Below are 72,089 nucleotides of genomic sequence, written 5' to 3'. Positions count from 1 at the left end.
AGCATTTATTGTCCACTCTTAATTGCCCTTGAGAACATAATGGCGAGGCACCTTCTTGAACCGCCGCACTCCATCTGGTGTAGGTCCACCCACAGTGCTGTTAGGAAGGGAATTCCAGGATTTTGACCCAGCTACAGTGAAGGAACAGTGATATATTTCCAAGTCAGGGTGGTGAGTGGCTTGGAGGGGAACTTGCAGATGGTGGTGTTCCATATACCTTCTGCCCTTGTTGTTCTTGGTGGCAGAGGTCATGGGTTTGGACTGTGCTGTCAAAGGAGCCTTGGTGAGTTTGTGCAGTGCACCTTGTAGATGGTACATGCTGCTGCCACTGTGCGTCGGTGCTGGAGGAAGTGAGTTTTTGAAGTGGTAGATGGGGTGTCAATCAAACACGTTGTTTGATTCATCTCACTTGTCAGTGACAACACCAGTCAAGCAAAAAGAGCCAGAGGCTTTGCAACCGTGGCTGGATTTCCAAAGGTGCAAATAGTCATTGATTGCACGCATGAGGCAATAAAAGCTCCATCTGGACAGCCAGGCGCATTTGTCAATAGGAAACAATTTCACTCCATCAATCTGCAGATTGTATGTGATCATAGGCAAAGAATATTTGCAGCTGTGTGCACAACATCCAGGGAGTAGACACGATGCCTGCATACATGGGCACTCCCAGGTGCCAGAGATGTTCAGTGGCCTGGAACCTTTGAATGACCGGCTTCTGGAAGATAATGGTTACCCTTTCATGAGGTGCCATATGACCCTTGTGAGAAATCCACATACAGAGCTGGAGAGGAGGTATAATAATAGCCACGCATCCACCAGAGCCAACATTGAACTGACCAATGTGCTTTAGATGTTTGGACTGACGAGGCAGCATGCTGCATTATTCTCCTGCTAGAATCTCACTCATGGACGTGGTCTGCTGAGCCTTGCACAACCTGGCGCTTCAGAGAGGAGAAGCCCTGGCAGAGGAGGATCTGATGGAGAAAGCTGCAACACCTGATAATGAGGAGGAGGGTGAGACAGGCCACCCAGCTGCGTAAGGTGGTGCACAACAGGCCTGGATGCCCAAGAGATAGGAGATTCTCTCATACTAACAATGCATAATTTGACCAACGAGAACATCTTGGCCACACTCGCCTTTTCCTGCTATCTCCCATTCAACAACAGCGGGGTCGCCTGTGCATGTGCCAATTGTCACGTTCCAGTATATTATGAACTTACAATCAATATTTGAAAATTTTGAACACAAAAAAGACGATTAAAATGGCCATTGCAAATCAAGTGACCTTTAGCACTTTGAGCTCCAGGCAATCCTGAGTTAAGAGCAAATTAAATATGAACATTCAGAGCCATCCGGGGAATTCACACATCCCTTTGTTTAAAGAGGGACCATCAACAAAAGAACTATAGCATTCTAGCTGGCTTGTCTTTCTGTTTCACCATTGACAAAAGAAATATCAAAACTCAATGTGTGTTAGGCGAATGGATTCCATCAACGTTCCATTGTATAACCATGACCTCTCATCCCAATTAGACTGAGTGCATTTCAAGGTGTTAAATGACAACACAGGATGTGTAATAACACACAACCCCTTTTTGGTAAAACAATGTTGAACTTGTGCAAGTCACATGATGATGAGGACATTTTGTTGTCTGCTTTTAAAATGACAGCAAGAAGCTGCTCAGACAGAGTTCCATCAGAAAGCAATCGAACCACCTACAAGTCACCTAAGCAGCCAAGGTAATAAACAGCAATATGTTGAAAGTTGGAGAAGGCTTTTACCCTCTCCAACCTGTTCTAACATTGAGTTCATCTGAGAACCAACTCCCTGGAAATTTGAATATAAATAGCCTCGCAGCATACTGAGAATCCTCTACTATTCAAGACCTTAATTTCAACTAAAACATAAACTCATCTAAGAAACTACAGGCCTGCCATGAAAGAGATTGAGACAATCATAAATTGTAATTGTATTATTTTACCTTCATCTGTATCTAATCTTTGTGCATTATAGTGTATGTGAGTCATCACATTTTAAAACTCCAGGGCAAGTGTGTAGTAATAAATAACCTTTGTTTTTTTTATAAACTGACAAAAAGCTTGCTACTGGGATTATTTAAATTGGGACAATCACTCTGTGGGTAAGAAAACACGCACCCCTTACATATAAACATACGGGCAGAAAGAAAACACATAAATTTTGTCCGTGACAAATTTGGGGGCTCATTCAGGATAAAATCCATTGCAAATGAGCCACAATCTGATTTTGAAGGAATTGGAAGTCGAAAGGGAAAATTAACATGGACAAAATTGTAAAACAGAACAAAATTGATTGCAGCGCTTTATGAGTACTAACAATAGAAATTAAGATGGCAACTTTCAAACGTGAAAGCAATAATGCAAGAGAAGGATTTAACTTGGCCAAAATAAATGCCCTTTAACACAGAACAGCTAAAAGCTAAAAGCTAAGCAGGTAGAACTTAATCTACTTTATAAAGCTTAGCGACCTGAGGCACTTAAATGCTGACTGAGCATCTCTGCCTCATTCCAGATTTTGAACTGGTAGAAGATACAGAGTCTGAAACAGAGCAGGTTACCCCCTTGCCAACATTGGCCTGGAAGAGCGGAGGTTAGAGTTTCAGGCAAGGGAGAAAGAGAAATAAAGAGAATTACAGAAGGAAAGGGAGGCAAGGGAATTCCAAGAGAGACAGGAGGAGTGTGCTCTCCAGCTCAAAAAGCTTGAGAGAGAGCTAAAGGCGCAGAAAGATCGAGAACTGAGATTGCAGCAGCTAAGGAGAACTTAACCTTATCTAGTGTTAATTTAAATATCCCTAGCCGAGAGACAAATTTTGATTTCCTGAAGTATTCCCAATTTTGAAGAGGGAGATGTGGAAGCTTTCATTGCAGCCTTTGAAAAACTGGCAGCTCAATTGCAATGGCCAGCAGAGATTTGGACTCTCCTGATACAAGGTCAGCCAGTAGGAAAGGTGGGTGAGGATTATCCCACGCTGCCTGCTGAGTGCTCTGCCAGTTCTGTTGGCCAGTTACCTTGTTCCTATTCTCAGTGTCTATACGCTTGTACCAGAGGCATACCTTAACGATTCCAGAACCCCCCTGTAAACAAGCCCATGTAGGCTTTCCTGGAATTCAGAGAATTACAAATTTAGCTTTTGACAAGTGGGTCCGAGCCCTCAAAATTGACTGCTCCTACGAAGTGTTAAGAGAAATAGTACTGCGAGAGGGATTGCCACCCAAAAGCAGGACAAATGCCACAGTTCTAGTAAAGGGCTTACTGGCAACTGTTTTTAAAGGTTCCCCTAGTAAAAATTCACCTGCAGAGTAAGTGGGTCACCAATGTAGCGACAATTGGGGGTTCTGCTGAGCTTACCATAAAGGGAGTTGATCTATTGTTGGAAAATGACTTTGTGGGCTCCCAGGTACTGTGCCCAGAGGGTCATTTTTAAAAAATTATTCATTCACAGGATTTGGGCTTCGCTGTCTAGACCAGCGTTTATTGCCCATCCTTCGTTACCCTAGAGAAGGTGGTGGTGAGCTGCCTTCTTGAATCGCTGCAGTCCATGTGGTGTAGGTACACCCACAGTGCTGTTAGGAAGGGAGTTTCAGGATTTTGACCCAGGGACAATGAAGGAACAGCGATAGATTTCCAAGTCAGGATGTTGTGTGACTTGGAGGGGAACTTGCAGGTGGAGGTGTTCCCCATGTGTCTGCTGCCCTTGTCCTTCTAGATGGTAGTAGCTGTGGATTTGGAAGGTGCTGCCTAAGAGCCTTGGTGAGTGCCTGAAGTGCATCTTATAGACGGTACACACTGCTGCAACTTGCGTCGTTGTTGGAGGGAGTGAATGTTTGTGGATGTGGTGCCAATCAAGCGGGGCTGTTTTGCCCTGGACAGTGTCAAGCTTCTTGAGAGATGCGGGAGCTGCACTCATTCAAGTCATAGTGACTGGGGAAACAGAGGGGAAGCAGAAAAATTTTGTTCAGCTGCTGAGGGCTGAAGAAGGCCCTAACGTGCTACAGTGGGCAATAGAGCCAATGAGGATTAAGGAAATAAAAGGAAAGCCAGAGGATTTTCTGGAGGCCGACAAAGGGCCTACCGAGGTAAAAAGGGTCAAAATGGAACCCATCGCAGCTAAAGAGGCCAAAACCAGGCAAGTAGAGTTTAAGAAGGCCAAGCGCCATGGAATATAAAAGCAATGAAGAAGCTAAAGGTGCCATCTTTCAGGATTTAAATGGGGGCAAAAGAAGTTCCCAAAATTAGCAGACAAACAGTGAGGGAGATGCCTCAGCCAGTTGAAGAGGCGCAAGGGAATTCAGCAGAAGCTGGTTAGTCACCTGCGTGCAGTGGTGCCCCAAGGGATGTGGGACTGATTGGGGACCAGCATACCCCTTAGATAACAGGAAACGGGAAGTCAATCCCCTTGAAGGCGAACCACAAGAGAAGTACAGGACGAAGCCAAAACTTAAACCACCTGAACCCAGCAGGTCAATGTCCAAGGTAACTGATGATAAAGTGCCAGGAGAGAACCCAGACACCTCCCGGGGGTTTAAAAACAATACACCCCACGCCATCACCCTAGAAATAAGAATCATCAATGAATCAGAACCTAAATCATCAGAATCCTGGGTTGTGGAAGGAGCCATGAAGAAGTTAAGAGCTTAACAGAAACCCCAACCAACCAAACAATCACAGCCGTTTGCACACTTAAAAGCTTTGAAAGAGACTCCAGCTTTGTGAAACCTAACTCCGCCCTAGGAGCCAGCATGGAGTTTGAATTTTCCCCAAATGTGATGGAATACTCCCCACTTGCCTGGACGAGTGCAGCTCCAACAACACCCAAGAAGCTTGACACCATCCAGGACAAAGCAACCTACTTAATTAGCATCCCATCCACAAACATTCACTCCCTTCACCATCGATGCACAGTGGCAGCAGTGTGTATCACCTACAAGGGGCATTGTAGGAACTCACCAAGCCTCTTTCGACAGCATTTTCCAAACCCACGACAACTACCATCTACAAGGGCAAGGGCAGCAGACACATGGGGAATCCGCCGCCTGTTCCCCTCCAAGCCACTCTCCATCCTTACTTGGAAATATATCGCCGTTCCTTCACTGTCTCTGGGTCAAAATCCTGGAACTCCCTCCTTAACAGCACTCTAGGTGTATGGATTGCAGGGTTTCAAAGAAGGCAGCTCACCACCACCTTCTCAAGGATAACTCGGGATGGGCAATAAATGCTGGCCTAGCCAGCGAAGCCCACATCCCACGAATGAATATAAAAAAACCTGTTTTGAAAACCACATGTCTGTTACAGTTCAAAAACAGAATTACCTGGAAAAACTCAGCAGGTCTGGCAGCATCGGCGGAGAAGAAAAGAGTTGACGTTTCGAGTCCTCATGACCCTTCAGCAGAACTGAGTATAGTTAGGAGAGGGGTGAAATATAAGCTAGTTTAAGGTGGGGGAGGTGGGGGGGCGGGGGTGGGGAGGGAGAGAGAGAGAAGTTGAGGGTGGGGTGGTTGTAGGGACAAGCAAGCAGTGATAGGAGCAGATAATCAAAAGATGTCACAGACAAAAGAACAAAGAGGTGTTGAAGGTGGTGATATTATCTAAGAAAATGTCTTTTGTCTGTGACATCTTTTGATTATCTGCTCCTATCACTGCTTGCTTGTCCCTACAACCACACCCCCCATCCAACTTCTCTCCCCCCACCTTAAACTAGCTTATATTTCACCTCTCTCCTAACTATACTCAGTTCTGTTGAAGGGTCATGAGGACTCGAAACGTCAACTCTTTTCTTCTCCACCGATGCTGCCAGACCTGCTGAGTTTTTCCAGGTAATTCTGTTTTTGTTTTGGATTTCCAGCATCCGCAGTAGTTTTTTGTTTTTATGTCTGTTACAGTTACCATTCCCGAAACCTTCTGTAGCGATATTAATGAACAGTCACCAGATAGCAGGTAATTGAGGATTTTAAGAAAAGGAAATGTGACAGAGAAACTATAGCAGTACCAGATTACTGTGTATGAATGTCTGAATGTGTGAAGAAGTGAATGTGTACATTGTCCTTTTCCTGCGCAAGGAACCCATGGTTAAAAGAAAATCATCACAGATTTAATTTTTTGCCTGTGAGATGGAGGCATGTCCTACTCCGGAATATTATGAAATTTTAGTCAATACTTTAACATTTTAACCACAATGAGACTATTAAAATGGCTGCTGCAAATCAGGTGACCTTTGGCATTCTGAGCTCCAGACAGTCCTGAGCCTCAAGCAAATACCTAATTAAATGTGGACATTCAGAGCCATTCAGGGAATTCGCACACCTCTTTTTTTGAGGACGACCATCAACAGGACAACTGTAGCATTCCAGGCAGCTTGTCTTTCTGTTTCACCGGGGACATAAGAAACATCAGAACTCAATATGCGTTAGACAAATATGAATATATTCCATCAACCCTCCACTGTATTACAATGGTCTCTTCTCCAAATTCGACGAGGTGAATTTCAAGGTGTCAAATGACAACTCTGGATGTGTAATCAACACACAACAGGCTGAATAATATGCTCCGTGGTGATGGGCAGGAGTCGAAACCTGTAATAAGTGCCTCATTGGCTCCCAGCCCCGCCATTCCAGCACGCCACATAAAATGGCAATCAGCCAATTATCATCCGCCAGGCAGGTTTCCAGCCCGCAATGTTACATCAGTGTTGCCTTTCTACCCAATGGGAGTTGGAGGGTGGGGTATCCAGTGGCCATGACTCGGAAGGAGGTCAAGGCCAATAATTTAAGGAGGGCACCGGGCATAGGACTGTGCCACGTGCTGCTGGGATTGGACTGATCTGGAAGCAAGAAGGATTTTGTGGAGTTTGAAAAGATTTGCAATCATTTCTCAGGTAAGCTTGGATTTTCTAAATATTTGGACAATATTCACAGAGGGTCAGCATTAAGGACATTTGGAGGGGAATAGACAGACATGGCCTACACTGTAAGCATAACCATCAGGAAAATATGGAAATATTGGAGCAGCTGACTATTAATTACTCCTCCATAGATGGCCAAGAGAAGGGAGCGAGGTGAGATGGAGGGAAGAAGGTCCTGAACCACCCCAAGATTCTATGATGACTCCCTCAGAGCCCTCCTTCAGGTTGTGGGGTCTTAATACCAGGTGATGGAAGAGAAGTCCTCCGGCAGTCACCAGAGCAGCCTGGAGGGAGATGGCTGCAGAGGTCACCAGCGGGAGATGCAGCACCTCGAACCTAGAGGCAATGCCGATAAAAGCTTAATGATCTTTTAAGGTCTGCAAATCAGTGTACACGGAAGGTTATGGGAAGACCCTGTCTGGGTAATGGCTTGGGCACTGCTCAGTAGTTCACGGTAACATTATGCACCAATGACAATATTGGTAGCCCTGAGGCCTATGCACTGGTGGTGTTGGAGTTGCAGGGGTTGAGGGGGGGCAGGGGTCTGGTGTATGAGGTGTGGAAGGCACACGGGGTATTGGCTGCTAATCGTTATGCGGAGTGTGTATTTCTCACAGCGAACGAAACTGCGAAGGAATGAGTGTCCACGAGAATCTAATTCATCGCACTGTCACACACTATTGCAGAAAAAGCGGGCCCACACTGCCATGGAGAGGAACAGGACTGGAGGCTGTGCAGCCGACCTGGCTATCCTCACCCTGCTGGAGGAGGAGGTTCTATAGCTGTCGGCGAGTGAATGGAGCCAGCCAGTCGGTAGAGGCGAAACTGGAGGAAGGCCTCGGGGTGGTGAGATTGCAAGGGGCATTATCAAAAGCTGAAAGAGAGAGATGTTGGAAGGGCTAGGGGGAGGATGAGTGATGCCTGGTATGCTGTTATGAATTGCATGTTGTTGTTTTATGCATTCAAAGGCTCTCATGGATCAGGAGAGAATCATGTGAACATTGTAGAAGTTGATTAATGCTAACAAAGAGAAATATCTCTTTCTGCATCTATTGCTACCATAGCTGAAGTTTGAGTCCTCGTGTACACCATGAAGGTTGAGAATGGCCATATAACACTCTTTTATTTTTTACCTGCTGCATGTGAACCATTGGCTGCTGTCACTTTAAGCACTGAGGGGCCCACACTAGCCTCCGAGGAGGAAGAGTAAGCCTCGGAGTGTGCAACATTACATCCTCTCCATGCACCGAGCACCAGTAGACACTGGCACCTCGGCAGGGTTTCACACATCGGAGCAAGGGGGAGCATAACCTGGTGAGGGCACTTCACCATCACACGTGCAGCTGCCAGGAACAGTGATGAAGCAGGCCTTAGGCAGCCGGCAGAGTATTTGAGGTGATCAAGAGAATGAGTCCCAGTTGAATGATGAGCCTCTGGAGTCATCTGTAAGGCACCAGATTCTGGATGTCCAGCGCGAGTTACATGGAAATTCGGCGGATATGCCAGAGGGGTTGTGCGCTCTGGACCAGACTTTGGAGGTGTCACCCTGGCATGCACACTGCGATCACCCACTCTTCAGAGGGTCAAGCTTTCTCCATGGACAGACTGGGTGAGTGTCTCGGAGGGCAAATGCAGCAGATTGCAGAATCAATTGTGGGTATGCACTCTGACCTACGCTCCATCACCCTGGCTCCGAGCTCAAGGGCCCATGTTATCATTCTTTGATGTGATGACATCGGGAATGTGACCCGATGTCATCCAACCTGATAATACACTGGCACAGGACAGTCCTGTTTTCGCTGCCTATTATTCAGCCCACCTCTTTTTGGAAAATCAATTTTGAACTTGTACGGGTCACATGGTAAGGAAACCATCTGCTTTGAAATAATATCAAGAAGCTGCTCAGAGTTCCATCGGAAAATTCCATCAAACCAGCTGCGAGTCAACTAAACAGCCAAGGTAATAAACAGCAATACCCTGAAAGTAGGAAAAGGACTTCCAGCCACCCTGCCCAACCTATTCTAACTTTGAGTTCACCTGAAAACTCCTGGAAATTTGACAACAAGTAGCCTCGCAGCTCGCTGAGAATCCTCTGCTTTGCAAGACTTTCATTTCAACTTAAACATCAACTCATCTAAGAAATTACAGGCCTGCCATGAAAGAGACTGAGACAATCATAAATCATAATTGTATTGTTTTGCCTTCATCTGTATCTAATCCAGGTGTATGATAGAGCATGTGGGTCAAGTGAGTGAGATGTTGTGGTTTAAAACTCCAGGGCAAGGGTGCGATCATAAATAACATTCTATATTTTTTAAAACTCACAAAAAGCTTGCTACTGGGGTTATTTAAATTGGGACAATCACTCTGAGGGTAAGAAAACACACACTCCTTACATACAAGCATACTGATCATGGGCAGGAAGAAAACACATAAAATTCTGTCTGTATCACAATGTAAGGGAACCAAACGAGGCTGATCAGAGGGACCCACACGAGCAGACGCTCCTTTAGCAGCGTGCAGTTAATCCAACTCAAAATCACCACATCCCACACTAATGCAATCATCGAGTGAAAAGAAAAATTGTGTAATAACGAAACGAATCAGCAATCTTCATAACTCTCAGAACTGAACAATCACCCTTGTGAACCCATATGTGACTAATGTGGTGTTTTTCTAAATCTCTTACGCGTGCTACGTCATGGTGCTCCCCCCAGCATTCGCCACCAGCTGTGCTGTAGACAGGCTGCCGACCCTTATGTCTTTTCGCCTGGGTTGACTTTGTCGGGCATCCTCTGATGCCCTAAGTGCCCTGGCATGATGGGAGTCTCCTGCTCAGCAGCAGGAAACTCAACTGTCGCCACAGCTCCCCGAGGCATTGGTATCAATGGCAGGGTGGCAGAGGAGAGACTCTCTCCATCAGAAGTGTCCCGTGAGGTGCCCCCCGATGGCAGCAGCAGCTGCCCGTCTGCCACCGTGGGGTGCATTTGGACCTCCCTGCTTTCTTGAAAGGAACCAGGGCCTGGATGTGACTCCAGATTCCTTGTCCCCTCTCGCCCTGGCTCTGGGCACCAGAGCTCAGAAACAAGGCGATGGGGTGTTGGTCAGAACGCATACCTAGTTTCCCATCACTGAGCTGTTGGGTTTCACCACCCATGACGGTTGCCAATCTCTCAATAAAGAAAGCCGTGCATTCTGAAGCGCGGGAAATTGCAGCACTCATGGCCTGAATGGACTCCTCCACTGGGCGTGCACCCTCTCTGGAATCTCTGCCACATCTGCACACTGTATTTCCAGCATCTGCCCACCTGACAGACAACTCAAGAGATCGTCATCTGCCTCGGGCTCAGCATCTAGGTCACCTCCCGCACTCCTCTGACTGCCAGAGACCTGCTCTGTCTCAGCCTCCAGCTCGCACTAGTGTGTTGGCTCGTGCTTACCCACCAAGGTGCCTGTATCTGCGCTGGTGCTGGGTGCGGAACAAGAATGTGACACTGCACCCTCTGAGGCTTCCTGCTCAGAGGTTAACGTTGGTCCATCAGGGCTAGTGGCTGCAGCTGCCGATGTTTCACTTGTGGGGGAAACAAATAAAGAGAATGAAGGGTGGGAGTTGGGAGGGTGGTGGCATAGTGGACTAGTATTCCAGTGACCCAGGGTAATGCTCTGGGAACTTGGGTTTGAATCCCACCATGGAAAATGTTGAAATTTTAATTCAATAAAAATCTGGAATCAAAAGTCTGACGATGACCACGAAACCATTGCCGATTGTCAGAAAAACCCATCTGGTTCACTAATGTTCTTTAGGGAAGGAAATCTGCTGTCCTTACCTGGTCTGGCCTACATGTGACTCCAGACCCACAGCAATGTGGCTGACTCTTAAAAAGCCCTCTGAACAAGGGAAATTGGGGATGGGCAATAAATGCTGGCCTAGCCAGTGGCACCTACATCCCATGAATGAATACAAAAAAAATAATAATTTGAGATGACTTCAGAGAGACACACTTCCTAAAAACACACTTTGGTGACATTGGAAGATAATAACCAGCGTTTGAACCTAAGACCCTTCAACGTTGTGACATACATTCCTCCCTGAATTCTGCAAGCCTCCAAAGTCAAAAGCAATCAATACTACCTCCCCACCTTCCCCAATTTCTACCTCATCCCCTTAAGAGCTGTTTGCAGGAGAGAGCTATGTGCCCTTGGAATCTCACCACCGCAGACCCTTCCCCCAACCTCGCCTCGTCAAATGGTGCGACTTCACTGGTTCGATACCAGCTCCAGCACCTCTTCCTCTATTGGCATGAGAATGGCCATGTTGGCTTGGCCACCTCTGGTCCTGGTCCTCTCTCTGGTATTATGTGCCCTCTTCTGCAAATAAAAAGTGACATTATAATAAATGCGCTGTGCTAAAATCATGGTTTCAAATATGTGGCCAACATGTCCTTTGTCAGCTGTCAACATTTCTCAATGGTCCTTGCTAACTAACAGGTGTTGCAGTTCATAAATCCGCCCCCCCACCCCACCCTCACCCAGCCTCCCTCCTCCCACCGCCTGAATCCCCCAGTGCCGTGCTGACCGGTATGTTTCTATGTATGGCCTACTTCATGCCGCCTTGTGCACTTGGCCAAGACACTTCGCAATCCCATACTTGACCCACCTCACACCCTCACACCCTTCCATATAGGTCCATCTCCGAAATGGTTAACACACTCACCCTGATAGATCGTAAAAGGCCATTCGTCTTCTTACAGAACTGCAACCAAGTCCTTTGGATGACCCCCACGGCTGCTAACCTCCTCTGCGGCCTCCATCCAAGCTGCTTTATTCTAGCTGGGTGATTTCCTTTTCCCATCAGCAGGCATAAGGACCCTCCCCCCGCTCCAATCACTCACAGCCTCGAGGAGACCTCACAGGAAGTCATCATCAAACCATGGGGCTTGGACTGGGCCCCTCACCAGCTCCTCCCTCTGCCTTACAGCCTCTGTGGAGAGACAAAGAGGGCTAGAGGACAGAATCTGAGTATTTTCCTAAACACTTGCTATCCATAAGGGGAATGGGACTGGTGTGCTCAGGTTCTTTCCAGACAAGGGTCCTGAGTGAGACAGGGCTGACGCTATAGTCACCAAAATTTAATAAGAAGCTCTCAGCTGCTGCTGCTCCAATAGTTCAAAAGATTTGACACTGTTCTGGGTCAAAACTTCAGCCTGTAAACCACTAATTATGGTGTAGCCGCCGGTCCCCGTGCCAGGGTACCTTTAAATGGGTGGCTGTGGCTTACTTCCGGTTCATGGCCTGATCCCCTCTCTCGGATGTTCCAACCTGGAGGCCTGATTAGGCGAGCTGCCCTCCCCTTAACTAGTTGGCCGGCTTCCTGCCAGGTGGCTGTCAGTGGCTGCAATGCGCTTTACTGGGTGTCCTTAAAAGGTGGGGGCTGGTGTCGACGAACTGCGCACTTCCAGGTCAGACTCCCGCCTACTGCCAATGAATGTAACCCATGACCCCTATATGTCAGATTGGTGATGTCACTTGACAGACTTCTCTTATTTCCTCCATTTTTTTCATTCTTTCACAGGATGTGAGCTTCCCCGCCTAGGCCAGTATTTACTGCCCATCCCTAATTGCCCTTGAGGAGGTGGTGGTGAGCCACCTTTTTGAACTGCTGCAGTCCATGCAGTGTAGGTAAACCCACAGTGCTGATTCCTCACTGGATAATTACGTTTTACACAGTTTCCTGAATGGCCTCGTGGTGGAACTGGGCCTAGGAGACCAGGGCAGCCAAAGAGTAGATTCTATTCCGTGACTCATTGGCTGGTTTCCAGTCAAAACGCTACAAATAGTCTCCGTGACCCTAAACTAGGGAGGGGAGCAATTTCAGCATCAATTGGCCCTTGCTGGAAATATTCTCTGTGCTGAATTGGTTGGTGGGTCTGGCTATGATGTCCCTCTCATAGTTAACTAGCCAGCTCTCACACACTGACTCAGCTTACACCCTGAGCAGCAGCCACTCAGGACAGGTACCAGGTAGCTGGCAATGTCTGCGGAGCCACAACCCAGCAAAGCTCGATGGCTTCATGAAGAGAAGGAAGAAAAGTTCATTTAAATAAAAAAGCTTTACAAGACACCTTCGCAAAATGTAATTTAATGAAAAGGCAGCTAGCATGATGAACTGAATATTTAATGCCTCTCTGTGAAATGTGTAGTTGTACACGTGAAACCGAATCTTATTTATTCATGGTTTCTTTACTCTGCAAGCATGGAACTGACCTTGCTCATTGAACTAATAAGCATATTTCACAATGTGGTTCTGAATACCTTTTACCATTAAAACATATTTTTTATATGTCAGATCATGTTTGCAATCTCTTTTGAGCACATTTATTGAAGGTATAGGATCCTTTTAATTATATAAGAGTAGTTAAAGTAGGAGAAATCATTTATTATTTAGTCTCACATTATTTCCCCTTGGATTGCCCTTCTTGTGCACCAAGCCTCATTCTTCAGTAGCTGTTTGTCATCCCTCCCAGGTCTGTCAATAAAAAGCAGCCAAGAAGTTTCCTACAACAGCCAGTATCTTCTCTTGGCTCCACTCAATAACTCTCCTCACACCCTGGGCTTTTTATGTCCCTCTCCTGAACGTATTTTACTAATTGCTAAGGTATGGTTCCAAATGCGCCTACCAGCCTCTGACCCTTCCCTCTGGTGACTAATCTTCAGGAGTTAGCTTGGACAGAGGAGGTCAGTACATTATTCAGTTGTGGATGGTATTAACCTCAATGCCCAATCCTGTCCCCTTCTAATATCCTACATTATCCAGCAAGAATTGCTGGGAGAGTGATCAATAGCAAAAGCAATGGTTGATTTGGGGTTGTGGGAGGTGTGGTGGGGGATGGTGGGGGTGAGGGGGGTTAGAGATAACAAAGCCAATCTTTAATCTTTAGAATCCCCAGCTCTGCTACGATGACTAAATTAAGTGCAGGCCAGAATCATGAACTTGAACGTTGGAGATTGATTGACTCAGCTTTTAGCAACTGAGTTAATGGGGAACTGAAAATTAGTTTTTAATTAAACGTTACATTTCAGGACAACTTGATAACCATGATGCTTCACGTAAGAAAATCTATAGCTTCCAGCTTGAATCTCATTCTCCCTTGACAATTAATACCTGACTTTATTAAATGCTAAATCCAAAATGTTAAAAATTAAATTCACGCTAGATGATATTGCAACATCAAAGCATTCTTTTAAACCTTTTATATATGCCAGTAGAACAGAAATAGTTAATTCACACTCTACATAAAAATAATCCAGAGAATGCATTCATATTAATTCATTTTTTGGATGTAGACATTGCTGGCTAGGCCAGCTATTATTGCCTATCCCTAATTTCCCTTGAGAAGGTGGTGGTGAGTCAGCTCCTTGGCCAACTCCAGTTTATCTGGTGTAGGTACACTGACAGCGCTGTTAGGGAGGGAGTTCCAGGATTTTAATGCAGTGGCAATGAAGGAACGGCATTATAGTTCCAAGTCATGATGGCGTGTGACTTGGAGGAGAAGTTGCAGGTGGTGGTGTTTCAACAGTTTGCTGCCCTTGTTCTCCTAGGAGATAGAGGTCGTAGGTTTGGAAGATGCAGTTGAAGGAACCTTGGTAATTTGCTTCAAAGCATCTTGCAAAATGGTACACACTGCCACCATGCTGCACCGGTGGTGGAGGGAATGAATGTTTAAGGTGGTGGATGGGGTGCCAATTAAGTGGGTTACTTTATCCTGGACAGTATTGAGCTTCTTGAGTGTTTTGGAGCTACCAGGCAAGCATTCCAGTATACTCCTGACTTATGCCTTGTAGATGCTGGATGTGTTTTGGGGAAGTCAGGAGGTGAGTTACTCATCGCAGGATTCCTAGCCTCTGACCTGCTCTTGTAGCCACAGTATTTATATGGCTAGTCCAGTTCAGTTTCTGGTCGAAGGTACCCCACAGGATGCTGATAATGTGGGAATTCAGCAATGGTAATATTGTTGAATGTCAAGGGAAGATGGCTAGATTCTCTTTTGATGGATACGGTCATTGCCTGGCACTTGTATGGCACGAATGCTATTGGCCATTTATCACCCTAGGTCTCAATTTTGTCCAGGTTTTGTTGCCTGTGGCACAGACTGCTTCAGTATCTGAGGAGTTGCAAATGGTGCTGAACATTTCCACTTCTGACTTTAAGTTGGAGGGAAGATCATTGATGAAGCAGCTGAAGATGGTCGGGCCTGGGACACTACCTTGAGGAACTCCTGCAGTGATGTCCTGAGACTAAGCTGTTTGACCTCCAACAACTGCAACTGTAAGGAACATATCTTTTTAATTCTGTTGGACTGTGGATTAGAATTACAATGGCTGCAGCTTGAAGGACATGTCCACTGGAGCAGGGTGAGAAATATATACAATGTTGCAGTTCTGGAACAGGATGGTGCTGGAAAGGAGTCCTGGACCAAGGGAGCTGCCTGACAACAGCAGTTTAATTGGCTCCTGACCAGGTGACCAGGTTTTGTGTGAGGGCAGTGCAGCTGAATACCTCATAGCCTGAAAGGGACAAGACTTAAAATCTCTTTCTCCTGTCTGTGGAAGATTCCAGTAATTCCACAGTAATAGCTAGTTGGCCTTTTTCTCCTGATGATTAAGAGCAGACTGATGGGGTGGTATTTGGCTAGATTGGATTTGTCCTGCTATTTACGGACAGGACATACCTGGTAAATTTTTCACATTGTCTGTTAGATGCCAGTGTTGTATCTGTACTGAAACAGCTTGGCTAAGGGCACAGCTAGTCCTGGAGCACAAATCTTCAGTATACAGTCTGGATGTTGTCATGTGCAGTATCCAATGCCTTCATCTGTTTTTTGATGTCATGTAGAGTGAATCAAATTTTTTGAAGACTGGCATCTGTGATGCTGGGGATCTCAGGAGGAGGCCGAGATAGATTATCTACTTGGTACTCCTCGTTGCAAGCCATAGTGTATCAATGTGAGACTACAAATGCTTAATTTATTTATTTAGGACTATTTTAATAGAGGTGCTAAACTGTTTAGTTTGCTATGTGTTTCTCTTTTCCTGTTTATATTCAGAGTTGTACAATAATTACTTTGGTACCTTTATTAAGGAATAAGTTCAACATCAGGGTTTAGATGCAATGCTAGTCATTTCCATTGGCGTTTTCCAAATTGCCCACCATTTCCACTGTTTCTCTGGGACATGTGCAGACTTCCTGCCAAAGAAGTTATGGCATTAGATCAAGGAGCATATTTGGGAACTCAACCCCTTGACTCCTGACTTGCATAGCTTCTAAACAAGATGCCTGATGAAAATTATTCTTCAGGAGCTTATTAAATTGGAGAAAGTAATAAGAGAAAATTGAGGCAGTTAAATGAGGAAACATCTTTTATACAACATGAGACCATAGCCACTAATCAAGTAGAACTACTGTCTGATGGCAAATGGCAGAGTGTCCTAATCTTTGCCTGTTGATGCTGTTAAGCTCAGCATCATTAGCTACAAGACCCTAAACCATTCGGTCACCTTTGTCCAGTATTCAAGGAGGAAGGAATAATCTAGTAATAATAGTATGCCATAAATCACTTTAGCATCTCCCTTCATTATATTTGTTGCAATTAAATTCCTTTATTTTCTTCCAAATCCTCCTAACTTCTCTCCCTCATGTACCACTTCTAGAGATCTGGCAACCTACTCCTTCTGAACCCTGCCAATACCACTCGCAGTCAGTCCCAGGAAGCCAGAAAGCAAAGTCTTTATTTCCCTTCTGATTTTTCCCTCTTACACTAGTGCATCACCAATGGAGCAGGGCATGAGATTGCGAGAAATAACTCAGCAACTGGGAGGAAGAAACCCAAGACTCCATCAAAGACCTGGCCTAATGCCCTGTGCACTTTAATATCTGGCAATATTTCATCACTGGAGAAATGCTGTGTTTGTGAAATGAGATTCTGACAGTTAGTGGAAAAGAGTCAGTATGACACCAAATTTCACTTGTGTTGCATTAACAAAGTAAGGCTTTTAGGAACAGAGTAAGACCCTTGGATACAAGTGAGAATGCCAATTTCTAATATACTACCCAACTTCTCATTATGTCCTTCAAACCAAAAATGCATCTTATTAGCCCAGATCTCCGGATGGTCAGACACCAGACATGCCCCAGAAGATGCGCTTATGGATCACTCAGAATTCCCAACGCAATGATTCCAACAGGAATTGCCGGGGAAGTTTCAATGTCTGAGACCCTCCATAAAAGTCTCCAACCCTGAGTTAGAGTCAGAGGCTTCAGAGCTTTCCAACTTACTTACCTAGATAGTTACCCAAGAAATATCAAACAGGAGAAAAACCATGTCTAACTACTGGGTAACTATACAACTGACCACCTTCCCCCTGCCAACTCTCCATTGACTCCCCAACTCACCCCATTGACCTTAGACCCTCCTGATACTCCAACCCTCTGAGCCCCCTGACCGTCCAACTGCCCCCCTGACCCTCCAATCCTCCCGACCCGCTGACTCCCTCCTGACCCTCCATCCTCTCCCTGTCCCTCCAACTCCTCCCTTACTCTCTGACTCTCCCCTTAAGCTCCAAGTTCCTCCCTACCCTCCGACCCCTCTGAACCTCCAACCCCCTCAACTCCCCCCGACCCTGTGTTTCCTCCCTGACCCTCTGGCTCCCCCCACCCCCAACTCTCCAACTCCCCACCAACCCAATCCAGCTGGTACCCTATCCACCCTACCACCCTACTTACCTTAACCAATTACCCACTTACCTCACTCACACTCATTCATTAACCACACTGAAAAGCTACCTAAATGCCCCAAAGCTTTTCAGCTTGTTAGTGAATGAAGAGTTACCAAAAAAATGGCAGCTAGTGCCATAAAAGGGGAGGGGGCATGGCTCTTGGCTTCCCCCCGATGATCCAGCGCTATGAGGAAGGACTCTGAGGACAGGTGCGCTTTGCATTCTGAAGAGGCCTGGTTCAGAAGTCCAGGCCAGAAATGTGGAGCTTAGTGTAAAAAAAAAAGGAGCGGAATGGCGATCCAACCGTGGTTGCTGCTCCTTGGAAGACTTGGTTCATTATCTCTTGAATAATTTATATCGTCTGTTTTAGTGGTCTTCCTCGGTGACTCATTCATCAATTGTATTGAACAAAAATGTTGCATCCAATTTCCCTTCTTAATTTTGACCTCCTAATTTGCAAATTTATGTCACCTAATACTGGAATCCTTCCTGATACAGGTCAATTTCCCTGGATCAATTTAGTCAGTAACTTTATCATTTTTGACAGGCCATACAATGTGTCACCTATTCACTCTTTCCATGCTGTCAATTTGGACTGTCAGCCATCTTGAAAGCACTTGGCCAATTGACTGGTTATGGTGCCAGGCTCCTGTTCAATCAAGGCAACACTGTGAACCCTGGGCAAAAATCCAACCAGTGCCATTCCAATAATTGAACAGGAATTTTCAGAGCAGAACAACTTTCAATTCAAGTGTCCAGTGGTGTGCCACAGGGATCAGTGCTGGGCCCCCTATTATTCGTCATTTATATAAACAACATAGATGACTATGTGGGGGGTAGGATTAGTAAGTTTGCAGATGACACAAAGATTGGCCAGTGGTTAACAGTAAGGTTGAGTGTCTTGGGCTACAGGAAGATATAGACGGGATGGTCAAATGGGGGCAGATAAGTGGCAGATGGAATTTAACCCTGAAAAGTGTGAGGTGATACACTTTGGAAGCAGTAATTTGACAAGGAAGTATTCAATGAATGGCATGACACTAGGAAGTTCTGAGGAACAAAGGGACCTTGGTGTGTGTGTCCATAGACTCTCAAGGCGGAGGGGCATGTTAGTGGGGTGGTGAAAAAGGCGTATGGGACACTTGCCTTTATCAATCGAGGCATAGATTACAAAAGTAGGGAGGTCATGTTGGAGTTGTGTAGAACCTTGGTGAGGCCACAGCTGGAGTACTGTGTGCAGTTCTGGTCGCCACATTATAGGAAGGATATGATTGCACTGGAGGGGGTGCAGAGGAGATTCACCAGGATGTTGCCTGGGTTCATCCCATTGATGCTTCATGCATTTAAGTTATGAAGAGAGGTTGGATAGACTTGGGTTGTTTTCGTTGGAGCAGAGAAGACTGAGGGGCGACCTGATCGAGGTGTACAAGATTATGAGGGGCATGAACAGGGTGGATAGGGAGGAGCTGTTCCCCTTAGTTGAAGGGTCAGTCACGAGGGGACATAAATTCAAGGTGAGGGGATGAAGGTTTAGGGGGGATGTGAGGAAAAACTTTTTTACCCAGAGGGTGGTGACGGTCTGGAATGCACTGCATGGGAGGGTGGTGGAGGCAGGTTGCCTCACATCCTTTAACAAGTACCTGGATGAGCACTTGGCATGTCATAACATTCAAGGCTATGGGCCAAGTGCTGGTAAATGGGATTAGGTAGGTAGGTCAGGTGTTTCTCATGTGTCGGTGCAGACTCGATAGGCTGAAGGGCCTCTTCTGCCCTGTGTGATTCTATGATTCTGTGAACATGAAAGCGGGGTATTGCGAAATAAATAAACGCTTGAATATCCCCAAATGTAACCATTGCATACTTACCATTATGATATTTCCCTTAAGGCAACCCTGATAATGAACAATCCTCCAATGGCACCATTTTATACCATTTATTAAATTCACACCCAGATGCATTGGCGTAGAAAGCTGAAAACTCATTGGGCGGAATTGTCCGAGCCCACCGGCAGCAGGCGTGATTGGTGGTGTGTGCGGAAAACATGGTGAGACACGCTTCCTGACGATGTGAAGGCAGGTCACGACCTTCCGCTCAGCCCGCTGATGGTGGCCGCGTTTTCTACCGTTGGGCGGTGGGGAGCTAATTGCGATACATTAACATGTCATTAAAAGGCCGTCCCCCCAGGCTCTTGGAGCCTCGCCATATCGTCCATCAACATCAGCGGGAAAACACGCCGACGTGTTTCACAACAGCACCCAGGTGATGTGCACTGGGCGGCCTTCACTGTGGGGGAACTGAGGTGAGTGAGCAGGAGCGTTCTCCACAGCTCGCCTGCTGTTTACAGGCCTCAGGGGCACCGGGGGAGGTGGGAGAAACTGATGCCTGGCCCCTCAGGAGACTGCGGAGGAGCGGGGTGTCCAGGGGCAAGGCTGGCCAGCCTCGGAGGCGACTGCTGATGGGGGGGCTGGGGTTGGTCAAGCACTGCCCTGGCACTGCATCCCACGCACAGGCAATCGAGTGGGGTCAGGGTAAGCAAGGGGAGTGGTCATGCAGTAGGGACACCTGTATAAACTGACCGTGCCTCTGCAACCAAGACAGATCAGGCGCAGCCACAGTGATATGATTGGGGCCAGGCTCCTAGCCTGCCCCCCCATGCAAGCAACGCAGAGGCACCAAAGGGCCACCAAGCGCCCCATACCTTACCCCCCGCTTCCCCCCCACCACCCACCTGGCACAGACTTCGAGTCTTCCACCACTTTATTGGACTGCGGAGCAGTTGGACTGCACACGTTGTACAATCTCCTCACTAACATTGGCCATGTAGCTGGAGGAGCTCACAGCCCTTTGCAATCTCAGCATCCCTGGTTTGGACCAGTGTCCCCCATGTCACAGGTTGACAGGGCAGCCATGCAGCGCACTCATCTCTGGCCATCCGAGGGGTGACCAGCACTGTCCAGGAAGCATTAAGGGGCAGTCACACAGGGCCAGGAAAGGTGCTAAGTACAGCCATGATAACCACGTCTCTCTCTCTCTTTCATGCTGCAGGAGGACATGTCAGGATCATGGATCCTGGTGACCTAGCTGTGTGCCCGACAGCTACAGAGACCATAGAAGATAGAGGAGAGAGTGACTGAGGCACCTGGATGTGCAAAGGCAGGAGCAGCAACCTCAGGAAGAAGGGGCAACAGGGGCGCCTGTACACGCTGCCCAGGAGCGACAGTGAGCCGTGGCTGGTCGGTGCCTAGCGACACCCAGAATCTATAGACGCCGCCTGCCATTCCTGCAGGTGACTGAGAACCAGTGTCGCCGACGGCTGCGCCTGTCTAGGGACCTGGTGGCTCACATCTACCACTTACTGCAGGACTTGGCGCCAAGGGGACATGGTGGGCATCCACTGCCAGTGGCTATGAAAGTGACCGCACCGCTCAATTTCTATACCAGTGGCTCCACAAATACATCCATGAGGTCACGGGTGCCATCTTTTCCATGGCACATAACTTTGTACATTTCGCCCAGGACCAGGACAGCCAGGATGCAAGGGCCATTGGATTCGCCCTGATCTTGGGATTCCCACAGGATACACTCGGTGGACTTCATCAACCACAAGGGTTTCCACTCACTGAATGTGCAGCTGGTGTGCGACCACCAGAAATACATCCTGCAGGTGTGCACACGGTTTCCAGGGAGTGTGCACGACGCCTACATCCTGAGTCGCTCGCAGATCCTTGTAGTCTTCCAGGGTCCACAGAAGCTGCAGGGTTGGCTCCTTGGGGACAACGGCTACCCACAGAGGCCGTGGCTGATGACACCCATGCAGCGGCCTCAGACTGCAGCAGAGCGACGGTATAATGAGGCTCATGCTGCAACTCGCAACTTGGTGCAGCAAACCATCAGGATGCCGAAGATATGGTTCCAGTGCCTGAACCGGTCTGGTGGAGCCCTGCAACACAGTCCACAGAGGGTGATACGCATCGTCATCGTCTGCTGCGCTCTTTACAACATGGCACTGCAACGGGGAGAGGAGCTGGCTGAGAAGGAGATGGTGGAGCTGCATTTCTCCTCCGATGAGGAGAATGCCAATGGGGATGAGGGTGAGGGGATCCTTGGTGGTGATGATGACGGGGATGAGGGTCTCGCACTGGCTAGACGAGGCAGGCGCAGTTGGGAGGCCCTCATAGCTGCCAGATCTGTGGAGGATGATGGTGACATGTAATGAAGTGACCCCATAGATCCTCACATCGCAGTCTCCTGTCTGGCTTATTATAGCGCCAATACCCTCTGTGAGAATACTCCACTCATGGAGATGCAGTGGAGGCCCTAATAGTCGCTCGATCGCAGGAGGATGATGACAACATGCAGTGAGGACACTCCATAGATCTTCACATGGCCTCTGAGAATGTCTGACTCCTGTCTGGCTGAGGGCAGCTCGCTTCTGCTCCATGATCAGGGCCAGCTCAGAGACTCAGCCATAAAACTTTAGACACATCTGATGCTGTGTCCATATTCAGCACCTCAGCCCTTCAGAAGCTGGTGCACAGCATCACTGGTCGCAGGTGCTGGTGTGATGGGGGCCAGCCCCACCTTAAAGGTGCTGAGAGCACACAGAGAGTATGAGAGAACTCTGTGGCGCCTGCCCACTACATTCTGGCAGCAATGACCAGCACCGCCAAGGTGCAGGCATCAGTAACATTTCCAGGGGGTGTGAGGCTGGACCATCACTGTGGTCTGAAGGCCTCACAGAGCAAAGGGAAGGGGCCCGGGACTGAGACACCTGCCTTTTATTTTGTGCAGAAAGCTTTCACATCTGAGTGACAAGAACACTGCTCATCGGAACAAGGAGCCACAGGCAGGGTGACATTCTTAGAAGTTTATTGACAACAGTCAACAGCATGTACAAGTGATCAACACTCGTGGCCAGGCTGTGCAACTGTACAACCTCAGCCTGAAGACAGATGGACTCCTCCATCGTGCCTTGCAATCTGAGGAGTGCAGCGGACATCCCTTCCTGATGCTCCCGAGCTTGCCTTTGCAGTTCCAGCAATTGTGATACGACCAAGTCCAGAAGCTCATCATCTGACTCGGGCTCAGCAACATTCTGGCCTCTTGCAGTCCAATGAGTGCCGGACACCTGGGAAGTCCCTGCCCCCACCTGCTATGGATCAGAAAGTGCGATGTGCTCACCAGATTGTGGTCCTGAGGCTACTGTAAAGCCAGGCCCTGCTGAGGTGTGTGTCTCTGCGCTGGTGGAGGGTGTGGGTGCACTGTGATGGGACTTAGGGAGGGTGCCTTCAGGTTCCTCTTCAGAGGTTTCTCCAGAGCTTGATTGGAGACCCTGGGTCATGGATTGTCGGCTGTTTGGCAGATGTGCCTGCGGGAGCCGGGGGAGATAATTAGTGCATGGCAGTGGCCTGTGAAACAGGACATATCACTCACAGCATGGTTGTCTGATGGATGTTGCACTGCTGGATCCTCACTTGGTAGAGCAGCGCTGACCTCACCGTCAGCACAGGACCGGTCCCAGTCTTCGCCGGCCAGCTGGATGGCTCTGTTTTTGAATTCTGTCAGAACTTTGATTTCCGGCATCCCTCCACCTGTCTGCGACCTTCCCCTCCTGTTGTGAGCTGGTTTGTCCTGCAAGGAGAGCGATGGGGAGAATGTATCAGGACAGCTGCCGGACCAGATGATGATAAGTATGCCTGGCCTGTGTGGGTGGTGAGTGGTCCCATGTACGGGATGAGGATAATGACGGTGTGTGTGAGAGAGTGAATGGTAATATCTCTTGCACTGGCAGTGAGTGAGGGCCCTGTGGATGTGTGATGGGTTTGTGAGTATGTGAGTTGGGAGTGATGAGAAGAGTGACTTACCCTGGTGGAATGGAGGAGATCATTCATCCATTTGTGGCACTGGGTGGCTGTCCTCCTCTGCAGGGCATTCGCGCTGACCACCACTGCCACGGCCTCCCAAGCCGGGTTGGTGACATTGCTGCCCATCCTGCGGCCAGAGCAGGGGTAGAGCAAATCCCATCGGGCCTCCATGGCATCCAGCAGTCACTCGAGGGACCCATCGTTGAAGCGGGGGGGGCTGCAATCTTTTTGCCTTTGCTGGCCATGTCTCCCAGGCAGCGGTGGTGAGCTGGTGGCGATGAGCGCTTTACCGGTGGCTGCCTTTTAAAGATGGCGGCCGGCGTGATGCAACAGCGGGGTGATGGCGAGTGGGCGAATGAGAGGCCGCCCGCCATGGAAATGACGTGTTTCGCGGGAGTGAATATACAATGAGGCGGGCTCGGGAAGATAGGGCGTGAAAACCCGCCAATTTTCATCGGCGGGTAGGACTCAATTTTACCCGCCCACTACCGCACTTAGTGCGATTGTGGGAAAATTCCTCCCATTGTCTCTGAATCATGTGTGGAGATAATAGCCCCAGACCTTATTTTATAAGATTACAATTGTTTTATTTCCAAAAGGACAGAGCCATCAGATTTCACAGCTGACTTTCTGTTTGACGTTCCGCATGCACACTTGGCTGCCATTCAGTTGCAGGCTTTTGATTAATAATATTTGTTGAAGACACACATAGATCATTTGTTTTAATTATTTCTCCTAATTGCTGAAGCTTGCAAGCGACTACTACACATTTGCGACTGTAGGCCTAGAGGGTCCATCATCAGTTTCTAATGAGTCAGGCCTGATATAAGATTCAAATACAAATGTTAATTTACAGTGAGACACTAGAAACACCATGAGGTGAAACTTAATTACAGGACTTAAATGGCAGAATGAGTACAAATCAACAGTACCCAAAAGGTTTAAAGTTTACCATCACTGCTGCGTCATTAAAGACTTGAAATTAAAGATGTTATTATCGGTTAATTAAAGTCATAGGAGAAACAATGATATCCGCATTTCGTGCTATCAATTATTATTCTAGATGAAACAGGGAAGCAAATTATGTTCTTGGCTGAAACAATTACATACGTAAATTGATGTAATAAATTGTCAATGAATCCGACTCCTCAAAAAATATGCACTCCTTCCTCCCTTGTGTTTTTACAATGGTCCACAATTTGCTGTCAAAATAATGGTGAGGCTATTAGAGTAAATGCTTCAGCAGCTGCAGGTAATGGCAGATGTGCGGTTGAACAAGGGAATCCAGAAGTTGCTGCTCTTGATGCAGCTTTGTGCATCTTGCTGCCTGCCTTTGAATCAGAGGGTTGTGGGTTCATGTCCCACTCCTGGAAAACCAAGAACTGTGATTGTACTCGAAAGAAGTTGCTGCCTGCCTCAATATTGAGATATTGAGGTGAATGGTCTGAACTTGCTGTGATTGCATGGTAAGTATGAATTAAACTTCTTACAGGAAGTTGGTCTTGTCCATTTCAGACTAAATTCCCCTTTAACAATATGATAAATGTTCATTGCTGTCAGTGAACATCTCTGGTACTGAAAATAACTATTACAACTGTGGAGTCTAATTCCTTCAAGTTTTAATTGTTGTTGGAAACTTTAAATTGACAAATGTAAAATAACATGTTATTTTTCCTTTCTCTCTCTTTTTGGTCTTTCTCTCAATCTATTCTTTCCTTCCCTCTCTTCGGGCAGAATCTTATCAGGACAGTGGAAACCACTTTGGAGGAAGGGTCGGGGAATGTTTGAAAGTTGCGCGACAGGCCAACTTCCCAACACATTCCTGTCTCTATTTGATCTTGATGGAGGTGGGTTGACATGGGGATTGGCATCCCACTCCATGGAGGTGGACAGCCCATTAGGGCAATTGAGACCCCATTTATGTATCAGTCCCTGAATTCCCTGGCATCTTTCCGAAGTTGGATGGGCCTCCATTGTGGACAGAGCCCAGCAGGTACCTGGAGGCAGCCTCCCAGCAGTAGAATGGTGGCCATCGGAGCCTCTTCCCAATCATCCAATCATAGAGCTGCTGGCATGAAAGGACCACAGCCGTGTCCACAGTTCCCCCTCCACAATGTTCCTGACAGCTGTGTGCATTCATTATTTTAAATTTTCATCGTGCTTCAGACAGAACTGCCATGTTGAGACGCTTTCACCTTAGCGGCACCCACATCTCCCAATGGGGCTGTTGGCTATCCAATGCTACGAGCCCTCTGATTGGAGCTCCCACCTCAGAAACCTGCCTGCCATCCTTAATTGGATGGGGAATGTGGAGGCGGCCTGTTAATTGGCTGCTCCCTGGAAGATTCCAACTGTTAGCACGCTCCTGACCCAATTTTATTGAGTTAATATTTCATTGAATTAATATGTTATCTAAGGGATAAATATTAGCCAGGACACTGGGAATTACTCCTCTGTTCTTTGTCAAAATGGTGCCATGGGATCTTTTACGTTCAGTAGAGAGGACTGACGGGCCTCGGCTTAATGCTTCAGCTGAAAGACGGCACCTGTGCAGCTCCCCTGGTGGATCAGCTCAATTCCCCAATGTGGAGCTTGAACACAGACCTTCTGACTCAGGCCTTTGTGCTTCACAGTGAGACACATCCAGGGATAGTCCTTTCTTTGGATCAAGGGAGCGTTTGCCGAGATGTTCAGAGGCTCCTTCCTGCTCTATCTGTTTGGTTTTGGTCACCTGTTCTACCTCATGCCCAAGAAACAAAATGTTTTCCAGGGAGAGTGGAGGACAGGGAAAGGAAAATGGCATACCAAAAATACCAACAAAATGTTCACATCATTATGTTGGTAATTCTGTTTTCAGGATTTCAAGTTTAATTTGAAGCATATGTAATGCATCTGTCTTTACCTGGGATAGAAGCGGCAATGGTATATTTCACAGAGACCAACTTTAATGTGATACTGGATTCACAAGACTTTGAGTCTAACTCTGGGCTATTAATATAACCTTTAGAAAGTTTAGTAAGGACAGAGGTATATTCCTCTCCCTTGGACAAATCTATGGTGAGCAAGGCTTCATTCTTATTGAGCAAGCCATCATGGTGTTGTTTGGATTTTGAAATGCAAGCATTATTACATGTCCCACCTGGCTTGACAAAGGCATGTGACCTGTGCCATGAGGGACTCCCTGCAGGCAGCCATGATACATTCAGTTCAATAAAGGCATTACATTAGAAACACTGTAGCCTTTGAGCTCGTTGGTGTCAGAAGTAGAGCTGACATTTTGCCCTCATCAAGCGGGCGCTGCGGGAGCGGTTGCAAAGCCGACCACTGCCCGCCATCGGGCCCCGACATGGATTTCACGCTGGCTGGCCAATTAATGGACAGCCAGCATGAAACGCACGCTGGGAGCGCTCAACGTGGCTGGCATGGGGGTGGGTAAAGCGCGAGTGCAGAAGTGTGCACATGCGCGGGGGTGCATGCAGTAAAAGCTCCCTGAGGCACAGAGCTGCCTCAGGGAACTGAAGCTTTTTAACAATAAAAACAAACATATTAAAAATAACGAAAACACTTCCCCTCATGTGACTCTGTCACATGAGCAGGGACATGTTAAACATAAGTGTTAAAAGTTTTAACATTTTTTTAAAAAATCACTGTTTGAAACCTCATTCCGCCTGTGGATGAGGTTTCGCCAAAAATGCAAAGGCCGCTTGGCCTTTTCGCCCGCCTCCCACCCGAATGGTTGGGCAGGCAACAAAAAATTTGAATCAGTTGTGTTCTTAGGGGCCTTAATAGGCCGCTTAACTAATGGCAGACGCGGCTCCAAATCCCGCACATGCCCACAAAAAATTCTGGCCAGAAATATTCAAACCTGAACAAAGAAAGCCACTGACAATGAATAACAGAAACTGAAGGCTACCAGAAAATCATTGGATGAGTCAAAATGGCTGTAAATTTTTCTCTCCCCGCTCCTGTTGAAATGAAAGATGATAAGCAGCAGAACTGGCAATTTTTCTACTTGCAATGGAAAAACTACAAGATTGCAACAGATTTAATTAACAAGCTGGAGCCAATATGAAGAGCAACACTTTTAACAATGCTGAAACGGGACTGCTACAAATTGTATTCCACTCTAAATCTCTCCAAAGAGCAGAAAAAACAGGTGACAGAAATTTTGAAAGCCTTGAAGGCACGCTTTGAACCCCAAGTGAACATAACTTATGAGCGCTATATATTCAACACTAGGACTCAAGGTGAAAAGAGTCCATTGATCAGTATGTGACTACAGTGACACAGCCCATAGAATCCTATGAATTTGGGCAACTAAAAGATGATCTCACTAAAGATAGGATTGTCTTAGGTATAAAAGGTTCTGCAGTGAGAACAAATCCACTCAGAGAGGATAAACTTATTCTCAAGAAGGCAATAGGCATGTGCAGAAACATAGAGGTTGTAAAGCATCAGCTAGAGTATATGTGTGGCAGAACAAACCAAGAGTTGCATTATGCTCATGGGTATTCCAGGTCGAAAGAACAGAATGATCACGAACAAATGGCAGGATGCAGATACTGTGGAGGACATCTTACAAAGGAAATGAAGGATTGTCCCGCATGGGGAAAGCAGTGTTATAACTTCAAGAAGCCAAATCATTTCACACACAAGTGCTTGGTTCGAAAGAAGCAAAACAATTCTATACAGACTGCCACTAGAGAGATATCAGCCAAAGAGTCTGATGAACAGCATATAACAGGTTTACTCCATCAGGTCTATGGATATCAAATAGTTTGTGACTTAGAATGATGTCTGCAGGAGGAGAGCATCAAGTGAACATGAAGTGTCTGATAAACACTGGTGCATCGTGCAACACCATGACCTTCACAAACCTGTGCAAAGTGACTCAACATGGCAATTCAAAAATCCTTGAACGTAAGGCTGAGGCTATATGATGCATACCAAGAGGACAAATTAACCTGAGAGCCCAATGCAATGACAAGAATGAAGATCTGGAGTTCCAGATCAAAGGTGGTATGCAAAAGACGCTCAACTCAATCAGAACAAGTTTAAAGCTTGGACTGGTAACTTGAAACATGCCAAAAAAGATTTACAACATGTCACAGCACATAAAACCCTTGACCACTGAACAGATCCTCCAGGAGTACAAAGCTCTGTTTACAGGGTTTGGATGACTACCTGGAGAATATCATTTCAAAGTAGATGAGAATGTAAAACCAATTCAGCATCTGCCAAGAAGAGTTCCAGCTGCCGTCAATTCAAGCCTAAAAAACAAGATAGAAGAGCTGGAAAAGAAGGGAGTAATCAAGAAAGCGACAACTACAGACTGGACTAGCATTAGCAGTGAAACAACCTGAAAATCTGAGAGTATGCTTAGACCCAACAGATCTAACTAAAGCGCTGAAGAGATCTCACTACCACATGCCAACCATCAGAGGAATTTTGCCACAACTTACCACGGCCATGATCTTGATCTTGAAAGATGGCAAGTGAAGCTGGATGAAAGCAGCAGCTTCCTAATTATATTCTGGGTGCCGTTCAGGTGATACAGATTGTTGAGCCTGCTGTTTGGCTTTTTCACGGCTCCAGAAGAGTTTCAACTGTTATGACCACAGCTGATGTTAATTTCTGCGCAAATCAAATCCCAGAGGAAAACTTGACTTACGGGTCATACCCTTTTTAGTATTCTAAAAATGAGAAGAAAACTTACTGATCTCAGCAGCAAGAAGCCCAGTAACACGTTTGGAATTTTAAAAATTAAAAGTAAAAGTTTTATCAGCAAGAATAAATGAAAACTTAAGCACACAAGATTATAATTGCGCAATTAAAGTTAGTCTTACAAAACATTCCCAGAAAAAAACACTCTCTATTTGGTTAGACACACAAGTAAATATCTTTCAGGATACACTCCCTTATAGATGTTTAACTAAAAAAATCCAGTAATATTACCCAAGGCAAACTGCTGTAGCTTTAATAAAGGCATACCATATGACCTCTAACTCTCTTCCATGCTGCTGCGGAAATCCAAGACTTCAGAACAAAACTATTTGCTGCAGCCCAAGACTTTTCTGGCTTGACAGGATGGCTGATTCAAACTGCATCTCCTCCCAGCCCAGAGCTACCAGCTCCAGCAGCTCCCAACTCAGTTCCAGCTAATAACTACATCTCACAGCCACGGCTCCAGCACAAACAGCTACATCTCACTGCTACCCTAAGCTCTCCACAGTAACTCTAAAATACCTTTTTTTCCCCTTTAATCTCAGATTCAATTGTTTTCACACCTCTTTGAAACTGAAATCTTCCCTAATATAAAATCTTTCATGTCTCTATTTTATCTTTGCTTTCATGTCAATAAAATATAATATCCCCTCTTCTATTTACCAATGGAACTCCTGCAAAATGCAAACATGTTTCTTTTTCATCTCTGATTCCCTTTGATATTGAAACAAGCTCTCAGCTTACCTAAAAATGCAAATGTTACATCCAACCCATTTACTTGTACCTCAAACCTAACACCTCTACCGTTTTCATGTTTTCAACACCCCCCAGACAATTTGCCTCTAATAACCTTTGCCCAGCTTAAGTAAATCATTTGCACACACACATATACACACACACACAAACACACATTCACAGAATAACACAATATTCCCCAAAATATATTTTTAAAAATAACATTCATTCTCACACAACGCAGACAGCGTGAGACAGTCAGTGGTCTTCCTGAAGTGGAAGCCATAGTGGATGTTCTACCAGTCTATAGATGTGGAGACACAATGGAAGAAGTCATAACTGACCATGATCATAATCTAGTGTGACTGCTAGAGAGAGATCACCAGGTGAACCTGAAGCATAACAAGAAAAAGTCACAGTTGAAGATGCCTGAAGTCAAGTACATAGGTCAAGTACTTACAGCAAAAGGTCTTCACCTGGACCCTGACGAGGTGAGAGTTGTAGCAGCAATGCAGCGACCAACAGATGTGAAAGTAGTGCAATGCTTTGTTGGATTTGAAAACTATCTAGCAAAATCTTTGGCTAATTTGTCATCGGAGTGTGAACCATTACGCAAGCTCACTGCCAAGGATGTGCATTGGTACTGGGGCACAGAAAAAGAAACAGCATTCACTAAAATCAAACAACTAGTGAGGACAATGCCAGTGCTGAAGTACTACGATGTAAATAAGGAAGCCACCTTGCAGGGCGATGCCAGTGATACAGGCCTCAGAGCAACCCTAATGCAGCAAGGACAACCAGTCGCATTTCCATCCAGGGAACTAAGGCAAATGGAACAACGCTACATTCAGATCAAGAAAGAGTGTCCGGAAATTGATTTTGCTTATGAGCATTTTCGTCAATTCCTGCTTGGGGGAGACAAGGTAACTGTGGAGTCCAACCACAAGCCACTTCAAAGCATTTTTCTCAAACTGCTACTACCTGCTCCAAAGCGTCTGCAAAGAATGTTACTTTGGTGTTAGAGAGATCATCTGGACACGACATACAAGCAGATGTACATCACTGACATGCTGTCAAAAGCACCACTCCCTAAGAAGAAAGTTGCGGAGACTACAACAGAATGTGAAATCTTTCAGATTCATCGTGAAGCAACAGCTTGACATGACCTGGAAGTCTTCAACCCAGCAGTTTAATCTGACAGACAAATGCCTTGCTCAAATCAAGCGAATTACCCAACAAGGTGTAACTTTCCAATTGTTACAAGAAGTAGTGACGAAAGGATGGCCTGAGAACATCAAGGATGTACCTGTGGTCACAAGACTATATTGGGCATAAGGTGATGAATTGACATCCCAAGATGGCATCTTATTCAAAGGAAATAAGAGTCATCATCCCTAAGAAGATGAGAGGAGAGATGCTGAAGCGCATCCACGCAAACCATCAAGGAGTTGAATCGAATCTGAGGGAGGCAAGAGAAGTGCTCTACTGGCCAAATATGAACAATGAAATTAAGGACCACATCAGCCAGTGCTTGTAACCAGTACCAAGCTAAACAAGCTAGAGAGCCGTTGATGACGCATTACATCCCAGACAGACCATGCATGAAAGTGGGAGTAGACCTCTTCACTATAGCAGGAACTGATTACCTTGTCACTGCAGATAGTATTCTGACTACTTGCAGGTAGACCAGCTGACCTCAATGATGAGCGATGAGATAGTAGAATACCTGAAATCATACTTCAGTCATTAGGGCATTCCAGATTTTGTGATGAGTGACAATGGCCCTCAGTTCACGAGTGAAGAATTCAACCATTTCACAAAGGATTGGGAAATTCAGCGCTCTACATCATCTCCGCACTATCCCCAGTTGAATGGAAAAGTTGGGGCAGCAGTGAAAATGGCCAAAGGAATCATCAAGAAATTGAACAAATCTAGCCCAGATGTATACAAGGCAAGGAGAGTGCAAGAGGAGGACCCTGGGACAGGCAGTCAGCAGCACCTAGAGGATCTAGTCTATCTAGAGGATCTAGCATCCAATCTATCCTCAAGTAGGAGTAAGGGTAAAATAAAAGCAAGGGTCCATATTCTATTTAGTTAAGATATGTTTGGGGAGCTCAGTCCCGTGATTTGCACATCCTGCGCTATGTGGGAAATCCTAGACGCTCCTGGTGGTCTGGATGACCATGTGTGCAGGGGTTGCCTCTGACTGGAGCAACTCAAGCTCCAGGTTTTGGAGCTTGAGCGGCAGCTGGGCGCGTTACGGTGCATTCGCGAGGCTGAGAGGTTCATGGATAGCACGTTTCAGGATGTAGTCAACCCGCAGCTTAAGGATGTGCAAGCAGAGAGGAAATGGGTGACCACCAGACAGAAGCAGGGAACCAGGCAGGTAGTGAGGGAACCCTCCGAGTGCATCTCATTCACAAACCATTTTTCGGCCTTGGAAAACGGTGAGAGTGATGGTTCCTCTGTGGAGGCCAACCAGAGCCAAGGCCATGGCACTGTGGGTGGTCCAGCTGCTCAGGATGGGAGGAAGAAGTGTGGAAAAGCAATAGTGGTAGGGGGTTTGTTAGTGAGGGGAGTAGGCAGGCGCTTCTGGCGTAGATACGACTCCGGGATGGTATGTTGGCTCCCGGGTGCCAGGGTCAAGGATGTTACAGAACGCCTGCAGGACATTCTGAAGGGGGAGGGTGAACAGCTAGAGGTCGTGGTCCATGTTGAGACCAATGACATAGGAAGAAAGAGAAATGAGGTCCTGCACGTAGACTTTAAGGACTTAGGTATGAAATTGAAAAGCAGGACTTCAAAGGTAGTAATCTCCGGATTACTCCCAGTGCCACGCAGTAGTGAGTATAGGAACAGAAGGATAGAACAGATGAATGCGAGGCTGGAGAGATGGTGCAGAAGGGAGGGCTTCAGATTCCTGGTGCATTGGGACCGTTTCTGGGGGAGGTGGGACCTGTACAAGTTAGACGGGTTACATCTGAACTGGAATGGGACCAACATCCTCACGGGGAGGTTTGCTAATGCTGTTGGGGTGGATTTAAACTAAATTGGCAGGGGGATGGGATCCTAAAAAGTAGTTTAGAGGGAAGAGAAGTTGAGATGGAATTAGAAGTTAAAACGCTAGTAAGTGAGTCTGGAGGGCAGAAGAAACACAGGCTAGATAAGAAAGAAGTGAGTTTAGCAAGGCTAAATGGAATATATTTTAATGCAAGGAGCCTGAGGAATAAGACGGATGAGCTGAGGGCACAGATAGGCATGTGGGAGTTTGATATCATACCTATGACCGAGACTTGACTAAAAGAAAGGCAGGATTGGCAGCTTAGCATTCCTGGTTATAGGGTATTCAGACGAGATAGAAAGGGGGATATAAGAGATGGGGGAGTTTGCAATATTGATCAAGGAATCAATTATAGCAGTGAGGAGGGATGATATCTTGGAAGGATCATCAAATGAAGCCATATGGGTAGAAGTAAAAAACACACAAAAGGGGCAAACACACTGTTGGGTGTGTACTATAGGCCCCCAAACAGTCAGGGAGAGATAGAGGGTCAAATATGTAATCACATTTCAGAGAAGTGTAAGAATAATAGGGCAGTAATAGTCAGGGATTTTAACTACTCGAATATTAACTGGGATAGTTTTAGTGTGCAAGGTAGGGAGGGAACAAAATCCTTAAGTTGCATCCAGGAGAACGTTTTTAGCTATTATGTAGAAAGTCCAACAAGGGAGGGGGCATTTCTGGACCTAATATTCGGAAATGAGCCCGGGCAGGTGGAAGGCGTATCAGTAGGGGAGCATTTTGGAGATAGTGACCATAACTCAGTTAGATTTAGGATAGTTATGGAAAAGGATAAGGTTGGACTGGGAATAAAAGTTCTAAACTGGGAAAAAGCAATTTTACTAAAATGAGATACGATTTGGCCCAAGTGGACTGGGAGCAGCTACTTGCAGATAAAAATGTGTCAGAGCAATGGGAGGCATTCAAAGAGGAAATAGCGAGAGTACAGGGCAAATATGTTCCCGTAAAGGCCAAACCTGGAAAACCCTGGATGTCAAGGGACATAAAGGTTAGGATTAAGAGAAAAAGTGAATTTTATGGCAGATACTGAGGGCTCAATATGGCAGAGTCCTTAGAGGAGCATAAAAAGTACTGGGTGGAATTTAAAAAGGAAATTAGGAAAGCTAAGAGAGTGCAAGAGAAAGCACTGGTGGGTGGAATAAAGGAAAACCCAAAGGGGTTGTTTAAATATATGAAGACCAAGAGAATAACCAGGGAAAGAGTCAGGCCAATTAGGGACCATAGAGGAAATCTGTATGTGGACCCGGAAGATGTGGGTACAGTCCTCAATGAATACTTTGCATCGGTCTTCACAATGGAAAATGATGGTGCAGATCATCAGGGTGGAGGACTGTGAAATATTAGAGGAAATTAACATAGAGAGAGAGGAGGTACTAGCGGGTTTAGCGGCCTTAAAAGTGGATAAATCCGCAGGCCCGGATGAGATGTATCCCAGGCTGTTGAGGGAGGCAAGAGAAGAGATATCAGGGGCCCTGGCAGTAATTTTCAAATCCTCTCTGGCCACAGGTGAGGTGCCAGAGGACTGGAGGACTGCTAACATTGTCCCATTATTAAAAAAAGGAGGGAGGAATAGACCAGAAAATTACAGGCTAGTCAGTCTAATCTCGGTGTTGGGCAAGTTACTAGAAAGAATTCTGAGGGACAGAATATATCTGCACTCGGAGAGAGACAGATTAATCAGGGATAGTCAGCATGGATTTGTTAAGGGAAGGTCATGTTTGACAAATTTGATCGAATTTTTGAGGAGGTAACTAGGAGTGTTGATGAGGGTAATGCATTTGATGTGGTCTACATGGATTTTAGCAAGGCTTTTGATAAGGTCCCTCATGGTAGGCTGCTCAAGAAAGTAAGAGCCCATGGGATCCAAGGCAAGGTGGCAAATTGGATCCAAAATTGGCTGAGAGACAGGAAGCAGAGGGTGATGGTAGGGGGATGTTCCTGTGGCTCGAAGTCTGTTTCCATTGGGGTTCCACTGGGCTCAGAGCTGGGGCCCTTGCTGTTTGTGGTGTACATAAATGATTTGGACTTAAATGCAGGGGGTATGATCAAGGTGTTCGCAGATGACACGAAAATTGGTAGGGTGGTAAATAGTGAGGAGGATAGCTGTAAACCACAGGAGGATATCAATGGACTGGTCAGGTGGGCAGAGCAGTGACAAATGGAATTCAACCTGGAAAAGTTTGAGGTAATGCACCCGGGGAGGGCTAACAAGGCAAGGGATTACACTATGAATGGTAGGACCCTGGAGTGCTGAAGATCAGATATCCATAGGTCCCTGGAGGTAGTAGGGCAGGTAGTTAAGGGTTAAGAAGGCATATGGGATACTTGCCTTCATTAGCTGAGGCATAGAATACAAGAGCAGGGAGGTTATGCTGGAACTGTATAAAATGCTGGTTAGGTTCCCTCTGAATCATTTCATTTCAGTTCACAGAGCACCCAGAAAACAAATGCCCAGGTCTCAGTGAGTATGTGGATTGTATTAATTCATCAAGAAGGGTACTACATCCAATGTGAAGGTCAGTACTCCCTTCCATTTGATCAGCCAATAGTAAAATACATCCTCTATTTTTTTGCTCATGAGCGACACTTTGGTTTAGTTGTAGCATCCCCACATCAAAATCAGAATGCGATGAAAGGTTTAAAGAGAACTGGTAGCCCCATGATTATGTTAGTGCATGTGGTGTAGGTACACCCACTGTACTGTTAGAAAGAAAGTTCTAGGATTTTGGCCCAGTGACAGTGAAGGAATGACGATATATTTTCAAGTCAGGATGTTGTGTGATTTGGAGGGGAACTTGCAGGCGATGGTGTTCTTGTGCACCTACTGCCCCTGTCCTCCATGTGGTAGAGGTCACAGGTTTGGAAGGTGCTGTCAAAGCAGCTTTGGCGAGCTTCTGCAGTGCATATTGTAGATGGTGCACACTGCTACCATTGTGCATCTGTATCCGAGGGAATGAATGTTTAACATGGTGGATGGGAGCTAATCAAGCTGACTGCTTTGTCCTGGAAGGTGTTGAGCTTCTTGAGTGTTGTTGGCGCTGGTGAGGGTGTGGATTCTGCAGTGGGGGCTGATGATGATGGCTTTGATCTTCCCAATGTGTAACTGCGCCTCCTCCAACTCTGGATGTTGGACAAGCAGCCTGACAACACAGAGGCAGTGCCTAGGAACCAGAGCCTCGCTTCTCCCATTTTTGCTGTTAACCAGAGGCTCTCCCATTTGCTCTCTCGATTCCTTGAGAATTCTAATGTGCATCCATCTGCTCCAGCTGCCTCGCAGCCCATTAAACATTTCATTCTCGTGTAGCTGAAGCAATCAAATTGAGAAAGGGTGGGGGTGGGACTAATTTAGTGAAAAGTATAGCTTTCCCCCCTCACTGTAGTTCTACTTCAATGGTGAAAGATTTTATAATTCTAAAGCTAGGTAAAAAGGTGGTATACCATGCCGAACTATAGAATTGAAAGAATTAAATAGGCCTGAACAGTCTATTCATACAATTATGTCAGTAAATATAGTTCATGGCTCCAGTAATGGTGTATTACTAGGTTTATTCTACAAAGAGCCATACATAATTCATGAGGGCTATTGTGAAATACAGTAATGCCTTGAGATTCAGTGCGAAATTGTGCTTATCTACAGACATTAATTTTAATTCTTTTTTTAAAAGATGAGAGAAAATGCATGTAACATGAGATCCATGGTTAACTATTTCAGTGCAGCAGTCTGCAACTCTACTGGAATGACCTGGCCTCAAAATCTGTGGGCCCGCAGGTCGTTTATTGCTCCAGCAGCATCGTTGAACTGCTTTAATTTTTTTTCTCCAGGTAACCTAGATGAGGGGTCAAGGCTCACTGTGCAGGACACTGCCAAGACTAAAATGATTAAGAAGGAAGATTACCTAAGTCCAAGTTGGCTTTAAATGTAGGTTTTGAAATCCATAGATTTAAGGACAACTGCTGTTTATTGCAATGGATATAATAAAATCAATGTTTGGTGCCATTGCCAATTAATGTTTCATTGCCTTCCCAAAGCTTTCTGATTTTTTTCCCACTTCTAAAGGCACTAAGTTGTGATTAGTTAACATGGTTCACATATGAAGCTAGTACAGCCTCAGCTGGCCCTTTGACCTCCTGAGTTATCATATAGCCCAGCACCAATAACAACAACTTGTATTTATATGCAGGCCTTAATGTAATATAATGCCCCAAGGCACCTCTCAGGGGCATTATAAAACAAAATATGAGACCAAGTCACATAGGGGGATAATTAGCTCAGATGGCCAAAAGCTTGGTTGAGGATGTAGGTTTTAAGGAGTGTCTTAAAGGAGAATAGTGAGGTAGCGAGGTGGAGAAGTGTAAGGAGGGTATTTCGGAGCTCAGCTGAAGGCACAGCCACCAGTGGTGGAGCAATTAATATCGGGGATGCTCAAGAATTGGAGGAATGCAGATATTGGAGAGAGTTGTAAGGCTGGAGGAGATTACGGAGGTGAGGGTATGGGGGAGACCATGGAGGGATTTGAAAACAAGGATGAGAAGTTTAAAATCAAATTGTTGCTTAACGGGAGTCAATGTAGGGCAGCAAGCACAGGGGTGATGGGCGAATGGGATTTGGTGCAAATTAGGATGCAAGCAGCAGGCTTTTGGATAACATCAAGTTTACAGAAGGTAGAGTATGGGAGGCCAGCCAGGAATGTGAGAAAATAGTCAAGTCTAGAGGTAACAAACACATGGGTGAGCTGAGGCAGGGGCAGAGCTGATCAATATTAGGAGCTAGAAACAAGCGATCTGAGGGATGGCGTGGGTATGTGGTCGAAAGTGCATCTCGCAACTAAGGTTGTGAACATTAAGATCATTAGATCATCAGAAATAGGAGCAGTAATAGGCCATTCAGTCCATCAAGACCACACCATTCGATAAGATTGTGGCTGATCTAACTGTGGCCTTAACTCACTTTCCTGCCTGCCCCCCATAACCCTAACTGAGGATGTGGTGAACCTGCCTCCACCACATCCTCAGGCAGTGCCTTCCAGACCCTACCACTCGTGGTGTGAAAATATTTCTCCTCATGTCGCCATTGTTTCTTTTATCAGTCACCTTAAATCTGTGTCCGCTGGTTCTCGCCCCTTCCACAAATGGGAACAGTTCTACTTTGTCCAGTTCCCTTATGATTTTGAATACACCTGTCAAATCTCCTCTCAACCTTTTCTTCTCCAAGGAGGACAGTCCAATCTATCTATCTATTTATCTGTCTGATATTCCTCATCTCTGGAACCATTCTTGTGAATCCTTTTTTTTATTCATTAAAGGATGTGGGTTTCGCTGGCTAGGCCAGCATTTATTGCCCATCCCTAGTTGCACTTGAGAAGGTGGTGGTGAGCTGCCTTCTTGAACCATTGCTGTCCATGTGGTGTAGGTACACCCACAGTGCTGTTAGGGAGGGAGTTCCAGGATTTTGACCCAGTGACAGTGAAGGAACAGCAATACAGTTCCAAGTCAGGATGGTGAGTTGCTTAGAGGGGAACTTCCAGGTGGCGGTGTTCCCATGTATCTGCTGCCCTTGTTCTTCTGGATGGTAGCAGTGGTGAGTTTGGAATAAGGAGCCTTGGTGAATTCCTGCAGTGCATCTTGTAGATGGTACACACTGCTACTACTGTGCATCTGTAATGGAGGGAGTGAATGCTTGAGGATGGGGTGCCAATCAAGCGGGCTGCTTTGTCCTGGTGTCAAACTTCTTGAGTGTTGTTGGAGCTGCACTCATCTGGGCAAGTGGAAGTATTCCATCACACCCTCTCTAATGCCTTCGCATCTGTTCTTAAGTGTGGTTCCCAGAACTGGACACAGTACCTCAGTTGAAACCAAAGCAGTGTTTAATACAAGTTTATCATAACTGCTTAGCTTTTCTATTCTATGCCTTTCCTGCTTTAGTACTCTCTATATAACTAAACGCTTTAAAAAAAAAGAGCAGGAAGCATCTGAATGAATAAAAAAATACATGACCGCAGTTTCATCCATTTTTAAACGAGATTTAAACTTGCTGTTCCATACTGTGCTCAAGGGTCAGTGTGGTATATCCACCATGATACATCACAAGGGTAAGAGAGAAGATATAGTTGTAGGACTTGTATCTTCTAACTGGCCCTGGACTGAATGTTTAATTGACATTTTACTAACCAAAGAGTTTGTGGCTTCACGTGGTTGTAGAAAACTTACACCCATGCACGTGACAAATTTAAACTCCACCAGTTGCCATTGTGGGATTAGAACCCTTGTTCCCAGAGCATTAGGGCTGGATTATAAACCCAGTGATATTAGCACTATGTACTGTCTTCCCCACTGAAGTAACTGTGCTCAGGTATAAATAAATATCCAAAATGCAAAGAAAAGAATGACGGGAATAAGGTTATGGAACCTAATCAGAAATCTTTTTATGTTTTGTTTCTTTTAAAAGGAAGTACTGATGGGCCTCATTTTGAAGCTATTTATCTTTTGGTGAAAATGTAATCTTAAAACTTTTTTTTTTCTCCTTGGAAAACATTGCGTAATTTTGTTTATTTCACTCCCTCCGCAAAATCAGGCCATCACTTTAATATTGTTATTCTTTTTATGTTTTGTTTCTTTTAAAAGGAAGTACTGATGGGCCTCATTTTGAAGCTATTTATCTTTTGGTGAAAATGTAATCTTAAAACTTTTTTTTTTCTCCTTGGAAAACATTGCGTAATTTTGTTTATTTCACTCCCTCCGCAAAATCAGGCCATCACTTTAATATTGTTATTGTGGAGTTGACTGTGCAAGGAGGAGTTGAGGGAGGAATGTAGAACCATCAGCAAGTCTCCTGCCACTTCTCTCCTACAGCTTTTGTGGCACAGCAGCTTGAGTGGAAAAACAAGTAGTGGTGGAATGGCTGGATGCCAATGAGTTGGCAATGGAGGACAGGCCTGCTGTCAATTCCCACTTGGCTTCTCCTCACGTTATTCAAGGAAGCGATATCAGCCTTATTTGTTGTAGAGGCTTTTTTGCACAGTCTGTGAGTTGCAGGAATTCTGTCACCACAATCTATGGGACTCGTGGCAAGTTGCTGCTCCTTCCGCATAGTGTTGTTTTGGCCTTTGAAATGATTTCCAATTTTAATCTTCACCCTGCCTCTGGAAGTCACTTTTTAAATATTGCTTTCTTTGTAGTCTTCAGAAGGAACTTAGTCCCCGGGGTAAATATAAACAGGAAGTGCTGGAAAGACTCGGCAGGTCTGGCAGCATCTGTGGAGAGAGAAACAGAGTTAATGTTTCGAGCCCATTATGACTTCTTTGGAACTGAGGTAAATTTGACTTCAGCCACCGGACAGGAAATCGAAGGGAAGAGATCAGCTGCCCGAGACCACGGATGGGGATAATAAAATTGGTCTCCGGTGAGTGTAATACTGACAGCTGCCATTGCCTCTCCAGTTGCGCTGCTGGTACAGAAGAACTGCCGGCCTTTGAATAGCCAGTTGCTTTTGGTGGGCTGGACTTCGGTCCCTTGGGGTCCTTAATCCCAGGGGAAGGCCCGCCGCAGGCCTGTTACGTATCTGACTGGCATTTAATTCGGCAGATCTCCATGAGAAGAAGTGGCACAGTGTTCTCACTGGCAGCCAAAGCCCCCCACCGCCTCCATAAGACTCCACCCCTTATCTCTCTAGTCTCCTCCAGCTCTACAACCCTCCAAGATAAGTGTGGTTCCCCAAAATTCCGGCCTCTCGTTCATCCCCATATTTCCTTCCATTGGTGGCTGTGCTCTCAGCTGCCTAGGCCCCTAGGCCCTGAATTCCTGCCCTAAATCTCTCTGCCTCTCTACCTCCCTCTCCACCTCCTTTAAGATACTGATTGAAATCTACCTCTTTAATCAACCTTTGGTCACCTGCATTAATATCTCATTGTGTTCATTTTTTTGCCAAAATTGTTCTTTTGAAGTACCTTGGGATGGGAAAGGTGCCATATAAAAGGCAGGTTTTTGTTGGATCCTGCCAGACTGGTTATATTGAAATCGCCGCTCAAATTTTGGTTGTATGTCAATTTCAGTGTCTCACCCTTCATTTTATTCTTTTCTAAGTACTTCTTCATCAAAATTTCTGTTTTGAAAGGCATTATAATAGTCCTACTTCTAGCACAATTCCGAAGGTCACAGGAAATCTTCATCTGACGATTGTTGTTGACAACCCTTATTATACAATCCACTTGTGTCAACTTCCTCATCCTGTTAATATAACATTTATTTTAAATGGGTGAATGGTTTATTTGAAAAGTGGAAAAAAAGGAGTCTTTCAGGAACGAAATTAGGAATCACTTCTACACACAAAGGGCGGCAGGAATTTGAAATTCTCTTTCACAAACAACAATTGATACTAGATCAGTTGTTCATTTTAAACCAGGGACTGAAAGAGTTTTGTTTGCTAAAAATATTAGGGATATGGGGCAAAGGTGAGTAGCCATGATTTGAATGAATAATGGAACAAGTTCGAAGGGTTGAATGGCCTACTCTTGTTCCTATGCTCTCTATAAAGGCAGCGATTCCTCAGTACTGTACTGAGGAGTCCGCCTAAGATTATGGGCTCAAATCTCTGGGGTGGAATTTGAACATCCAGTATTCTGATTCAGGGGTGGGAGGACTACCCACCGTGCCAAGGCTGAGGGCTGAAGGTTCTGCAATTCAATAAGATCATAGTTGATCTGTATTTCAGCTCAATATCCATTGATACTTAACTAACAAAAATCTATCAGTCTCTGGCATAAAAATTGAAAAAAAGACAGCGTGTACACAGCCTTTTGGGAAGGACAAGAGTTCTTGATTTGTTTGAAATATGTGTCTCCAGTGCTGTCCAGTCGCAGAATCACATCGAACATGTAGGCATTTTGTTTTGGGCTTTGCAAGTGCAGGCTGGTTGAGTACAGTCTGTACTCTGCCTGTTACAAACAACCGAAGGAACTTGCTGTTTGATTCAGTCAGTCAATCGCTGGAATGTACAGTCTACGTACCTGACATCACACTGGAACTGAAGCTTATATACGACATTGCTCAATTGTGTTGCAGGCAAAAACATCTCTCTGGGCTGATGGCAGCATCCTGTTAGTGGAAAATACCACTCGCATTGCTACTGCATAGCAGCAGAGATTCCACAATTGGGCAGCACTTACTAAACAATCCTGAGTGACCTACTAGCTACACTAACAACCAATTTAAGATAATCGAGCTCATTTACGCTTGCTAGAAGTGACATACATTCATCCACAGGAACCCATTGTCTATAAACAAAAGGAATATGATCAAGCCTTGAGCCCTTTTTGAATTACCCAGGAGCTTGGGGAATCTGTAGTTCCCTGTTACTTTCCCCATGGCAACGTCTCCACTGATCAGAGTTGACTTGCCAACCAATCAGCACCCTTTTCTCCTGCAGTATAAATCGTTGTGATTGTTTTGAAATTTGGCATTCTTGTCTTTGTCCTGATGAGTGCAAGATGAAAAACTTCAGCAACATGCCTCTCTTTTCAGCAGTATCCAAGTTCTGTACTATCCAATGACAGTTGATTAGCATGTGAAACTTGCTGCTGTGTGGAATATTTGAGGCAAATAGCAGCAGGAGTTGGATAAGTACATGAGGGAGAAAGGAATAGGAGGATGTACTGAGAGGGTTAGATGAAATAGCTTGAGAGGAGGCTCATGTGCAGTACAAACGCTGGCCCAGGCCAGTTCTTTATTTCTTCATTCTGTCATGGAGCGTGGGCATCGCTGGCAAGGCCAGCATTTTTCGCCCATGCCTAATTGTTCTTGAACTGAGTGGCTTGTTAGGCCATTGCAGAGGGGAGTCAAGAATCAACAACATTGCTATGCATCTAGGGTCACATGTAGGCCAGACCCTGCCAGGTATGGAAGGCAGATTTCCTTCCCTTTAGGATATTAGTGGACTGGATGGGGTTTTATGACAATCGATGATAGTTATCACGTTCACCGTTACTGAGACTAGCTTTATATTCCCGACTTTAAATTCCACTGGACAAAGTACCCCAGTTGTGGCCAAACCGGTGTTTCATACAAGCTTACCATAAGCTTTTTGCTTTTCTATCAGAGCACTGATCATATAATTAAAAGTTGGCTGAGGAGTGTTGTTATGATAGACAGTACAAAGGAGCAAATTTGACCATAACTGTTCTAGAGAAATAGAATTGAAAAGCAGAGTACTGAGCACAGTCCTTGTCTCCTGTCTGTCTGTTTGTCTGTCTGCTTGCAGCTAGTCTAACCAGAAGATCTGCTGTCATGATGTATAACACTCTTCTGCAACTGCTCTGTGATGTCTGTCATCCAAGGAGATGGCCTATTTCTAATATCATGATTATGTCCCCCAGTTCTCAATTCCTACATTGAAGGGAGAACAGGGAATACTGAGAGGTGTAGAGGGAGTGTGGGAACTTGGAATGAATGTCCACAGATCCCTGAAGGTAGCAAGATAGGTCAGTAAGGTGGTTAGGAAGGCACGTAGAATCCTTTCGTTTATTAGCCGAGGTATAGAATGTAAGAGCAGAGAGGTTATGCTGGAACTATATAAAACATTAGTGAGGCCAAAATTTGAGAGTTGTGTGCAAGTCTAGTCACCTCATTCAGAAAGGATTTGCATTAGAGACAGTACAGAGGAGATTTACAAGGATATTGCCAGGACTGGAAAATTGCAGCTACGAGGGAAGGTTGGATAGGCTGGGGTTGGTCTCCTTGGAACAGAGGAGGCTGAGGGGAGATTTGATTGAGATGTGCAAAATTGTGAGGCAAGTGGACAGAGTGGATGGGAAGGGCCTGTTTACATTAGCAGAGAATTCAGTGACTAGGGGGCATAGATTTAAAGCGATTTGTAGAGGCATTAGAGTAGAGGGGAGCTGAGGAAAATAAATTTCACCCAGAGGGTGGTAGAGGTCTGGAACTCACTGCCTGAAAGGGTATTAGAGGCAGAAACCCTCAGCTCATTTAAAAGATGCCTCGATATGCACCTCAAGTGCCGGAACCTGCAGGGCTATGGACCGAATGCGGACACAATGGGCCAAATGGCCTCTTTCTGTGCTGTAAGCTTTCTATAATTCTATGATATTAGGGAATAATGGACAGGATTTCCCGACTTCAGGACCCTGGCATTGGGATCGAATGGGAGGCCCAAGCCTGCACTTGCTGTCAGCACAACCAGCAATCTCGGCTGCTGGCATAGTGGTAATGTCATTGGATTGGTAACCTAGGGGCCCAGACTACTGCTCTGAGGACATGGGTTCAAATCTTCTCACGGCAGCTGGTGGAACTTAAATTAAATTATAAAATCTCGAATTTAAAAACTAGACTCAGTAAAAGTGACCATGAAAAGCATTGCCAATTGTTATAAAAACCTATCTGGTTCACTAATGCCCTTTAGGGAAGGAAATCTACTGTCCTTACTTGGTCATGCCTACATGTGACTCCCACAGCAATATGGTTGACTCTTAAATGGCTACTCTACTCAGTTGTACCAAACCACTATCAAGCCTAAAAAAGAGTGAAACTGAATGGACCAACTGGCATTGACCTAGGCACCAGAAACGACAATGGCAAACCCAGCCCAGTCACCCTTACAAACATCTGGGGGCAATTGTACTAAAATTGGAAGAGCTGTCTCACAGACTAGTCAATCAGCTGCCAGACATATTCATATTCATGGAATCAAACCCTACAGGCAATGTCTGAGATATCACCATCACCATCCCTGGTATGTCCTGTCACACCAGCAAGGCAGACCCACCAGAGGTAATGGCACAATGGTATACTGTCAGGAGGGAATTGCCCTGGGAGTCAAAATCCTGGAACTCCCTCCCTAACAGCACTGTAGGTGTACCTATGCCACACGGACTACAGTGGTTCAAGAAGGCAACTCACCACCACCACCACAACTACAGCTGGGCAATAAATGCTGGCCCAGCCAGCGAAGCCCACATCCCGTGAATGAATAAAAAAAGTCCCCAGCATTGACTCTGGACCCCATGAAGTCCCATGGCATCAAGTCAAACATGGGAAAGGGAATCTCTGCTGATTACCACCCACCCCCCAGCCCCTCAGCTGATGAATCAGTGCTCCTCCAAGTTGGACACCAATTGGTAGAAGGGCACATAATGTACTCTGGGTGGGGGACTTCAATGTCCATCAGTGACAGTGGCTCAGTAGCACCATTACTGACCAAGCTGGCTGAGTCCTAAAAGACATAGCTGCTAGACTGTGTCTGTGGCAAGTGATGAGGGAAAAGCCTACTGAACCTTGTCTTCACCAATCTACCTATTGCAGATGCATTTGTCCATGACAGTACCGATAGGATTGACCGTTGCACAGTCCTTGTGGAGACGAAGTCCCACCTTCACATTGAGGATACCCTCTATCATGTTGTCCGGCACTACCACTGTGCTAAATGGGATAGATTTCGAACAGATCTAGCAACTCAAAGCTGGACATTCATGAGGCGCTGTGGGCCATAAGCAGTAGCAGAACTGTATACAACCACAATCTGTAATCTCATGGCCCAGCATACCCCCCACTCTACCATTAGCATCAAGCTAGAGGATCAATCTTGGTTCAATGAACAGTACAGGAGGGCATGCCAGGAGCAGCACCAAGCACACCTAAAACTGATGTGTCAACCTGGTGAAGCTACAACACAGGACTACTTGCATGCCAAACAGAGGAAGCAGCAAGTGATAGATGGAGCTAAGCGATTCCATAACCTAAGGATCAGATCTAAGCTCTGCCACATCCAGTCGTAATTTATGGTGCACAATTAAACAACTCACTGGAGGACGAGGCACTACAAATATCCCCATCTTCAATGATGGAGGGGCCCAGCACATCAGTGCAAAAGATAAGGCTGAAACATTTGTAACCATCTTCAGCCATCAATGCCGAGTGGATGATCCATCGTGGCCTCCTCCGGAGGTCCCTAGCATCACAGACACCAGTCTTCAGCCAATTCGATTCACTGCACGTGATATCAAGAAATGGCTGAAGGGACTGGATACTGCAAAGGCTATGGGCCCTGACAATATTCCAGCAATAGTACTTGTGCTCTAAAACTAGCTGTGCCCCCAGCCAAGCTGTTCCAGTACAGCTACAACACTGGCATCTACCCGGCTATTTGGAAAATTGCCCAGGTGCGTCGTGTACACAAAAAGCAGGACAAATCCAACCCGGCCAATTACTGCCCTATCGATCTACTCTCGATCATCAGCAGTGCTATCAAGTAGCACTTACTTAGCAATAACCTGCTCACTTATGCTCAGTTTGTGTTCCACCAGGACTCAGCTCCTGACCTCATTACAACGTTGATCCAAACATGGATAAAAGAGCTGAACTCCCGAGGTGAGGTGAGAGCGACTGACCTTGTCATCAAGGCCGCATTTGGCCGAGTGTGGCAACAAGGAGCCCTAGCAAAACTGGAGTCAATGAGAATCGGGGGGGAAACTCTCCACTGGCTGGAGTCATTCCTAGCACAAAGGAAGATGGTTGTAGTTGTTAGAGGTCAGTCATCTCAGTCTCAGGATTTCACTGCAGGAGTTCCTCAGGATAGTGTCCTAGGCCCAACCATCTTCAGTTGCTTCATCAATTACCTTTACTCCATCATAAGGTCAGAAGTGGGGATATTCGCTGATGATTGCACAATGTTCAGCAGCTTCACAACACCTTAGATACTGAAGCAGTCCATGTCCATATACAGCAGGAACTGGACAATATTCAGGCTTGGGCTGATAAGTGGCAAGTAACAATTGCGCCACACATGTGTCAGGCAATGACCATCTCCAACAAGAGAGAGTCTGACCATTGCCCCATGACGTTCAATGGCATTACCATCGCTAACTCCCTGACTATCAACATCCTGGGGGGTTATCTTTGACCAGAAACTGAACTGGGCTAGCCATATAAATACAGTGGCTACAAGAGCAGGTCAGAGGCTAGTGCGGCGAGTAACTCAGCTCCTGACTTCCCAAAGCCTGTCCACCATCTACAAGACACAAGTCTTGTGATGGAATACTCCCCACTTGCCTGGATGAGTGCAGCTCCAACAACATTCAAGAAGCTCGACACCACCCAGGACAAATCAGCCTGCTTGATTAGCACCCCTTCCACTACTGTAAACACTCACTCCCTCCAATATCGATGCACAGTGGCAGCAGTGTGTACCATCTACAAGATGCACTGCAGCAACTCACCAAGGCTCCTTCGACAGCACCTTCCAAACCCACGACCACTACCACCTAGATGGACAAGGCAGCAGATACATGGGAACACCACTACCTGGAAGTTCCCCTCCAAGCCACTCATCACCCTGACTTGGAAATATATCGTCGTTCCTTCACTGTCGCTGGGTCAAAATCCTGGAACTCCCCACTCCCCAATAGCACTGTGGGTGTACCTACACCACATGGACTGCAATGGTTCGAGAAGTCGGCTCACCACCACAAGGGTAATTAAGGATGGGCAATAAATGCCGGCCTAGCCGGCAATGCCCACATCTAGTGAACCAACTAAGAAAAAATGTTCCTGATAGCAGTCTCCTAATTGGCTGCTTCTGCATTCACTTAGGCAGGCTCTTGTTGCGGCCGACCCAATCAGAGGGCTTCAGCTCTGAAGCCACGGCAGCACCAAGTGGAGAGGTGGGTGCTGCTGAAGTAGGTCGGGAACCATGAGGGCTCCAGGGCAAGGAGGCGTACTTGGAAATTTGGATGCAAGTAAAATAATGTGGTCCCCTCAAACCAGTAGGCCCCTCAGATTGGAAACGGAACGTTTGGGCCGTGAGTGCAGACTCTCCTGCCCACGCCCCTGTTAATGGGGATGGAGCCCCCACACCACCCCTCCCCCCACCACCCTCATTGGCTCTGGGTCCCCCAGAGTGCTGAACGGAAGCTGCCATCATTGAACTTGCAGCCTCTCCACCAGTGACAAAGTCTGGTAAGGTTGCAAGATCACCTGTACTTCTGTCCTTAACAATGGGGAGCGGGAAGCCAATCATAGTCTCAGCCCACCCCTGGAAAGTTCCTTTAAAAGTGGGAATGCATCAGGGGGCTGTCCCGACACAGCTCCCTCCTGCACTCTTGCCACCGCCCCCCTCCGAACTCTAAATCCACCACAGGGCCATGAAAATTCCACCCACTCTCTCTGTATTTACCTTATTGTATCAATTCATCATTTCGAAGCACTTGGTTAAATTGCTGCTTAAATGCCAACTAAGATTTTATTTGTCTGCTTAATTCCCAACATCTGTTCCAAAAACACAATCATTTTCACCAGGCAATACTTCAAGTTCTCATATTAGTTTCGTTTCTATCTCAGATACTAGTCTCAGCTGTAAGACATTCAGTTTTAATTTGCACTTTGCCAATTCAAGAGCAATAACTTTAGTCCTTGTATGTTTTTAATTGGCATTTTTAGTTGTTTAAAACTACACTGTTGGGTACCTGTGAATTTTTTTCATTCTTTCGTGGGATGCTGGCTGGGCCAGAATTTCTATTGCTCATCCCTAATTTCCCTTGAGAGGGTGGTGGTGAGCCTTCTTGAAACGCTGCAATCCCTGTGGTGTAGGTACACCCACAGTGCTGGTAGGGATGGAGTTCCAGGATTTTGACCCCGCGAAGGAACGACGATGTATTTCCAAGTCAGGTGTGACTTGGAGGGGAACTCATTGCTTCGTGCACCTGCTGCCCTTGCCCTTCTAGGTATTAGAGGTCGCAGGTTTGGAAGGTGCTGTCGAAGGAGACTTGGTGAATTATAGAATCAGATCCAAGAGCGTAAACAACAACTGTTGACATCGTTCAGCTGCAATAGTCTTTGAGGAAGAGGGGAAGATGGTGCAGAGCAGTGGGTAATCTTTCCTTTGTAATGGGCTCTTTCTCACTTTCAAATATTGGCTGGGCAGTCAGATCAGGATAACTCATCATGATCTGTAGGAGGTAACAGCTTTGGCTTCTTCATCATGACTTATATATTTATAGATATGCTTAGTGTGCTAGTTAGGGCATCTTTGGTTCTCAGAATGTTTTTTACTGGAAGCTTAACCTTCTGAATGACGTGCGTGTGAACTATAATTACACAACAAGTTATTATGGAGAGGGCTTATGAAACCAGGCTTGCAGTTTTCTCCCACTATGGTCAGGAGGCCAGAGAATTTCAGGGAAGATGTTCTCCAAAGCTAGATTATTAAAGAAGTTATCTCTTTCCATACATCAGTCAGTTGTTCTTTTTGACTTCTACAGTTAATTCAGTCCCACACATCATTCTTGATGCAGGAGACACTGGATATACTATTCTATGCCGTTCCTCTGATCTTGACCCCCAGACGTCCTCCTCGTCTTGTACTAAGGATATATAATTAACAAGGAAAAATTCTGTAGGGCTTTGGGGATAGAGCAGGAGAGGGGGACTAATTGGTAGCTCTCTCACCTATCTGCTTTCTCATCAGGGGAGGAATAGATTTTCTGATCACTACAGCAAAACAAGAAAGAAAGGTAAATGTGTCCTTTACATACACATGTACAATCTTGTTAAAAATACTGAACAGCAGGAATCTTTCACTGATATTACTCAAATGCTTCCCCTTGCAGAGAGGTATCCTGGAGAATGTTACAGCGCTGATTTAAGGCCATTCACCCCATTTTGCATGTGCTGGCTCTCTGAATGAGTTATGCACCTAGCCCCGTTCCCCTACCCTTTTTCCTACACCCATGTTTTTCTTTTTTTAAAGTGTTTATTCCCTTTTCAAAACTATTATGGAATTTGTTCCCATCAATGTTTCCAGCAAAGCATTCCATGCCTTAGGAATCCTCTGTGTAGAAAGGATTCTCTTAGCATCTCTCTTTATGCTTTTGATGATGATGTTAAATTCAGGCCCTCCAACAACTTCTCCACCACGAGGAGGACAGATTTCCCCAATTTACCCTGCAGAGGCAGGGAGCAGAATTCGGAACATCTCTATCTGATCTCCTCTTAACCTTCCTTGTTCGAATGAAAAGATCCCCATTTTCTCTAGTCTTTACCCATAATAAAACTTCTCAACTCTGGTGTCATCTTGCATGAATCTCTCCTACAGCAAAACTGGATAATTCCAGCCCAGCAGATGATGTGTGCAGTTTTACTACCTTTTTGCTATTAAACACAATAGTCCTATTTATAAAACCTAGGATCATTTATACTTCATTGGATTTCCCTGTTAACTTATTCAAGCCCATTTATTAAGTCCCCTGTCTGTTTTATGCTAATAAGTGTAATAGTGCTGCTAGATCGAGTTTTACTGCGAACTGAATGAATTGCAAAGTGCTTTCATCCATATGGAGTGTTTTTGACTGCAGCCATTGAAGATACAGTGACAACAACTTATATTTATATAGCACCTTTAAAGTTGTAAAACAGCCAAAGGTGCTTCGTAGCAGCAGCTATCAAAGAAGACTTCCCATCGAGCCACATAAAGAGATATCAGGACAAGTGGCCAGAAGCCTGGCCAAAGAGGTAGGTTTTAAGGAATGTTCTTAACATAGCATACTCCTAAACATAAATGATTTGACATCCATGCAGCTGACAGGAGCTGAAACGAATGGTTTCGTGGATCTCGCCATCTGCCTCTCGGAGCTGAACTGATTCTGCACTCTGGATGATTCCATCATGACGTAAGCCCTGTGACACAACGACACCAAACCAGAGCCAGCTCCATCTCGGGTCTCAGGCCCACTTACACGAGCTTTGACACGTGTCCCTGTGCAACATTCTGTGCCGTTTTGGATAAGAAGTGATCTTTCTGTGGCGCCATCTGCTCCCGACAGACCCATGGGAGAATGGGGCAGGTTTAAATCTATAAATGAACCTGCAATGTAGGGGTGCCAGACTCAGACAGTGCACTCCTTTGTGATGTCATCATCCTGACAGGTATTCAATGCTGAATATCAATTTTTAGAGTGCCTCATTCCCGAAGGATTTTTGCACTGCCTGCATCTTCCAACTCTTCATAAGAACATTAGAAATAAGAGCAGGAGTAAGCCATTCAGTCCTTCAAGCCTGCTCCGCTCTACAATAAGATCAGGGCTGATCTGATTTGTGGCCTCAACTCCATTTTCCTGCCTGCCTCCCATAATCCTTGACTCCCAAAAATAGGTCTAACTCAGCCTTGAACATATTCAATGACCCAGCCTCCAGTGCTCTCTGGGGTACAGAATTCCAAAGGTTAACGACCCTCTGAGAGAAGAAATTCCTCCTCACCTCCTCCTTTAATGGGGGAATCCTTATTTTGAAATTACATCTCTAGTTCTAGATTCCCCCAGCACCTACCCTGTCAAGCCCCTTCAGAATCGCATATGTTTCAATAAGACCAGCCCTCATTCTTCCAAACTCCAATGGGCATAGGCCCAAACTACTCAACCCTTCCTCCAGACAACCCTTTCATCCCAGGAATCAACCTAGTGTACCTTCTCTGAACTGCTTCCAATGCAAGTATATCCTTAAGTAAGGGGACCAAAACTGTACACAGTGCTCGAGGTGTGGTCTCACCAATGACCTGCACAGTTGTAGTAAGACTTCCATTGCCCTCGCAATAAAGGCTAACATGCCATTTGCCTTCCTATTTACTTACTGTTCCTGCATGCCGGCTTCTTGTGATTCACCTGGCTTCCTATGGTGAGGCCTCGCAATGGCTCCCTTCCCCTCAACTGAGTCAAGGTGGGGTCCACCCCATTGCTGCTGTCAATGGATCTAGATTTTAAAAATTGTACCCTTGGGATCAGAGTGCCGATGGCAAGGCTGGCCTTTAGTGCCCACCCCTGGTTGCTCGACTGGCTTGCTAGGCCAATTCAGGGAACATTCAAGAGTCAACCACATTACGGGACTGCAATGACAGGTGAGCAAGTCCACGTAAGGGTGGCAGATTTCCTTCCATAAAGGGCATTAGCAAACCAGGCTTTTTTTTAGCGACAATCCAAGAGCTTCATGATCACTTTTATTTTGTTAACCAATAGTAACTTATTACTTCCAGATTATTTAAACTGAATTCAAATTCCCCAAAACGCCATAATAAGATCGAAACCCCGTTCTCTGGATTACCAAGCACAGTGGCATAACCACTAAGCTCCTGTACGCCTTGCCCAAAATATTTAAGTTGGATATGGACCAGGATCAAAGATACAGACAAGGAGGTCCCAACCTGCTGAGGATCACAGGAATACCTAGCCATGGAGTTTTATAATCACATCTACTTCACAAAGCCACAAAGAATTGCAGTTGTGTGTACAGGGTGCCTCGGTCACTCTGAGCAGAACAATGACCCTGTCAGTACTGGATCTTATCCAATTCGATGGCTATAATCACCAATGAGTTTCCATTGCTCACAACATGGCTTTAGTTCGGCAAAAAAAATTAACTAATTCCCAGAGATTTTGCGCTAATAGAGTACTTTGCGTCCATTAAACTAAATTAGAGCTCTGATAAATAGAACAATACTTGCCAAGAAAGGGTCATATATTACAGAGTAATCGCATAGCTGAGTTCAGAGCAAACTGCACTTGCACTGCTCTCTTCCCCGTGGCCCCCAGTTATGTCTCCTTTTCTCTGTTCCAATCCTGAAAGTGATAATTCATATTGGGGTGTAACTCCACGGACGCCAGCCGTCCATTAGTGCTTTAGTGGCACACAGGAATAACAATAGACCATTCAGCCCCTCGAGCCTATTCCATCATTCAGTTACACCATGGCTAATCTACATAAGCTTTAGTTATGCTTCAGGCTCGTAACACTCTTGTCTCTAAGTTAGAAGGTTGTGGGTTCAAGTCCCACACATCTTGAGTGCTAAAATTAAGGCTGACGCTGCAGCGCAGTACTGATGGAGCACTGCACTGTTAGAGGTACTGTTTTGGGTGAGACATTGAGAACTGAGACCCTGTTTGTCCCCTCAGATGTAAAAGACCCCATGGCACTCTTTTGAAGAAGGGCAGGGGAGTTATCCCCAGTGTCCTAGCCACTATTTATCCCTCAATCAACATCGCAACAATAGATTATCTGGTCATGATCACATTGCTGCTTGTGGGAGCTTGCTGTGCACAAATTGGCTACTGCAATGCCTACATTACAACAGTGACTACACTTCAAATGTACTTCATTGGCTGTAAAGTGCTTTGGGAGATCCTGATTGATGCTATAGAAATGCATGTTTTGTATTGCCTGCCTTGATTCCATGACCCTTAACAACCTTACCAAAGAAAAAAGCTATCAATCTCAATTTTGAAATCTCTAATTGATGTGGCTGCCACAGCCTTCTAATGGGAGAGTTACAGGTTTTCACTATTTTTTTTTCTAGTGGTTATGCTGGAGGAAGGGCTGAAGAAAGTCCGAGCAACTGGGGAGTCAATTTTTGAGGGCGCTAGGAGGAGCATTAATGTTCCTCATCAACGCCACAGAAATCAGCTTTAAACTTTGAATGTACCTTTTCTTAACTGGCCCTGCAGCATTCCCTTTTAGGGCCACTCGTTCAATACTCAGTGCCGCCTGAGGATTTCTTCAGGGCCCTACTAATGTCACTGGGCCCTGATTTGTATGGGCTAATGACTGTTTGCGGTGACTGTGCCATAAAAGGGCCTCACTAAAACGGCGGTGGGCCAGCTAGGCGTGGGAACGAGGCAGTTAGCATTGCGTTGAGATTTTAATCACGCCGCCATTCCCACCCAAATTCAAGGCCAAAACTCAGCATCATTGGTTCCTTTGGTGTCACCATGAGCAAAGGCACAGGAAATTTGCTGGCGATACACAACAAGGACAGGGACTTTACATAGAAGGTGACCAAGCTGAGCAGCCCTCACAGTGACCGCCACAAGCCACACAGGGAAAGGTCAGCCTGAGGCTGAAGAGTAATCAATCAGTAGTATTAAATACAAGTTTGAGAGTGACAGAAAGAGTGGTGATGGTCAGAGGCGAGAGACAGTCTACAGTGGTTTAACCCCTTCATTCGAGTATCAGAGAGAGAGCAATTATATTAACAATTTAGACCTTGGAATGAAAAGCGCAATTTCTAAATTTGCTGATGACGCCAAATTGAGGGGATAGTCATTAGCGAGGAGGGCTGCAACAAATTGCAAGGCTTGCAGAATGGGTGCGTAATTAGCAAATGAACAGGTCAATGTAAGATGTTACATTTTGACAAGAAAAATAAGGGGGTTGTATAACACTTAGAAAATAAGAATCTAAATGGGTAGAGGAGCAGAAGGATCTGTGAGCACAAATACTCAAGTCACTAAAAGTAGTGATGCATGTTAACAAGTTAAAGACAAAACCAAACCAAGCACTAGGGTTTATTTTTAGAGGGGTAGAATTAATGAGTAGAGACATCATTCTAAACAACATCAGCCTTTGGTTTGACCACACCTGGAGAACTGCATACAATTCTAGCCGCCGTATTAAAAATAAAGACATAGAGGCACTGGAAATGATACCAGGAATGTGGGGAATTACTTATCAGGAGAGGATGAACAGGCTGGGACTTTCCTCCGGAAAAGAGATGGCTGAGGGGGCGACCTGATTGTGGCCTTTAAAATGATGAAAGGTTTTGACAGAGTGGATACAGAGAGAACACTTCCTCTTGTGGGAAGAGCATAACTAGGGAGCAGCAGCATAAGGATAGTTAACAAGAAATCCAATAGGGATTCATAAGAAATTTCGGCCCAGATTTTCACCATGACGGAGAGTCTCTCTGCCGTGGTGAAAATAGCGGAAGTAGCCAAAAATCGTATGTCCTGTCCCCGAACACAGTGCTTCCCATTTTTGGGGGGTGGGAATAGAGGGACAGCGCAATTCACTCATGTGTGCTTTATGGAGGCAGCCAGCATTTAAGTCTTCCACTGAGGTGGGATTTTGGTAGGCCAGGAATGTGAACCGCAAAGTGTGCAGATTAGCTGGTCTGAACTTTGTGCACTCATTTTGATAGCCAGGGTACCCCTTTGGAGAGATAAGGTCCCCCTTTGGATCTGGTCCTGGTACCTGTGGGGAAGGTAAGGTGCCGTTTAGTGGAGGTCAGGTGCCATTTGGAATTGTTAAAAGTAGGCTTAAATGCGTGTAAAAAGTGCATAAACTCATTGCTGTCAAGCTCATTGGAACTGTCAACAGACCTGTCAAAATCAATTATCAAAACAGCCAGAAGCACCTGTCAAAGGGACCTGTCAATAGGAGCTGTCAAGCTGTCAAGGCATTTAAAAGTCCTGCCCTTTAAATCTTTGAAAAAAGTGTCTGGAGTGGCAAGAAAAGCATGATTGCCTATTTACATAGACCTGAGGGCTTCCATTACCGGATTAGTGCTGCATGACTGATTTCATAACCATTCATTATCACAGTAGGGTGTCTGCCCTTTGTTTAACAGCTACAAGTGGTTATAAAGTCTTTGATGTGGGACTGTGAATTATAATGCTTGTTGTTATAAGGGATTTGGCACTTGAATGGAATGATTGTTGCTACAAGGCTTTATCTTGTTGAAGGAATGTAAATGTGGTAACTGGGTTTTTATGAATGAGAGTGTTTTTTTTCAATTTAGTGAAGTCTGCAATAGACATTTGGGGCGGAATTTTATGCTGGCATGATTTTACGGTCCCACCAAAGTCAATGGAGTTTTGAATGGCTTGCCACATTTTCTAGCCCCACCCTTGCAGCAATGGGGCCTTAAAATTCCACCATCGGAATTTTATTTGATAGAACTTTATTTTATTTAATCTCTGTATGGGTCCTGAGACCTGCCCATGGTGGATACTAGGTGATTTGGCATGGTAGGTGTAAGGGCAAAGGGTGGTGGGTGATGGGCATGGGTTGGCATGAGTTGGCACTAAGTTAGCACAGGGGCTATAAAGGGCCATGGCGATGGGTGGAGGGGCATAGGCTGTCTATGCCCCTATGAATGAATTTGATATTGGTCCATTAAACAATTGAGTGATGACATCGCCAAAGTAATTTCCACCCCACAGAGGGGTCAGAGTTGTAGAGAGGAAGTGTTTAGAATAAAAGAGGTAATTAAACTTCATGGAGGCAGATTTTGCAATGGAAGAGAGCTGGGAGTTGCATGTGAGGCCACTGAAGGTAATGAGACAAAGATAAAAGGGGAATAAGGGTGCAACGATCAAACGTAAGATGTGGTAACTGTTCATTAAATCTGTCAGCTGTTAGTTATTTTGCGAAATGTGTTGGAGCAACCATGAACCTAAAATCTCAGCTGTGTTAAGCTATTGTAAAAAAATAGATTAAAAAGTCATCTGCATCTTGCTTCAGTGCATGCATGTAGTTTACAGTTACATTGATCTGTTCATCAGCTTATACTCTGGATATAATGTCATAAAGAATCTTGCTGATCCTTCAAGATTTGAAGAGCTATAAATAAATTGAGTCTTAATAATGGCCCAGAAATTGCTAGGAAAGTAATGGTGAGTTCACAGTGCCCATCATTATTAGTGAGTAAAAGGAAAAGCAATTTGTGACAAGGAAGAGATACAGTGTGAGTTGCGAATCGCCACAAATTGCTGCATGATTTTTTTATCCCGCTCCGTCTTTAGCGTTGTGAAACAAAGTGGGAGCTCACCCTCAACCTTCCCTGTGCACGAGTGTCAACAAATTGCTGGATTTGCATCACATTAAGGAATCCATCTTGTGACAGCCAATGAGGGGTCATAAGGATTCAGTTATTCACGTGGTTTCTGATGTTGACCCAAGAAACAACTTTGGAGGGCCAGACAGGGAACACTGAAATGATGGGGTCTCACTCCTGCAGGTAGAAAATTATTCCTAGAGGTTTTAAGATTTAATTTTTGATTTACTTTTTCTTTTTTTCCCTCTCTCTCAATCCAATCTTTCTTTTCCTCTCTTTATTTCTTCTCTCTGTACCTAATGTACCCAAGCCCTTTCATTTGGTTTCTCTATCCTTAAATGTCAACAATCAGAGAGATAGACCATTTGACAACTTGCGTTTCCAGCAATTTTAGGGTGAAAATATAATAGAATATGCAGGGTAAAGAAAAGAAACACCAGATTCAAAGCGCTCGCTGTGAGATGCCCCACTCCAACAGTTTCTGGACCATCGTGCTTGTCAGAACCACCAATTCAACAATAACAGCAGGGATGGTGCTAGGATGTTGTGGTTGGTGGGATGGGGGAAAGGTGCATGGACTCAAGTACCAAAGAGACAGGCAAGTAGTTTAGTTGTAAGATAGAAGAACTCCCTTCCTAACAGCACTGTGGATGTACCTACACCACATGACACCTCACAACTGCCTTCTCGAGGGCAGGGATGAGTTCCCCAAGGGTCAGTGTTGGGACCCCTGCCCTTCCTGACACATATCAATTGACCTAGACCTTGATGTACAGGGCACAATTGCAAAGTTTGTGGATGATACGAAGCTTTGAAGCATTGTGAGCTGTGAGGAGGATAGTGTAGAACTTCAAAAGTACATAGACAAGTTGGTGGAATGGCCGGACAAGTAACAAATAAAGTTCAATACGGAGAATTGTGAAGCAATTCATTTTGATAGGAAGAACATGAAAAGACAATATAAAATAAAGAATTCAACTCTGAAGGGGGTGCAGGAACAGTGGAACCTTGGTGTATAAGTGCACAAGTGGCAGGACAGGTTGAGAGAGTGGAAAATAAAGCACACAGTATCCTAGGCTTTATTAATCAGGGCATACGGCACAAGAGCAAGGAGGTTACGCTGAACTTGTATAAGTCACTAGTTTGGCCTCAGCTGAAGTATTGCATCCAGTCCTTGGTGCCGCATTTTAGGGATGTGAAGGCATTGGAAAGAATGCAGAAAAGATTCATGAGAATTGTTCCAGGGATGAGGAACTTCAGTTATGAAATTGGAATGTAGAAGTTGGAACTGTTTTCCTTGAGAGGTGAAGGCTGAGAGGAAATTTGATAGAAGTATTCAGAATCATGAGGGTTTCAGACAGAGTAGATAGGGAGAAATTATTCCCACTCATGGAAGGATCAAGAACAAGAGGGAACAGATATAAAGTAATTGTCAAAGAAGCAAAAGCAACATGAGAAAAAGTTGTTTCACACAGAGACTGGTTGGGGTCTGAAATGCACTGCCTGAGAGCGTGGTGGAGGCAGGTTCAATCGAGGCATTCAAAAGGGGATCGGCCTGTCATCTGGAAAGGAAAAATGTGCAATGTTACGGGGGGAAGGTGAGGGAATGGCACTAGGTGAATTGCTCATTGGGAGAGACAGTGCAGACAAAATGGGCCAAATGGCCTCCTTCTGTGCTGTAACATCTCTGTGGTTCTGTGGGAAACAAATGCTGGCCTAGCCAGCAACACCCGCATCCTGTGAAAGAATAAGAAAAATGCTTTACGCAGACCATGATGAGCATATGAAACAGGTTGCTCAGTAAGGCACTGGAGGTGGACAAAGGCACCAAACTTAAGAGAAAGCAACATAGCTATTTGTTAGAGAAAGTGACTGAGTGGGCTGAGAGGGAGGTAGAGAGTGCTTTGCGACCATTGGCTAGACCACAATGATTATGTACTTTCCTACGTGCTAAAGTCATGTCTAGAGAGATGAGTTTTATCTATTTTGTGTCAGCTGTGGCTCAGTTGGTACCATTTTCGCTTCTGTGTCAAAAGAAATTGGGTTCAAGTCCCACTCCAGACACATGAGCACATAATCTAGCCGGACCCTCCAGGTTCGGTACTGAGGGGGCGCTGCACTGTCAGAAATGCCCTTCTTTCTGAGGAGATGTTAAACTCATGCCCCAGTTGCCCTTTCAGGTGGATGTAAGAGATTCCACGGCACTATTTAGGAGAAGAGGACTAAAGTTCTCCCCAGTGTCCTGGTCAATGTTTATTCCTCAACCAAAGTCACTAAAACAGATTATTTGGTCATTACCATGTTGCTGTTTGTGGGAGCTTGCTGTGTGCAAATTGACTGGTTGGATTTCCTACATTACAACAGTGACTACACTTCAGGAAGTACCTCATTGGCTGTGAATCATTTTGGTACATCTTGAGATTGTGAAAGGTGCTATATAAATGCAAGCCTTTCTTTCTCTTCTCTGCACTGCTTTGGTTAGTGAGTAGGCATTTATATTCATGACTTGAAAATTATACCAAATTCATATAATTACTATTATTTAACAATAGGCACTATTTTCCATCTAAAAAATTGACTTGTAGGGGATGGTGGTCGGGATGAGGTGGCTGGGAAAGAGAAAGTATTTAAGGTTGCAACATAGAGGTTTAAAGCTGGACTGTCCTTAAAACAGAACCAGCAGGCAACAAGCTGCAGATATAGACAGATGAAGCCTCAGACTTCTCAAAGAACGGCATAAATATTCTCCAGTAATGCACACCTGGGGGTGTTGTGAGGGGGGGTTGGTGATGGTTGGGGTGGAGGGAATGGGGGGTGGCAGGGTTTGGAGGGGTGTTGGGTGCCAATACAGCAGCCACGACCATGTGGAAGGAAGTAGCACAGATAATGAATGGCAATCCACAACCCCTCAGGACTCCTCTCCAGTGCATGGTAAGGATTGAAGGCCCCACACGTAGGCAAGGCTAAGTGCTATGGCTGCAATCTGCTATTACTGTGCATTTTGTACATTTCAGACAGTGGACCAAAATTTACTCTAAAAGTGCATCAGCAGGTCAAAGGTTATCACCCTGGCAACTAAATGAAATGCTGTAGTGACACTTGCATATTAAAGACCAATTAAATTGATGCATCTCACAATGCAGGCACACTGTTGTAGCCTTTCTATTCATGTGGGAATTCAGAATCACAGAATCACAGTGCAGAAGAGGCCCTTCGGCCCATCGAGTCTGCACAGACATGTGAGAAACACCTGACCTACCTCCCTAACCCCATTTACCAGCACTTGGCCCATAGCCTTGAATGTTATGACGTGCCAAGTGCTCATCCAAGTACTTTTTAAAGGATGTGAGGCAACCCGCCTCCACCACCCTCCCAGGCAGTGCATTCCAAACCATCACCACCCTCTGGGTAAAAAAGTTTTTCCTCACATCCCCCCTAAACCTCCTGCCCCTCACCTTGAACTCCATGAGAAGTGCTGTGAAATCTCAAATAGTTGTCAAATTAGACCTTCTGTGACTGACAAATAACAACCATCATGGCAAAAGAAACATTATGTGTAATTTCCAAGCAGGGCAGATGACAGAAGAATTAAGGAGGAGACAAAGAAATCATGAGAACTCATAGGGAAGGGAGCTTTGGTAGAGCCTGCACTCTCAGATTGTTTGTGCTGGCTAAGGACTGCTGGTCCGAGATCAAAAATAATTTCATTTTTTGAGGTTCACCATTGTGAGAAGAGCCTTGCTTATGTCTGAGAGTAAGAAGCTGGAAGATGGTGCAGAGCGAGAATGTGGAAAGCAGTGTTAAAATCTACAACATCTGACATTCCCAGCAACAACTGGCTGGTTTCCTCAGAAGTTACAACATGGAAACAAATCATCAGCCCAACCAATCGATGTTGGTGTTCATTCTCCACGCAAGCAACTGGGTCCTAATAACATTCACCCAACCTGTTCCTATATCCATAGATCCACTTTTCCTACATCTGCTTATCCAATCTAGAAAGTTGACATGTGGTGGAATTATACCCCACCCCCCCCACCCCCTCCAGGAGCGGCTAGGGGGCACAGAGGGTGTAAAACCGGGTGCAATGGTGGGGCGTGGGGTGGGGCGTGTCTGTTGCCTACCTATCCCTGCCAGTATTTTTCTGAAGCCTTTAAGTGCTGTGGGTTTGGGAAGGGGCAGAGGGTTGCTCCTGTTTGGGCATCCTGTGCCCAACAGAGGCCTCTCCCACCACTCCAGCACCAAGCGTTGCCACCGTTTGAACCCCCACCCAGCCTCCCAATCACAGACACCCTCCACCTTTCTTCCTGAGTGGGCGCTGGTGAGGCCACACCCCCACCACTTAACTTCCAGTCTGGCCTCCTCCGTGGATCCTGGTCAGGGACTAACTACAGGCCCAGCAGTGGTCACTGCTTCCGTTGGCATTGCTGGGGCTGAAAGGCTACCAACCCTGTGATTGCTCTTGGGGACAGGACATCCTTCCACATGGGGAAGAAGCCATGATCACGGGCAATTAACCGGCAACCGAAAAATCCAGTCATGACTTCCTGGGCTGGCAGAGTTGAACTCGCCCTGACATTTCAACTGGCTGGCTGGGGTTACCAACTCCACATAAAATCCAGCACATTGTTCCTCCATCAACCAGTAACACTGGATTTCACAGCTTCATAGCCCGGTGTCTTTATCTCTGTTTTAAATCTTTTACCTTTAAACTTGTAGCTCTCTCTTCAGTTGCCAAGGACTTCCATGGGTTAGTCCATGGTTATGCTTGGCAAGGTACTGCAGTGGTTAGCTGTTGCCTTCTTTAGGTTCTGGCTGATCAGGAGACTCTCCCATTCTTACTGCCTGCCATAGGCATATGGGAAGGATTTACAGGTTGATGCTCACTGTGCCGCAAGACCTCCTCCTCCTCCCCTCAACCTATAGTTTGCTTCTCCAAACATGTTCCAAACTTTCATTGTTTTAAACACCTTCGCCCTGCGATTTGCCTGATGGTAGTGGTGTGCAACAGTTCACTTAGGGAGTCCAAGTTGCTGTGGCAGCATGCAGTTTTACAAGTATGTTGTAGTGTGGAGCTATGGTAGAGGATCGACTCCCTTTCCATCACTTGGCCGACCAGGAATCTCTCCCGCTCTTACTGCCTGCTATAGGTGTGCGTTTGAAAGATTTTCAGGTTAATACTCAACCTGTTTGGCTGCGTTATAAACGCATCTTCCTTGGCCATCAGGTTCTGAAGTAGGACTTGAACCCAGAGCTTCTGGTTCAAGGGCAGGGACACTGACCACTGCACCACAAAACCTCCTCCAATTTAGATGTCTAATGAAAAAAGCCACAATTTTTCAAGTCTTTATACCTTATAGCAGGTAACACTCTTGTAATTTGCGTTATATGCTCTCTAAAACCTGAATGTCCTTCTTATACTGTGGAACCCAAAACTGTACGTTAATTGAAGTCTTATTAAGATTTAATGGGCTCTTCATCAATTCTTAGCCCCTATGTTCTAAAGTTCTTGTGGTAAAACCTAAAATTCCATTAGCATTTTTTAATTATAGCCTTATCAGCCTGAGGTGCTATCTTTAAAGTTGCGTGAGATTATACCCACTGGTGCCATTGTCCTTCCAGAGCACTGACCCTTCTTCCAGTCAATCACCAGAACTTGTGCCTCGTCAGGCGGGCATGTGCCCGACCCAAATGGGCGTAAAATGATGCACAATGATGCCCAATGTTATCGGGCACTCGCGCGATATTTCGGTCGGTGGGCAGCGTGCTCGTCAACAATTAACAGGCCTATTAAGGCCATTAAGGTGCCAATTAATTGTAGCTTTTTGCTGCCCGTCCAACCTTACTGTCGGCAGGGCAGGCGACAAGGACAAGCGGCTTTTGCACTTTTTAGGAAACCTCATCCACGTGCAGGATGAGGTTTCCAACAGCAATTAAAAATAAAATAAATATTTTAACATTTCATTCATAACATGTCCCTGCAGAGTCACATGAGGGGACATTTTTTTTACATCTTACAATTCTTTACTATTCATTTTCCAACTCTTCATCTCCCTGAGGCAGGTCTGTGCCTCGGGGAGATTTCCCAGCGCACACTCGCGCGTGTGCACAAATTTGCACACTCGCCCTCCTCCCCCCACCCACCCCCCCTCCCCCCCCAACACAGGCAGCTGCAGCACACGTTTCACGCTGGGCAGGCCTTAATTGGCCCACCAGCGTGAAATCACAGCCGCGGTCTAATCGCGGGCAGCAGCCGGCTTCCCAACCGCCCCCACTGAGACCACCCGACGAGGGCAAAATTCTGCCCAATGTCTACTTTGGGCTGGATGTTTGGAAACCAAAATTATTTTTATTGATTTGTGGGATGTGGGCTTTGCTGGCTAGGCTAGCATTTATTGCACATCCCTAATTGCCCTTGAGAAGGTGGCGGTGGGCCACTTTCTCGAACCGCTGCGGTCCATGTGGTGTAGATACACCCACGGTGCTGGTAGGGAGGGAGTTCCAGGATTTTGACCCACCAACAGTGAGGGGACGGCGATATATTTCCAAGACACATATATTGGGAGTAACCTTCAACCTTGGTGAGGTTGTAAAATGGATGGTATCTGATCACCCACCAGCCTCAATTTTCTCTCCATCAAAGTCATTGGAACTGAAAGGTCAATTGAAATGAGAATTGGGCTGGCTCTATAACAGCTGGGCAGTCTGACACCACTGGATTCGTGCTGCTGTCAAAGTTTCAAGTTACACACCAATGACATTGGAATGCATCTGCCACTTTTTAGCCCATCCTCCCTTTGTAGCTTTGGTTTGATACGGAATTAACTGCACCTCCTGCGTTTGTATCATCTTTATATTGTGAACCCATTCCCTCTAGGCTTGTGTCCAAACTATCGATATACCCAGTAAAGAGAAGTGGCTCTAGGACCGGACGTTGAGAGATACCATAACCCACTTACAACCACTCTGAAAATTTGCCTTTATCTCCTACTCTCCATAATCTTCCTTCTAATCAACCCTTATTCCAAATTGCTACCCCGCCCCTCCCCCCCTCTAATTCTAATATCGTCTCATCTTTTCTGGTAATCTCCTCGTGGTGCTTTGCCAAATGTTTTCCGAAAGTGCATTTTTCGCTCTGTCCACTTCATTCCCTCCATCTATCTTATCTGCTATTTCCTCAAAGAAGCCTGTGAGGTTTGATCCAGGTGATCGCCCCTTTTGAAATCCACGCTGGCTACTTCTAACTGTTCACTCTTTTGTAAATTTTCAGTTTCACAATGGGTTGTAATTTATCAGAGTAGATCATGCAGCTAATCTTCATTCCATTGAAATCACTGGCCACTCTTCAGTCCTCTCCACATATCAACACTGAATATAATTTCTGCAGCTATTAGGATGTATCATGTCTGGCCTTGGCGCTTTGTATTTCCTTAGCCATCTGACTGAGCTTACGTTTTCCTTTTATCCATCATAATATCACTCACCAGGCCTTCAATCACTTCAGCTTTCATCTTCCCACAGATATTCTTCTCTTAACAGGTGACTGATTCAAAGTATTTATTGAAAACTCTGCCAATTTTTGGTCATCGTGTTCTCTTGCCCTGCTTCTATCTGTCAATAGAGATAAAGAAGCAAGTTTTTCTCTTGGTATAGACAACCTCATTAGCCTCCCTGACACATCGGGACACCGCAAGAAGTTGCTGATGACACCTATTGTGGCCTGAAAGGAGCCTGTGGCAGAAACGTTGAGGGTGACAATGAAATTGAGAGCTACAGGCAATGCTTGCCCTGGCTTGAGGCTGCAGGTCAGGCTGCAGCTGCTGACACTGCTCAGTCACAGCCCCCTTGGTAAAGAAAAGCTACTTCATGCATTGCTCCTCAATGAAGCTGAGGCAGGGGAATTGCTCCCTAAAGATCCACTGTGGACATAACGTCCTGTTAAGTGTCCTCCTCCTCTCTCTTCTAGCAACTTGTCCTGCTCTGTGGTGTCTTCCTTGGTGCTCCTATATCCAAGGACAACCCTACCACACCACCCTTGTTTGCTGGTAGACAATCTGTGAGGTAGGCAATCAATAACAGTAGAAGTACAAATGCAGGCAAATCTCTCTCTCATGTAGAGAAAGTGAAGTTTTAACAATGGTAGAACACAACAAACAAAACTGAGAAATATAACAGTGGCCAAAAGTAGTGAACTAACAGCTAACCAGTAAGCACTGCATAATCACTTTAACTGTCACTGCTGAATAAGGGCTCATACTGGTGATTTTTCTGTTGTGCCGAGTGAAGCCAGTACATTACGATGAGGATTGTGCTTTTTTTTTAAAGATACAATTGCTAATTTTTCTTTCTCTGGCTGGATTTAAAAAAAAACAACTGAAACCCTCCAAAGGTAATGGGTGCTGCCCAGATGGTTACCATGGGGGGGAATTTTTGGCTCAGTGAGCAGGGGCGGGGCCCGCTCGCCAAGGCATAAAGTGACGCGCGGTGGCGTCGGGCGTGTGTCCCAACATCACCGCCAACTCAGCTGTGCGCCCGCCGAACTGTCAAAGGCCTGTTAAGGCCATTAATGAACTAATTAAGGCTATTGAGAAAGCCGCCCGTCCAACCTTTTCATTAAAGTTCATTGACATGTCCCAGCTCACGTCACACTGTCACATGAGGGGACATGTCTTACGTTTTTTTTTTCTTTATTAAAACTTTTAAAACGCGAAAGAGCGCACTCCCAACTCAGGGAAGCCCACTGTCCCCACCCCCCACCCCCCCCCGCCCACACAGGGAGCGCTCAACGCTTCCAGGTGTGCGTCACGCTGGGCAGGCCTTAATTAATTGGCCCACCCACGTAAAATGGCGGCGCGGACCTGATCGGGGGCGTGTCCGAGTCCGCGCCCGCCCACGCCCGCCCCCACCCCCCGACGGGGGGAATAATTCTCTCCCATATATAGCTTGCATTCCACCGAGTGGGATGGAAAGAAAAGACACTCAGCCCCCTGGGGAATGTGAAAGACCCCAGCTCCTGTTGGATTTACACTACCCTGAAACTCTGCAAATGTTTCTGAGATGAGACATCAAAATGCAACGACCTTTTCTAAAACAATGACTGTGGTAGACATGGTCTAATAGAATTTCTCTGGAATATACAGCCAGCGGGGTACTTTAAGAGACTGTTTACCGAGCAGGAGGGAGATCAAGACCAATGCTGCTCTGATATAGGCTGCGAAAGTTATTCGCTCTCTTGTTGTCTCTTGCTCTCTCTCTGTCCGAAGTATTGTGCCCAGATTTGCAAAGTAACCATCCGGAGAAGAGAAATCTACTGCAAACTGAGTCCTTTTTAGAATAAGACATGGAAATCTGCTCTTTACAACTACACCTGGGAAGACAACTGAATGAAATGGGCACAAGGTGGGATCACTGCATCGAGACCAGCCACAGAACAGCTAACCGTTTACTGAAGAAGAGCCATACGAACTCGAAACTTTAACTCTGTTTCTCTCTCTCCACAGATGCTGCCAGACCTGATGAGTGTTTCCAACAATTTCAGTTTGTATTTCCGATTTCCAGCATCCGCAGTATTTTGATTTTAATTTAACCCTATACTCCTTTGTTTTATCCTCTTTGCGAACTGTAAAGAAATCTTTAAGACTAATCTCTTATTCTGCCACTTGTACTAATGTGTGTGAGCCCAGATGAATGTGTGTGACCTATGCATGGTGGTTCTGATTTACCTAGTTTCATTTTTAAATTTGGGAAATAGTTTCAATAAACTTATCTTGTTCTTTGTTTAAGCTAAGAAAACCCGTCTGACTAACCCTAATGACAATCTGAACGTGTAAATTGTGGGACCTCTGCTGTATTGGGAAAGCAGATCCACTCCAAATTCTCCAAAAAACACTCTGTTACGGTCAGACCAGAGAGAGAGAGAGAATAGGAGAATCATTTCACCCCTCCTCTCATGGTCGGAACAACATGGCATCTAATCAACTGGGATGATCCAAAATGGCATACACAGCAGGTTACCCTCACCTGGACAAATCATTTTGAATTTTAAATGCTGATGGCAAGCAAGCTTATCATGAGCACTACTACCTCCTACACCAAAATGGCGGGAGTACCCTACACATATGCATTGATCCCGCTATTTTGGGTCCCAGAAGGAAAAAACTAGTTCGGACCAGTATTCTAAATTCCCAGTTTTTACTGGTGTTCCATTTTAAGGTATCCAAGATCAGTTCAGACCAGAACTCTAAATAAAGTTTTTTACTGGTTTTTTTCCTTTAGGACCCAATTTCTCAATCTGGGAGTCAGTACTTTTGCAGAAAAGGACACTGGGCAGACAGTTTATTCTAGCTCAACAAAGACCTTTGTCAAGTTTTGTCACTGAAGTCAGTCTTTTTATTCAGCTGCTGTTGATTCTCTGGATGTTTAGAATTTACATGAAAGAATCATACATTTTCAGAAGAGAGACATTCCGTTTTGTATCCTTCAGATTCGTTGCTTGGTTAGGGTTTGATTTGAAAGACCCTTGAGTGCTGTTGGAACAGAACAGCTGCCACAGCAGCTCCGCTGCAACTTCACATACAGCTATCTGCACATCTGAAATACATTTCATGTTGTCTGATGCCCACTTGTTCCAAAGGAAAGACTTCCAATCATGTAGGGCCTTTCACAGCCTCAGGGCACCCCTTGGTGCTTCACAGACGATAAAGTACGTGTCACAATGTGTATTCACTGTTGTGGCACAGGAAAAGCAGCAGCTGATTTGTGCACAGCAGGATCACACAAACAACAATGTGGCAATGATCAGATAATTGTTTTTTTTTGAAGTGATGATGGGCTGAGGGATAAATACAGGCCATAGCACTGGAGAGTTCTTCCTCAGGAAGTGCCATGGGGTGTTTGCATCCACTTGAGAGGACAAAGGTTCGACTTGGTTTAGCGACTCGTTTGAAAGGTGGCACCTCAGGCACTCCCTTAGCACTGGGATCGAAGTATCAGCCTGGATTGTGTGCTCAAGCCTTTGGAGTGGGCCTATGAATGCACAGCCTAATGATTCAGAGATGAGAGTGCTGACACAAAGCCCATAGCGATGCACTAGCCTTGACAAGTCAAACAACACTCGCTGGCAGGTACAATTTTAATCCATGTTTCCACTGAGACCCGGGCCTTTTGTTTTGAATTTGTAAAACTCAGCATCGCATCGGGAAAACACGAAAGACTGTGACAACCTGAGGTTTATTCTTGCTTTTGCCTGGTTGATGGCTGGAGGATTAAAATCCTTTGTCCCGCTGATGCCATCAAAGATACTCCACTTAATAATTGGCCTCATCTCACTGCCTATCTGTCACAAAGCATATTGCGTTCATATCTTCCTTGGCTTTTAATCATTAAACCAAAGGATTCCAAAGCATAGTTTACATTGTCCGTACACATTTATTTTGTCAAGGGGCAAGTAGTGCTACAGTCTGAGCTGACCTTACTAGAGTTCTTTGTTAAATGGGTGTGGCATTACTTAGGATTCTGTGATTTGTGAAAGGGAGTGGATGTTTTTCATATATATCTTCCCTAACATCGATCCTCGGCAATTTTTGCACTCCAGCCCGAGCCCCAGGAAAGTAAACAAACTGAGTGAATAGCCAATCTCTATTTAAACAAGAAGCATTGAGGGCTTCCTACTCTGAACAGGCCAATTTCTGCCAGCGCACACACTAAATGGCGGAATCTTGTTTCAGGCACCGGGGGTTTTGCCAACTGGCTGGAGAGCCGGCGAAAGACCCGCGCTGCCCCTTTTCCGGAAGGCCCGCCCAAACCACAAGCGCATCAGGCAGTTGTGAGGCCACCGGCGGGCCTTGCCCTGGAATCAGGACCACGAGGCCAGCGGCTCTTGGGCCCAGCAACGCCACAGGGGAGGCGGAGGCTGCTGCAGGAAGTACAGGCATCAGAGTCCCAGGATCACAGAGCGACCCAGGTAACAGGTAACTAATGTTGTGGGGGGTGGTGGTGGCGTGGGGGGTGTGGTTTGTGGGTTGGGGGTTCGTAGGGAAAGGGGTACAACCCTGTCGGCTGCAAGGGCAGGAGAGTGACTCGCAGTGGGTTTCCCCCTTCCCGATGTCAAGTCGCTCAATAAGGTGCTGAATGCCTTTGATTGAGGGAAACACTCCTCCCCCTCAACCCCCACTGCCCCCCTCTCCCCCCTCAGAGATCACAAACTAACAGCACCATGTACACCGCTTGACAACATCCCCACCTTCAGCTGCATTAATACCAGCAGCGGCGGGATGAGGCCCTTAAGTGGGCATTAATTGGACACTTAAGGGTCTCAATAGGCAGTGGGGCAGGAAGGCCAGGCCTGGGCCTTTCCGCCCAGGGCTTAATTCTCGTGGAGGCGGGAAGGTGTCTGGGTCTGTTACGCCACCATCCTGGGAATGATCCAAGATGACTTACTAAAATCCATATTTAGTGGCGCTTGGGGTATTTGCTCAGCTTGCCTCTGACCTGCGGGTCCTGAAGCCCCAGAGCACAATTTGCCAAGTTCCCTGAGACCGGGCACTTTGCAGGTCCACAGCATTTGCTTGAGTAGAATGAAGACAAGGATGGCAAATAACTTCCGCTGGTGGCAATTCCCTTTTAATTGCAGTGAAGCATTTTACTGCTCTTACCTATTTAAGTATGCTGGTTTGCAATGCTGCCTGCACGTTAAGGGCAAACAAACAGGTTGACTTGTAATGGAGTCAAAAGCCAGACAGAATAGCATATGGGCCTTTGGAATATTAATCAACTTTGAGGAAATACAACTAGTGACAAGGGAATGCAAATAAGGCGGAGATGAATCTTAGCAAGCGGCAAAACAAAAACACAGTAGAGAATGTAGTGATAGAAAATTTTCAGAGCTGAATTGTTAGGCAGTGAAACTTTTATTCAGCATGTGCCATTCTGTCTCAGTAGGGAAGCCGATGTGGGGCGAGGATACAGTTTGATGAATACAAATATAAATCCCTTTAGTGGGTGAGCTTCCCCATCATCGATATCCTGAGGGATCCCATTGACTAGAAACTGATTGGGCAGCCATATATATACGGTCGCTACAAGAGCAGGTCAGAGGCTGGGAATTCTATGGTGAATAACTCACCTCCTGACTCACCAAAGCCTGTTCGCTATCGACAAGTCACAGCTTAGGATTGTGATGGAGAACTCTCCACTTGTCTGGGTGAGTGCAGCTCCAACAACACTCAAGAAGCTCGACACCATCCAGGACAAAGCAGCCCACTTGATTGGCACCCCATCCACCACCTTCAACATTCTCTTACTCTGCCATCAACACACAGTAGCAGCAGTGTGTGTGCCATCTACAAGATGCACTTCAGCAACTCATCAAGGCGCCTTCGACAGCACCTTCCAAACCTGCGATCTTTACCACTTAAAAGGACAAGGGCAGCAGACACATGGAATCACCACCACCTGCAAGTTCCCCTCCAAGTCACTCACCATTCTGATTTGGAAATATATCACTGTTTCCTTCACTGTCACTGAGTCAAAATTCTGGAACTCCATCCCTAACAGCACTGTGGATGTACCTACACCACATGGACTGCAGTGGTACAAGAAGATGGTTCATCAGCACCATCTCAAGGTTAATTAAGGGTGGGCAATAAATGCTGGCCTTACCAGCGACGCCCACACCCTGTATTCTTTCATGAGATGTGGGAGTCACTGGCAAGGGCCAGCATTTGTTGCCCATCCCTAATTGCCCTGAACTGAGTAGCTTGCTAGACCATTTCAGAGGGCAGTTAAGAGTTAAATGCAATTGCTGTGGCCTGGAATCACATGTAGGTCAGATATTTGGTTGGCAGATTTCCCTGCAGGTTAACGATAGTTTCAGGGTCACCATTACTGAGACACCAGTTTTCAATTCTAGATTCATTGGTTGAATTGAAACTCCACCAGCTGCTGTGGTGGGATTTGAACCCATGTCCCCAGGGGCATTAGCCTGGGCCTCTGGGTTAATAGTCCAATGACATTACTGCTAGATAACATCACCCCTGAAAAAATAAAAAAATATATACCGTATGATGTAGCACTGACTTGTACTGAGAAGATTCAATCCCCCATCAGTATTCAGTATTCACCTGATCGCATTAGGAACTTCAGTAGGGTATTATAGTTGGCTTCAGTAACTCTGGGCAAGGGAATTCCTTCAAAAACACTGCATTCTTCCAATTCTGGCACTTTAGCATCCCAATCTCCTTCACCCTCAGCATCGGTGGCCACATAGGTCCAGCTGTCTAGGTCATCAGCTCCGGAATTCCATACCTAACCCTCTCTCACCATTAGAACAGGACATTCTGTTAAATACTGAGGGTGGAATTTTTCAGCCCCCTCCATGCTGGGTTTAATGGCGGTCAGTGGAGGACAATGTGGCGGGAGCTGAAAAATCGGTTTCCCGCTAGCGTTAAATGACGATGCGAATGTGCACTCCCGCTGTCACGGCGGGTTCCCATTATCACTGGCGTGAAGCTGTTTTGCATCCCGTTAATAGGATTCAGATGAAGGCCCGACCGGAATTGTCCCCCCACCGCCATCGCCCACCCCCCACCGTGTAATTACTGTGACACCACATGCAGCCAGTGGGTGGCTGGAGCATGAACCACATGGATCTTCCAGGAGGTGGATCCTCTCACTGCAAGAGCTGGATGGCTGCATGAGGTATTGTTGGGCGGCGATGGTCTGTACTGGGAAGGATTAGACGCAGAGGAGAGGAATGAAGAGGTGGGGCACATGTGGAGGCCTAGGGGGGGTGGGTGGCAGGGGAGGTTGTGGGGGGTGGGGGAGGGGGGCGTGGGGGGTAGGGGAAAGAGGGAGATTCTGTGGGGGTCATGGAAAGGGTGAGTTGGTAGGGATCGGGAGGGTGGGAAGGGCCGTGCTGGAGTGTGGGCAGTGGAGGGAGTTGTGCAGGTGTGAACAGGCATGGGAGGAAGAGGAGAAAGTGGTTCAGAGGGAGGGATATGTGCTGTCAACTGATGAGTTCTGGGAGCCATACCAAGGGAATTGGTGATAGGAAGGGATGGTTAGGGTTAAAGGGAGCAGTGGAGCCGGTAGGGTGGGAGGGTGTGGGTTTGGCGGTGACAGATAAAGGGTGCTGAGGGTTGTTGGAGGAGATACAGAAGTAGAAATGGATTCTGGGATTCGGCAGTATGAGGGGGGACAGATCTACTGTCATGGGGGGTGGGCTCCTCGGTAAGATAGGGATCATGGACATTCACTTGCACGGGACAGAGGGCAATGGGGGAGGGCTGAAGGATAACTGTGGGAAGGTCAAATGTTACACTTGGGGAGTCAATGGTCATGGGGGATAGGGTTAAGGGTATCTGACTGGACATCA

The sequence above is a fragment of the Cetorhinus maximus genome, chromosome 20, assembly GCF_964194155.1.
Source record: "Cetorhinus maximus chromosome 20, sCetMax3.hap1.1, whole genome shotgun sequence".
Lineage (NCBI taxonomy): Eukaryota > Metazoa > Chordata > Chondrichthyes > Lamniformes > Cetorhinidae > Cetorhinus > Cetorhinus maximus.
The sequence above is the reverse complement of the archived record's forward strand: the minus strand, read 5'-3'. Positions refer to the sequence as shown.